The 72,089-nt window shown below is 41.9% G+C and overlaps 1 protein-coding gene, 1 long non-coding RNA gene and 2 pseudogenes across 2 annotated transcripts; 3 read left to right on the forward strand and 1 right to left on the reverse strand.

Moving 5' to 3' along the window:
- The window catches only part of LOC111828453, a 5,702-nt pseudogene extending 1,665 nt beyond the window's left edge, over window positions 1–4,037 (reverse strand).
- Window positions 4,038–12,050: 8,013 nt separating this feature from the next.
- On the forward strand, window positions 12,051–19,951 carry LOC111828455. Its single transcript, XR_002832325.1, has 2 exons — window positions 12,051–12,591; window positions 16,043–19,951. It is a non-coding gene; the product is annotated as an uncharacterized LOC111828455 (long non-coding RNA).
- A 6,586-nt stretch (window positions 19,952–26,537) lies between these two features.
- BST1 (bone marrow stromal cell antigen 1) lies at window positions 26,538–44,142 on the forward strand. Its single transcript, XM_006101519.3, has 9 exons — window positions 26,538–26,769; window positions 27,121–27,247; window positions 31,745–31,880; window positions 36,605–36,687; window positions 38,027–38,103; window positions 38,434–38,526; window positions 40,418–40,504; window positions 43,227–43,286; window positions 43,758–44,142. Exons 1-9 carry the CDS (start codon window positions 26,567–26,569, stop codon window positions 43,867–43,869), a joined length of 978 nt encoding a protein of 325 aa, XP_006101581.1. The 5' UTR covers window positions 26,538–26,566; the 3' UTR covers window positions 43,870–44,142.
- Window positions 28,340–29,917, forward strand: LOC111828454 (annotated as a pseudogene).
- Window positions 44,143–72,089: the final 27,947 nt, after the last annotated feature.

Genomic DNA, 72,089 nt, shown 5'->3' on the forward strand with positions numbered 1-72,089 from the left:
TTATGCATTGATGATAGCCTTCAATGACTGCAGCTCGAAGAATAACTACATGCATTACCTCACAACATTGTGAAGCAGGTGCTGTCAACCCGGTTTCACAGATGAATGAACCAAAGCTCCAAGAAGCTCAAGAAGGATTTGAAGTCGGATATCTTGTTTTCACTGCCCTGCAATGCTCTTGCCCTCCTGTATGTCTATCACACTTGGCTTTCCACTAAACACCTGTCCTACCAGGTAGCCTTGCTAGGAGCTCCATCCATGCAAAGGGCTGCAGAGTGGGAAACAGGATGCGGGCAAACAGGAGGCAGGGGATACACTACTTCAAGGTTCTTAGCTAAGTGCTTCTCTCAGCTACATTAATGATAGATCAGAAATAATCATCAAGAAGCAATAAACTATGGCCTGACAATGGAAATGCAGTGACTTCAACCAGAGAGTGCAGAGGCCCAGGGTACCTGAACTAGCCCCATCCCTTTCAGTGTTCTTCAAAAATGGTCCGCAGGGAAGCCGATAAATGTCACATCAGGTCCTTTTGAAGATAAGCTGCTTTCTGAGACTCACCCTTGGAAATGTCATTACCCTTCACTTGGGGCAAGGTCTCATGATTCATATGTAACTAATATTTGACAAATACTATTCTGGTTACTAACTTGTTAAGTTGATTGTAGGATTCATGAAACTCATGGTAATTTATAAAACACAATGATGCAATACACTAAATGTAATACAGCTAAATTCGGAAGCTAGATTACTGTAGAAAGTGTATAGACTTTGGAAATAAACAGACCTGTGCTAAAATCTCTCTCTGCTGCTTAGTAATCATGCTACTATGGGGAAGTTCTTGAACATCTCTGAGCCTTGGTTTCCACTGCTGTAAAATATTGATTATGATACCTTGATGGGTTTTTGTGAAGACTGAAGATAAAATATGTATAATGTCTGGCACACAGTAGCCATTCAATAAGTGATAGTATTGTTATTATTAAATATCAAGCACTATAAAATAGGGTACCATATCTTACAGATATGGTATTAAGAGATATTAGGGGACAGAGGTTTCAAAGCACTTCATTATCTGAGTTCAAATTCCAGCTGGCCTACTTTCTCACTTTCCACCAGCTGAGTAAATCAGAACTTTGTTCACCTTCTAGGTAGGAATGAAGCCTTTGTCAGTATTGTTAGGCCACAAACCTGTTCACTATTCGGCTAAAGAAACTGTGAAATGGAAATAGTACTTCCTATCTGGCAGTGTTATATGAAGGTTAAATGAGATGATACAAGCAAGGAGTTTATGACAGTGCCTGGAAGGTGATCAAAGTGCTTTTAAAAGAACCTGCCCATTTCTATTATTATTTAGCAAACTCTGTGTGACTACTGTGTATCAGAAACTCCAGATTCAGTGTTTCTAAAAGTCAATTCACTGTTTTCTCGGCCCACTGAGTTTGCCAAGGCTGTATCCTCACCTGATTTTTATCACTGTCCATCGAGTTACCCTCGACAGAACAATGATAGCAAACAAACTTGAGTACAAGACACTGTTCTAAGCACTTTTTGGTACTAAGTTATATCTATTCACAGAAAAACTGTATGAAGTGTAGATATGATCATCATCCCTACTTTACAGATGAAAAAAACTGAGAAGAAGATAGGCTATCCCGTGAATAACAGAGCCAAGATTCCAATCTAGGCAGGCCACCCCCAGAGTCTGTATCTTCTAGTGGACACGATATTGCCTCTAGAGATTTTGGAGTTATTTTAAAAGCTTTTGCTCTCCATCACTTCAATATTTAATAAGATACACAGTCTTCTTAAGTATTTCTAGTCCACCCCCTCTTCGCTGCTCATGCCGTTGTCGACCCAGTTTAGGCCCTACTTGACTCCTGCTTGGTCTCCCTGATTTTAACTTCTCCTTCAATCCTCTACCAGACTAACTAGTCAGACATGTTCCTAAAACATAGATCTGATAAATGACTCTCCTTTAGTTACAAACATTTAATGGGCCCTGGTCAGTTTGGCTCAGTGGATAGAGCATCGGCCTGTGCACTGAAGGGTCCCGGGTTTGATTCCAGGTCAAGGGCATGTATCTCAGTTGCAGGCTCAATCCCTGGCCCTGGTTGTGGCGTGTGCAGAAGGCAACCAATTTATGTGTCTCTCTCACATTGATGTTTCTCTCTCTCTGTCTCTTTCTCTCCCTTCCACTCTCTAAAAATCAATGGGAAAAAATATCCTCAGATGAGGGTTAACAAACAAAAAAACACATTTAATGGTGCTCTGATTCCCCAAGAATAGGACCCAGTCTTATGTGTCATTCAATGAGGCAGCTAGCGCAGTACCTCAGGCTCACAATGAATGTGTTGCATTTTCTTTTCATTGATATGAACATGTCCTTTTCCTCACTAACATGGACCCTTTTGGAAAGTAGGGACACTGCTTGGTTAATCTTTATAGAACCCATATTTCTCCAGGTCCCACCAGCCCCCAGATACAAATGAGGTCACAATAGCATTAATGTGTGAACCTTAATGATTGGTCCACCAGCAAGCGCAGAACCTGAGGCATCAGCACATCTTCCCAAGCATTACTATGAAGCACTTGGGAGTCCCCAGGGGTGTTTCTCACGTGCTCAGTTACAAATCCATTATAACTATGCTGCTACTCCAGGTGACAAGTGAGCCACTGGGTCTCTTCCATTCCTCCTCTGGGTCCTGTATTTTCAGATCATGAGCTTAGGTGCAAAGATAGTGAAGAATGGCTTTCTTCTTTGTGACATGTTGAGGAGTCTCAAAGGAGGGTTGTTTCAGCCTCATGTGCCCTAGGAAGTAGCTTCCAAACGTATTCACTTAAGTCCTGTGGCAGCGGATATGCTCTCAGGGGTGTGAGGCAGGGCAAAGGTGAGGTACAGCCATACCATCATGTTCAGATGGAAAGGTGAGGTACAGCCATACCATCATGTTCAGAATCCTGCCTTCCTTCCAACCATGGTTTTTGTGCTGGTCCAGCTCATTCCTCTTTCCCTCAGGATGACCTGTCTTTGTAAGCTACCTCAGTAAATCAGGTAAAACTTTTATGGCCCACGGTACAAGGTTATCAGATGCATCTAAAATGATCTGAACTCCAGAGTGCCCCTGGGTAGTACCCAGGTATACACTCCAGCTATTTGTCTCCTCCTGCTGCTCCCCTCACCAACTGTACTGCCTACTTGAAGCTTTGTGTGCACTGGAGCCTTAATAAATGGTTTTAAACATGTAATAAAAAAATAACACTTTATGCCACTTGAGCAGAGCTAAAGTTTACCCGAGAAAAGGAAGACAAACTTAGAATGAGACTACCTGGCCCTCAGTTCAAAACTATACAGAAATCCTGACATTTGAAGAAGAAGAAATAAATAAAACCACCCCACACCCATGGGCTCTCAGTTGAGATGGATTTAGATGTTGCTAGGACCCTGAAGACTAGTTCCACACACCTGTGTTCTCTAAAGGAGCCTTCCAAAGAATCTGGGTCACAGGGAACGGTTCAAGGCCATATGCCACACCCTTGGAATGAAGCAAGAGGAAGTTGAGTCACTTTCCTTACGGTCAATGCAGGCAGATTGGCTCAAGCTCTATTGACACATTTGTTGTTTTTTTAAGTGCAATTTCTTTCTTTTTTTTTCTGGAGAACTTTTCTCAGTCCTTAAGGACTTAGCTCCTGACATGGGCTCTGGTGGAGGTCATGGGGCAGCCCCTGAAGGTCTAAATCAGGGTGAGGGTGTTCAGTCCTTCCTGCTTCCCAAGAACGATTCCTGACCACCTTGCTGTGAATGGCACAGTTCACACAGCAGTGGAGTTTCACATACAGCTTGGGAAGCACATAGGCATAGAAGACACTTGGGAAATATCTCTAAGGGCTACAGTCTCTCCTATGTTTTGAATGACCAACTTCTTAATGGCCTTGTCCTTGGGTGCGCATCGGGCACAGCTGCTGTAGTGAACAGGCTGTACATGGCCACAGCCCCTTTTTTTTGCGCAACTGTTGTTCTGTCTTTTCTTAGTCATCTTGGAAGCGAGAACCCCGAGAACCCAAGATAGGATCTGGTATGGCATCTGGCCTGTCTCTCTTATATATTATTGACACATTCTTTAACACACACACACACACACACACACACACACACACACACACACACACACCATTTAGTTGTCTTTTTTATGTAATGCAAACCTTTTAGGCTGATTTGACTTTTCAAATTTGTAATGCATGTTTGTTGCTGATTTGATGAAACTCAGCCTATAGGGTAATGTGGTATTCATGGAGAGAATTCATCCAATTGTTAAGTAAATTAATGTTTTAAGCATTGGTATTGTATCAGTTCACTGGTAGTAAATAAGCTTCATTTCAGAAGAAATTGCTAGAGCCTTCGCTGATGTGGCTTAGTTGGCTGAGCCTTGTCCCATGCACTGGGAGGTTGCCAATTCGATTCCCAGTCAGAGCACATGCCTGGGTTGCGGGCTCGATCCCCAGTAGGAGGCAGCTGATCAATGTTTCTCTCTCTCCCTCTCCCTTCCTCTCTCTCTAAAAATAAATGAAAAATATGTTTTAAAAAATAAATTAATAGATGTTGAATACTTTCTAGTTTAATGTGAACCTTATAAACCATACTAGTACTATTATAAATTGCAACTATTAATCATAAAAATTTCACCCCACGCTTCTTTTTTAATATGTTCTTATTGATTTCAGAAAGAGGAAGAGAGGATAGAGAGAAACATCGATGACCAAGAAACATCAATCAGCTGCCTTCTGCACACCCCTATTGGGGATCCAGCCCACAAGCCGGCCTGTGCCCTCGCTGGGAATCTTACCTGCAACCTCTTGGTGCAGGGACAACATTCAACCAACTGAGCCACACTGGCCAGGCACATCCCACTCCTAATGATCTGAATCATGGTACAGTGCAAAGGCACTTTATGTTACTGTACATAGGTTCCATTCTTTGATTCTTTCCCTAAAAATCTCCATGACCATGGGCAAGCTCTTTCACCTTTATGGCAATCTATAAGAAAACATATGTAAAAGTTCTTAGCACAACAGTTGGCATATTTGTATAAGTATTCAATATTGATTAAAATGGAAGTTCTAACACATATTAAACAACATATGTCTTTATGAGTTACATGCTAAGTAGTAGTACACTCCTATTTGACATGTAGATCTAGAAAGACTCATCATGACATTCAAATGAGACTAAACAAAATCTCACGTTGCCTCTAAACACAAATCAAATGGCATAGTATAGTGCTTTTGTAAACAGCAGGTCACAAGCTAATCCCGGCAAATTTTTTTAATAGAAAATGCCGGAGTAGCTTACTCTGAGCAAGGACTGTGCCTGCTGCCACAACTGTGGCCACTGTTAATTCCTAATAAATAAAACAGAAATAGGCTAGGAAATTTTGATTTCTCTCTTTTCATTTGGCATATTGTGTGTAAAACAGAAGAGAAAACGACTCACATATTTTTCTTCCAGCATGTTTAGATATGGTGTGTATAAATTTAAGTCTCAGCTAATTAATTAAAAGCTGTACTGAGTGACAGCACAGTACCTTGTTTGTTCACTATTGCAGAACATTTAGAAGCAATACTTAGCACAAGTCTATAGATATATCAAAAGCCAATCTGATGAGAACAAGCTGCCTAACACTTTCAGTTTGTTGGGTATGTGTAGCAAGATCATGCAGTATATGTTATGTTATGTTGTTTAAACATAACTTCACACAAAACTGAATTAGATATACTATTTACAGTAGATTCTATATTGCTGGGGAATATTAATTGGAAGAGAACATTAAGACATTTTGAAAGAAATAAAATGAAAGATTGTTACATCTCACTTTTTTATATAAACTTTTATAAAAGCTTTATGGAATATAAATGACATACAATGAACTACACATATTTGAAATGTAGGATTGACAAAGGCAAACACAAGAAACTCATCTGAATCAAGATAGTGCCACTATCCCCAAGCCTTATGATACCCTTGACGAGCCCTCCCTCCTGCAATGTCAAACCTGCCATTAATCCCATGGCATTCTATATTTCACACATTATAGTTTTCATCCCTAGAGTTTGATGTCTGTCTTCTATGTTCTACTTAACTTTTTAAACATATGGAATAGTTATAATATGTGCCTATTCTAGTTTCCGTTGTCTCCTCATAATGAGTCCTTTTCCTACTTATTTGCATTTTTGGTAAACTTTGGATGCCAGACATTGAGAATTTTACCCTTCTGGGTACTAGCTATTTTTGTTTTCCTATAAATCTCTGTTCTGGGCTAGTTACTTGGAAACAATTTTATGCTTTCAGGTTTTGCTTTAAACACAGGTAAGATAGAACAGTGCTCAGCCTAGGTCTAATTATTCCCAACAACTGAGGCAAGATCCTCCTATGTACTCTACCTAATGTTGTAAATAATGTTTTCCAGTCTGTCTGTGGGAACAGCCATTATCCCCAGCCCTCTCTGAGCTGGATTCTATTACTTCTAATACTTTTGACCTCAGATAATTTCCTCACCTGCACTCATTGATCAGTACTCACCTGAAAACTCAAGGAAAAATTAAGGGAGATTCTTTCCAGATTTTTAGAGTCCTCTGTGCAGCTCTCTCCTCTGTAGTGCTCTTGCTGCCAACGCTAGCCACCGTGGTTTCACCAGACTGTCATCATCAAATCAGGGATCCCACCAGACTCACCAGTGTTCCTGCTCCTTGTGGTATGACCTGGAAACACTCTCAAGGCAGTAAGTTGGAACAATCAGAACTCACAAACATCATGGATCAGCTGCCTCCTGCACGCCCCATGCTGGAGATTGAGCCTGCAATCCAGGCATGGGCCTTGACCTGGAATCGAAGCATGATCTCCTGGTTAAGAGGTCTACAATCAATACTGTGTGGCTAGGGTTCACATTTTTAATCTCAGTGTCCTTAAAAACATTGTTTTATATATTTTGTCTATTTTTTAATTGTTTCCGGGCTGTCTCAAATGTTTAACCATTATGTCCTAGAAAAATTAATTGATGCATTCAAAGAAAAATATCAGGAGATTCATTTGCTTTCTAAAACGCTGAATCAAAAGTTGAGTTACACTTGGTAATTAGGAACATGAATTATAGCTTACTTTCCATAAACAATAAGGATTGACCATGAGACATTAAATTTATGATTCTTTTGGATGAAATAAAACTTCTCATTACAAAGAAGAATGCAGCACTAATTACTAGTACTTTTAATATTTAATCCAATTAAAAACAAAGGAAACAGGGTTACTATTGTATCAAATACGTGAGAATTGCCCTAGACTGGAATAAACTTCCGAACAGAAAGCACACTAATCACATTAAATATTCCTCAATTGTTATTTATATTGTGTTTAGTTGGGATTATTTCTCCAAGTTGCATTTAAGTATTAGTAAAATTGTATGTGATCACTTTCTTCTTCTTTCAAAGGTAAAGTTTCATGAAACTTTTACTTCAGTCATAAATCTTTCCCTTCTCCCATTGGCCAACTCATTTCTATTGTTAGAAAATGATCAAGATAAAGGCTTTTAGAATAATTTGTCATAGCCTGGCTGGCATGACTCAGAGGTTGAGTGTCAACCTATGAACCAGGAGGTCACCGTTGGATTCCAGGTGAGGGCACATGCAGGCTCCATCCCCAGTAGGGGGCATGCAGGAGGCAACTGATCAATGATTCTCTTTCATCATTGATGTTTCTATCTCTCTCCTACTCCTCTTTAAAATCAATAAAAAGTATATTTTTAAAAAAGGGTTTTTTTAAAGATAATTTGTCATATGCCGACAATCATTGTTTTTGCAAATTCCCATCAGTGCAGTGGGAGTCACTGAAAAAGAAAGCAGTGAGCCTACCACTAAAGACTACGTTTATACATCAGATAAAACAACTCTGAGATATTTCAGTGAAGTGTAACCAGGCTGCAGATGACTTTTTCGCATCACTGATTTTACAGCATCTGCTCAGTTATGTAATCAGTAGAGGAATGTAACTTCCCTCTAGTGTTCACTATCTATATTTTGTTACATAATTTATTTTATTCAAATTAACATTAACTCGGTTATTTATAAGACAAGCAGGGACTAAAATGGGAAAAAGCATACCAGTATAAAAATAAATGAGGTGAACAAATACCACAAATAAAAATTATTTAGGACTAAATAACTGACTACTATTGTAGCCTATAAAGATTTCTTTGCTTTCTTCCATTCCTGGATTTACCAGGCTTCAGGCTTAGTCCTACCTTAGGCCTCTCTCTCTGACTTCCAAACTCAAGTCTTAGCTATCACACTGGCAATGCAAAACACAGGACTACTCAAAGGGTGTTGAAAGTTTACAATGTACAATGTTTTACCTTTTCAGTCACAAAAGCTAGCTGGACAGGCAGAAATGCCATCCTGACTGCCTCTTCTTTTTGGATGCACAAATACCTTCAGATTATGGCATATGCAAGTGAGGCAAATTTTTAAAAGTAGTTTAAGGTGAAGAAGAGCCCTACCTTCCATTAAATTAGCTGCTTTGGCCTTTGGCAGATATTTAACTCTCTGGGCCTTATTTTCCCCATCTGTAAAAACAGGGAGGTTGGAGGTGATAAGACTACAGAGGAATATAGCTTACAGAAAACTTATTATTGCTTTATAATTCTTAATTCATATGTATCAGGACACCATTTCAAAATATGATTGAAGCCTTTCACCTCCTGATATGTATGTAGTAGTGTTTATAAACTACCACATAAGAACTATTTTTTGTTTCCCCCACAAAAAAGTCAAACTTTAACTTAGTCATTTACTCTTAAAGGGAGAGCTTGTTATATATTAAAAGAGATACCAAAAAAATCAACCAAAGGAAATGTATACACAGTATAGATCCTAATTCAAAGAACCAAGTGTGAAAAATCATTTTTTTGAAAAAAATTTAAAAATCCAAATACTAGTTATTAGATGAAATGTTATGATGATCAAGATTCTTTAAAACAATTCTGGTTGGGAGTGGGGTGTTTGATGGGGGGTGGGGGCGGTGTGCTTGAAATGTTTTTGTGGTGGGAAGGGAGGGGATAAAGGAACAGAAAATTTGGCCAAATATTATTAATGCTTAAAGCTAGGTGTTAGGTTGTTGGGCTCATTTTACTATTCTCTATGTTGAAATTCTTTCCTTGTGATTTTAGAGAGAAACATTGATTTGTTGTTCTACTTATTTATGCATTTGTTGGTTGATTCTTGTATGTGCCCTAACTGGGGCTTTAACCCTGAAACCTTGGTGTATCAGGATGACACTCTAACCAACTGAGCTACCCAGGCAGTGCAAAAATTTTCATAATAGTAAATAAAAAAAGTTTGACTTTCTAGTCTATTAATTTTTTGTATGTTACCTGATATATCACCACTCCTGTTGAACAAATGGAATTCTAAGTACAAAATCTTAACACACACACACACACACACACACACACATACAAAAGTAGTCACTATAGGCCCAATTATCTAAATGATGTAATCTGCATGTATTAACAAAATAAACCAAAACCTGTAAAATTAATATACCCAATCAGATTCAACAATTGTCAACTCACAGTACAGCTTTTTCCCAAGATATCCCAAACCCCTATTTCAAATTAGAAATGACTTCTTTTTTCAGTGTTTGGGGCAAAAACCATTTCCTATGCTTAACTACACTTTATTTTCACATCTGACAGGTTCAGGATCATGCACATATTTATTGTTAAAAATATGAGAATATATTTTTTACTATGAAAACTGGGAAGAATTTCCTAAATGAGATATAAAAGAGGACAGTCCATTAATAGATACATCTTACTTTCATTTAATTCTTATCCATCCGTAAGAAAAAAAACAACAACAAATAGCTCAACAGAAAAGTGCACAAAGATATAAAAGGCATTTTATTGATGTAGGAACAAGAAACCTGAAGATATTCAACTCTTAGTTATCAAGAAAATACAATTAACATGAGAAAAATATTCCATTCTTTTTCCACCAGACTGGAACAAGTAGAGTCTGATAATTAGGTATTAGATATGTGTGTTAATTGTATTACTTTTGTGGTATAATAAAAATATATTTAATCATTGTCTGTTTCCTGTTACATAACTCCTGAACCCTTGGAATTTCCTGATAGCAGTGTCTTCTATTATTCATGAGTTCCTTTCCACTAGGGCTGAGTCTTGGCATGGTTGGGAGATCCTATATAGCCTCCAGATACAGGGTGGTCACCAGAAAAACCAGCGAGGTGATTATAGGCAGGGACTTTCAGGCCCATCCACTGGTTCCCAGAAAGGGGACAGGGACTAGAGATTTGAGTTCAAATAGCTGGTGATTTAATCAATCATGCCAGCTCAATGACATCCCATAAAAAACCCTAAACAATCAGGCTCAAGAGGCTTCCAAGATGGTGAATACACCAAGGTGCTGAGAGGGTGGCACACCCAGATCTGCACTCCTTGTCCCCTATACTTGCTTTATGTATCTCTTCCATTTGACTGTTTCTCAGTTGTACGCTTTATAATAAAACTAGAGGCCCAGTGCACGAAATTCTGCATGGGGGGAGGGGGGTCCCCCTTAGCCCGGCCTGCATCCTCTCGCAATCTGGGACCCTTTGGGGGATGTCTGACTGCCAGAATTGGGCCTAAACTGGCAGTTGGACATCCCTCTCACAATCCGGGACTGCTGGCTCCTAACCGCTCGCCTGCCTGCCTGCCTGATCGCCCCTAACTGCCTCTGCATTGGCCCCCGCTGCCGCAGCTTCATTCAGAATGACATCTGGAAGGTTGTTCGGCTGTCCAGTCTAGTTAGCATATTATGCTTTTATTATTATAGATTATAATAGTAAGTATAGCACTTTCTTGAATAGTCCATCATTCTAAAGATTTATCACTCCTGTCACCAGCCGGTGTGGTTCAGTGGTTGAGTGTCAACCTATGAACCATGATGAACCAGGAGGTCATGGTTCAATACCCAGTCAGGGCACATGCCTGGGTTGCAGGCTCAATCCCCGGTAGGGGGGTGTGCAGGAGGCAACTGATCAATGATTCTCTCTCATCATTGCTGTTTCAATCTCTCTCCCTCTTTTCCTCTCTTCAATCAATTAAAAAAAAAATGATCATCCCTGTGGAAGAGGGTGGGTAGCTGTGGAAATCCCTGAACTTGTAGTCAGCTGGGTAGAAGTGCAGGTAGCGTGGGGATGGAATATGTGTAAATGAAGAAATAACAGGTATAAATCCAGAGAATAGTGACGGTGGGATGGAGGGAAATAAGTACATGTATTCGCATTTGCTTATATTTACAGAAGGACTGGGAGGATAAGCAGGAAACTAGTTAAAGGTGGTTATCGACAGGAGACCGCGAGGAAGTGCACTGGACGGGGACTAGGGACCCAGCGAGTTTCCCAGTGTATGGCTTTTCATGTACTTTGTATGTGGTTCCTTTATGTAGCTTCATGTAGCTCAAGTCTATGTGTTGGACTGAGCCATATAAAAAAATATTTGCTAATCAAATATTTAGTAAAAACCTCTTTGTGTAATCTTGTTAGTAAAAGAAGTGGTAACTTGAAGTAAAGAAGTGCTGACAAAGTCATGTGAAGTCTTAGAGTTGAAAAGTTCTGTATCTAACTTTGTTCTCTTTCTTACACTATACTTTATTATAATTTATTTCAAAAGAGTTGGCTTGTAACCAGGGTCACTTGTTTGTGCCAACCTATTTTGTTAATAGTTAAGTTAAAATCATTACAGGGCAGAAACAGAAATATACATATGCATTTAATATTACATTTAAAATATACTTAGTGAAATGCAGATGCATGTTAAAAAACCAATCACTGATTTTTAGTATTTAAGACTGACAAAGATAAAGATAAAACTATATTACATGTGTATGTGATTATTAAATACAACATGGCTCTCTAAATAAGGAAACAGGTAAAATAATATTAGTGATGAATTCTTTAAAATTCTCTTACAAAGACTGTCAAATTACTTCCGAGTGCGCTCGCAGTTGCACTAGCTGGACCGGGAGGACGAGGGGAGGCAGATGGGCGGTGCCCCGCGCGGGGACTGCGGTAGGTGCGGCTCAGCGCCACCGCCAGCCTCGCCGGGTTGCGGTGCGGCTGCTGCGCCAGCTCGAGGGCCTTCCGAACGGGCCGCCGCCTCTTCTCCGTCCCCGTGGTGGCGCGACCCGCGGGGACGAGGCCCGTCTGCGCGCGGCTGCGGCAGGACCCACTGACCACACAATGAGTCCCCAACTCTCCGACTCGGGGCGGCCAGCTGTGGTTCCCGCCAGAGCGTTCAAAGACCTCACGCGAGAGTAGGAAATGTCGCTGGGGACGGAGAGTGACGGGAAGGCGAGAAAGCGGAACCGGCCCCCAGGTTCCGCGCTGCGCAGAAACCGAGACAGCCCTCTTCCGGCTCCAAGTGGGATATCTGCGGATGCGGAGGTGAGGCCGGAAGTGGAGTTGCCCCTAGGGCATGTGGGGCGAGCAGAATCGCGGATCCAAGGGCTAGACGCCAGGTTCACGGAGCTGGGCTGGAGGTGAGGAGGAAGAAAGGCAACCTCTGGTGGGCATGGACCGGAGTCCGCCAATGGGACACATTCCGGGGTTCGTTGGGGGGAAACACATCTTCTAGGTTTTGCTCAAAGGATGAATTGACCTCTCCCGGGGGCGGGGGGGGGGGGGGGCAGCAATACAGGATCTGAAGGGAGACATTCTAGGGTCGGCCGGCAGGGTCAGGCCAAAGGTCTTAAAAGGCATTGTGGCCCCAGAGGGTTGGAGGGAACAGTCGGGGATCTCCCAGGGAGAAGGCTGCATTCTCATCTATTAAAGCTCATACCTGGGAGCTCCCACTCAGCAGGCCTGTGTACTGATGTGTGCGCGATGACAAGGTGGGAAATAAAGGGGGGAACAAGGATGGAAATAATTTTCAGTGATTGGTTATGAGAAAGGCTTGCAGTGCCTTCCAGAGGGAATCAAGCCTTATACATACTTTGAAAAAAAAAAATAGAATATTTTAGATTGACACAGGTAGAAATAAAACTATACTACATGTGTACTTGCCACTCAACTGGAGAAATCAATTATGATATAAGTAATTGAGGTCCTTTGTCTGCTCCACAAATCACATTCTATTCCCTCTTGCCCAAGATGACCACTTTCCCAAGCAACTTTACATTTTAATTTTTAATTACACATGCAGTGTTGTTTTGCATATTTTTAGCAGTCAGTAATTTATATATTCTTTCACAGCTTTCTTTTACTTAATGCCTTTTTAAAAAATATATATATTTTATTGATTTTTTTACAGAGAGGAAGGGAGAGGGATAGAGAGTTAGAATCATCAATGAGAGAGAAACATTGATCAGTTGCCCCCTGCACGTCCCCTACTGGGGATGTGCCAGCAACGAAGGTACATGCCCTTGACCGGAATCGAACCTGGGACCCTTGAGTCCGCAGGCCGATGCTCTATCCACTGAGCCACACAGGCCAGGACTACTTAATGCTTTTTAAGATTTGTCAGTGTTATGTAACTTTCCTTCATTCATTGCAACAGCTGGACACAGGTATTTCCTTACATGAATAAATCAGTATTTGTTTTCTTGCTTTGTATCCCCAGTACCTGACACATTGTAAGTGCTTAACTGTTGGTTGAATAGATGAATGCTATAGTATTTGAGCTAAAACCTAAATAATTAATAGGATTCCAAATGACTTAAGGCAAGAAAAGCATTCCAGGCAAAGGGAACATTAATCTGAACAAAAGCAAAAATGTGAAAGTGCATGAGGTATTTCACGAACTTCCATAGTCTTAGAACTTAAAATGTAGAATTGTATGGAGATATGTGGTGAAAGAGAAACTTAGGAAGACAGGATGGGGCTTAGATTTAAAGAATATTATCTGAGGAGATTACACTAGCTCAGAGCCATTTTTGAATTATGAGGAAACTGATCAGAGCTGTATTTTTAGAGGATAATATAGCACCATGAAGATATGTCTAAGAGGTAAAAATTAGTGGCAGGTAATTAAAGACCTCATAACAATAATGATCATTGCATTAAACATGTAAGTCGATCATGCAGACTCACTTAAAATTCTGAAACAATTTCTTAGTTCATGGTATCCCTTCCCTAGACAACTATTTCATACCTTCTATCAAACTTGCAACATTTTCTCCTGCCTCCCATTTAGCTGATTCCTTACATCCTATTCCAGAAAAGGACTTCCCCATGGTTTCATCCTCACATCTACAAAGTCTATACCCTAATACACTACCTGTGCTATTACTGTAAGTAAGTTGTATGAGGAGAGAAAGCCCTTTGAGAATACTTTTTAATACTACATTCTGAAGCATAGCCAATTATAAACTCACATGACTGGATTGAAATGGGAACAGTAAAATATAAAAGAACAGAATGATTAGAAGAGAATTGTTTTGTCTAAAAAATGTAAAGAACCCATACCTATAGTAATATAAATGAGATGTTAGTTTTTTTATGTGAGTTTTTTTATTTTCAGGTAGATTAGGTATTGAGCTTTATATGCTAAGTCTAAATATAATTGATATTTATGATTTTATAAGACCATTGTTTCTACTATGTAACATTATAAGTAGTTTATTTTGAAATAGATGTTTGATGATCCTATTTTAAATAATATATTATATCAGCCTTTGTCTTACATGTTACCAAATTGTATGTTCAGTAACATAATTTTCACTTACTGATAAAAATAGAATGCACAGCCCTAACTGGTTTGGCTCAGTGGATAGAGCGTCGGCCTGCAGACTGAAGGGTCCCAGGTTCGATTCCGGTCAAGGGCATGTACCTTGGTTGCGGGCACATCCCCAGTGGGAGGTGTGCAGGAGGCAGCTGATCAATGTTTCTCTCCCATCGATGTTTCCAATTCTCTATCCCTCTCCCTTCCTCTCTGTAAAATCAATAAAATACATTAAAAAAAATAGAATGCACATTGTATGACTTAGTACAGGTGTTAATTTATTCTCTCATTCTTTCAAATATATTTATTGAGTACCTACCATATAATAAACACTACTATAGGTAGATAAAAAGATACATTAGTGGAAAATCACTAGCCTGAAACCATATCACATGACTGTATTAGTGCATCTTGATATATAAGAAATTTTCAACTGCAGGCATTCGGTCACCTTAATTAGAGTTATTTCCTAAAGGATGCCTAAGCTAGATGCACAGCATCATAGCTCTGAAGTATGGTTATATATCCACAACAGTCAACCTCAGTGCACACATCTTAAGCATTAGTGCACTACACTCAATTTATGTGAAAGAAGTGATGTATAGGCACATCCTGCTGTAGCCTATAATGCAAATGTAGGTTATATGCAAATACTATGCCATTTTATTTAAGGGACTTGAGCATCCATAGATTTTGGTGTCTGGGGCGGGGGACGGGACCTAGAACCAATCCCACATGAATACTGCAGGACAACTTTATGTAGTGAATGAGTTCTACTCCATCATGGCTTGCTGTATTCAGCTTTATCAGCGTACCTTGCAATTCCTGATGCCAACTTGCAGGTTTTACTGACATAGTTTTTCTTTTTAAATTAGTTTTTATTGATTTCAGGTAGAGGAAGGGAGAGGAAAGAGAGATAGCAGCATCAATGATGAGAGAGAATCATTGATCAGCTGCCTCCTGCATGCTCCCTGCTGGGGATCAAGCCTGCAACCCAGGCATGTGCCCCAAACAGGAATTGAACCTTGACCTCCTGGCTCATAGGTTGATGCTCAACCACTGAGCCACACCAGCCAGGCTGACATAATTTTTCTATTTACTAATCTGTGCTGAGGAGGTTTGCCTTACAGAAATAGGCTTAAGCCTATATAACAGAGTGATGAGGAGCTTCAGCACCCACGAGCTTGGATTTTGTAAAGGTCCCCAGAGCTGACAATAATATTGCTCTGTATTGTAACGCTCTAATGTCATGTCTCTGTTCTTATTCCTAGGTCAAGGATGCATTCCAAGAAAGTACTGAAACATATATCACCAGCCCCCACCTGATAGTTGACCTAGCCATGGAAAACTTCATTGGAGCCTCACTAAATCAGACCATAACTGGCACTCTTAAAAACTCTCCCATCAAAAAGTATCAGGACTGACAATCTAAGACAATCTAAGACAGGGGTCCTCAAACTTTTTAAACTTTTTTTCACTGTCCCTCAGACCGTTGGAGGGCCAGACTATAGTTTAAAAAAAAACTATGAACAAATTCCTATGCACACTGCACATATCTTATTTTGAAGTAAAAAAACAAAACGGAAACAAATACAATATTTGTATTTGCATGTGGCCCGCGGGCCGTAGTTTGAGGACCCCTGATCTAAGATATAGATCTACCACTTCAAGAAAGTTCCTGTACCAGTCAGCAGTCTAACAGATCAGCTAGTTTCTTTGGTCATCAAGCAGACATGCTCAAGCTACCAACACAACAGTGGAAAATGTCTCTATATGAATGTTTTGCACATTATGTGTGTGACCCATTAGATTCACAGTGGTTCTCAACCTGTGGGTCGAGACCCCTTTGGGGGTCGAATGACCCTTTCACAGGAGTCGCCTAAGACTATCCTGCATAGCAGATATTTACATTACGATTCATAACAGTAGCAAAATTACAGTTATGAAGTAGAAACAAAAATAATTTTATGGTTGGGTCACAACATGAGGAACTGTATTTAAAGGGCCAGAAGGTTGAGAACCACTGGATTAGAAGGTCATGAAATCCATTCTGTGAGTCATGATGAATATTTTTTAAAGACAAAAAAGTTATAAATTATCAGAGTATTTTCCATAAATCCTTTGTGAGAATTGTGCACATTGCAAGAAATACTAAGGTCAGTTTCAATATGTGAAAAGATATTTGATGGAGGGGATATGATGAATAGAATGTATATTGGCTAAAAAATGGTTTTGTCAGTCATTTGTCCACTGGTGTCTTGTTTGGTTTTCATAATAAGGTTGATGTGCAGTCTAGCTTTATATTACCATGACTTGTAACTAGATGTGAAGTCATTGAGATTCAGTTGAAAACTGCATTGTTAAAGGTGTTATCTAGGCTACAGATGTATACATATATATCTTTGAGTTTGTGACAATTACAATGTTTTAATCAAAATTGCTTTTTAAAATGGATCATTTCTTTTTTAAAAGAAAGAGAATAATGAAGTGAAATATGCAGAAGCATGTTCAGGTTCAAATGTTGGATCTGAAAGTGTGAATAACGATGCTATTGAGAAAAATATTTATTCTAATCTGAAAACTTCAACTTTATTTGAGCCACATTTCAAAAAGAAAAAAGTAAGTGCAAGACAATATAATGAAGATGATTTAAAATATGGTTTTATCAAATGTGAAAAACCCTTTGAAAATGACAGACCTCAATGTTATTTGTAACAATATTCTTGCAAATGAAAGCTTAAAACCTTCCAAATTAAAAAGGCACTTAGAAACTCAGCATGCTGAACTTACTGATAAACCTCTTGAATATTTTCAAAGAAAGAAAAAAGATGTAAAGTATCAACACAATTTCTCAGTTGTTCTACTTCTGTCAGTGAGAAAGCCTTATTATCATCATATTTGGTTGCATATCGTGTGGCAAATGAGAAAATGGTTCACACAGCTGCTGAAAAGATTATCCTTCCAGCATGTTTGGATATGGTACGTACAATTTTTATGATAAATCAGCTGATAAATTAAAAACTATTCCTAGTGATAACACAATATTTCTTCGAATTTGTGCTATTGCAGAACATTTAGAAACAATCTTATGTCTCGGTTGCAGTCTGGTGTAGATTTTGCAATCCAGCTTGAGAGCACTGACGTTGGGAGTTGTAGAACACTTTTAGTTTATGTCAGATACGAGTGTCAAGGTGATTTCATGGAGGATTTTTTGTGTTGTTTACATTTTACTTCAGACCTAAGTGGATTAGACATTTTTAAAGAGTTAGAAAAGTGCATTGTTGGTCAATATAAATTAAACTGGAAAAACTGCAGAGGAATTATAAGTGACAAACAGCAAACATAACTGGAAAACAGAGTCATTAAAAAATTGCTAGAAGTTACTAATAATGGTGCTGTGTGGAATCATTGTTTTATACACCGTGAAGCTTTGGCATCCAGAGAAATTCCACAGAATCTCATGGAAGTATTGAAAGTGCAGTGAAAGTTGTTAATTTCATTAAAGGAAGCTCACTAAGCAGCCAATTTCTTGAAACATTTTGTTCAGTGATTGAACTAATCATACCCACTTACTGTATCACACCAAAGTTCGGCGGTTGTCTCAAGGGGAAATACTAAGCAAGGTTTACAAACTTAGGAATGAGATTCACATTTTTCTCATTGAAAAAAAAATCTTATTTGGCAAGTATTTTTGAAGATGCCATTTGGGTAATGAAATTGGCAAATTTTTACTGATATTCTTGGCATTCTTAATGAACTAAGTTTAAAACTACAGGGGAAAAACAGTGATATATCCCAACATGTTGAAGGTATCCAGGATTCCAAAAGACATTATTGTTATGGCAAGCAAGGCTTAAAAGCGACCGGCCTAGCTACTACATGTTTCCAAGATTTTTGCAACATATTGAAAAGAATATTATTAATGAAACCAACTTTAAAGAAATAAAATTAGAAATATTGTTACATCTCCCCTCTTTATCTCAAACTTTTAATCATTTATTTCCAGAAGAGAAACTTGAAACATTAAGAGAAAACTGTTGGGTAAAAGATCCATTTGCTTTTCGAAACCCAGAATCAATAGTTGAGTTAAACTTACTGCCTGAAGAAGAGAGTGAATTAATGCAGCTCAGCTCCTCATATACATTGAAGAATGATTATGAAACATTAAGTTTATCAGTATTTTGGGTTAAAATAAAGGAAGTCTTTCCTTTGCTCAGTAGAAAGAGTACTCTACTATTATTACCATTCACAACAACTAGTTTATGTGAACTAGGGTTTTCAGTCTTAACCCAGTTAAAAATGAAGAAAAGAAATGGATTGAATGGTGCAGCAGGTATGCAGGTAGCATTGTCCTCCTGTGTTCCAGACTGGAATGAACAAGCAAGCACACCCATCACATTAAATTAATCTCACCTGGTTTTGGGTTTTGTGTTTCCCATTTTGTATTTTTCCATGTTGTATTTAAATGTTAATATATAATTTTATGTGATAACTTTGTTATTTTCTATTTTTGTTATGCTTAAATATTAATAAAAAATGTGATTTTATATTCATTGAACAAACATTTAATGAACTTCTATTAGAGGCCAGGAACTATTCTAGAGACATTTGGGATACAGTAGAGCTAATGTTCTGGCAAGGAGAGAGACAATAGGTATAAATGGGCTTTATAATATTTAGAAGATACAAGTGCTATGGGAAGAAGAATAAGAAAAGGGGGTCAGGAAACTATTTGGGGACCAAATCACAAAGGGCTCTACCATTATAGGGCCTCTGGGATTTTTTTAAGTGGAATGGAGAGCGATTGAAGGATAACCTAGAGGAGAGACATGGTCTGAATTAGGTTTTAGAAGACTCACTCTGCTGTTTTGAGAGTGAATGAAATGTTCCTTCCCTCAAGAGGGCTTTCCTAACCACCTTAGTTTGGGTAAATTGTCCATATTCTCCCTTTTATTTCTTTGTAGTATATAATTTGTGATATTTTTTCTTACTTGATTACTAACTAGTTCTGTCAGTCTGCCACCCTGGAATGAATACTCCTTATGAAAAGAGATCCTATCCATCTTGTATGATGCAGAGTGAGTATTGAGTATACATTTGAGGAGCAAATGAATTGATATCTAACATCTGTAACTTGAGGTCATATTCCCAGAAATAAGCATTAAATATGTGGAAATTTCTGTCGTGAGTGTTTCCCTCCACGTCCTGCACGCTGTCTCCATGTAAAACATTCTTTGCCAACTCCGTCCACACCTTTGGGAACCCCTGGACCGCTGGGGCTGGACCCCGGCAAATTTCTTTGCCTTTTTTACATGTTAAAATCTCATTTGGCCCGGCCATCATGGCTCAGTGGATGAGCATCCACCTATGAAGAGGTCCCCGGTTCAATTCCTGGTCAGGGCACATGCCTGGGTTGTGAGCTCAATCCTCAGTGTGGGGCATGCAAGAGGCAGCTAATCAATGATTCTCTCTCATCATTGATGTTTCTATCTATCCCTCCCCCTTCCTCTCTGAAATCAATAAAAATATATTTAAAATAAAAAATTTCATTTGTCAGATAATCTCTAGAAGCATCTATAAATGGCATTGATTGATGTTACTTTCTCACATTGTTGCTGATAATTAAGTAACATGTATTGCTTAATATATTTTCCTCAAACTAATTTCACCTTCTGCCATTCTTTCCCTATTCCCTGACCCTACTGGTGATGTTTCTTTCGGCATGGTCTTTCTCTAAAGTCATATAGATCAGCAATTCCTTTCCATCAGCCTAGCATTATTACAATATTTGAATGTTCATGTTTTCTGTTCTATTAAAAGTAATAGATTCCACCCACCCCCACTGGTGCTTGAAATAAAGTGTCAGAAGACAATTCTCCGTAAGTAGCTCACATTTCTGTACAGTCTGGGTTCTCTGAAAATATTTTCATCTAAGTTAAGAATGTTTGTATGAGGAGACATTCCAGGATAGTGAAGCTAGAGGCATCTCTCCCTGGAGACATTCCAGGGAATTACAAATCGAGCCCTCTCCTCCCTCCCCAGAGACGTTTGCTTGAGTAATGAGTGATTTCTCTGTAGGAGAGGATGAGAAGATGTACCAGCAATTCCATAAAACCCTAGTCTCCTATTGCATGCAGAGGTAGCATCCGTCCCATACTATGATACTGCGGGACTTGGGGCATGGGGAATTGATACACAATGCTGATCTGGCTGTTTTGTTTGTTTGTGTGTTTGTGTTTTTTTCCTATTCATAATAAATTATGTCTCTGACCTAGAGGCCTTGGTCTTTCTGTCAGTATGTCACTTCTGTAAATCCCCTTTATTATGCAAGGCAGCATATTGGGAGTGGGATGGGGGACCATTATTCAGCCTATCATAGTCTACCCCCTGGTTCTCAAAGACTCCTATCCATCTATCCCACACGATAAATGCATTCATTCACTCATCCAAAGGTCCCCAAAAGTCTCAGCCCATTATAGCATTAACTCAGGTCCACAATCTCAGAATGTGTCTCATCCACTCAAAAGTCTCAAGTCTCGTATCTAAATTAGGTATGGGTGCAGTTCTGGGTATAACCCACAGTGGAGAAAATCCTCTATTTGTGGAACTGGGAAACTAGGCAGCAAGTTATGTTCTTCAAAAATGCAGTGGTGGGCAGGTATAGGGATAACAGTTTCAGCCATTCCCATTTAAAAAGGGAGAAAATGAAGGCAAAAAGGAGTCACCAGCCAGTCACCTCTAAAGTCCACCTGGGGAAACCCCATTAAGTTTCAAAGCTTGGGAATAACTCAAGTGGCTCATGCCTCTGCCCTCTGGACCCATGACTCCATCCTAAAGTCATCCTTTTTCATGAAGAGTAGCACTTATCTGCCACAGTAGTTGTGTGTGTGTTTTTTTGTTGTTGTTAGTCCTCACCTGGGAATATTTTTCCATTGCTTTTTAGAGAGAGTGGAAGGGAGAGGGAGAGACAGAGAGAGACACGGATATGAGAGAAATACATCTATTGGTTGCCTCCTACACGTGCCTCAACTGGGGCCAGAGATCGAGTCTGCAACTGAGTCCATGCCCTTGACCGGAATAAAACCTGAGCCACTTCTGGCTGTGGGCCAACACACTATCCACTGAGCCAAACCAGCCAGGGCTGCCACAGTAGTTTTTATTAGCCTGTTTTCTGCCTGTGGTATTGTGGGAGTCTGATAGCCTTCTTTCAAAAGTTTGTCCTCTGTCCTTTCTAGTCCAACTTGAAAATGTTTGTGTTTGTATGACATTCTAAAAACACTTTGTGGAGCACAGAGATTCATGCCATCAGAAAAGAGGCTATTCCGCAGATCTTAACTGAAGAGTCTCATCTATTTTTGGCTTCTGCTGAGATAGCTGAGAGAATCCATGAGTCACACATCCCTTCAAAGAGCCCTCTGGGTTCTTGAATGCTCTAACCTTTTGTATTTTCTATCATATTGCCTTGCCTGTGTCTCTGATCTATCCATTTCCCTCGTATATGGACCCCTATGATTACACTGGATCCATGATAATTTCCATCTCAAGATCCTTAACAATCACATTTTCAAAGTCCCTCTTACTATATAAGGTAAGTATTCACAGGTTTCAGGAAGCCACCCACTGCTGAAAGTATCATGATAGTGCACCAAGGAACACGGAAGTCCGATGGACCTTGGGCATTGGTAGGGCTGATGCTATGCACCGATTGTTCGTGTTGAGATAGTGGTGGTTCAAGGCAATTTCCCTAACCTGATAATTCTTTTACTGTTTACCAAACTTTACCTTTGATATGCGTGTATGCATTGCTAAAGGGAAAATGTGTATTCAAGTAAATAAAAAGCGGACCTGCCAGAGGTCAGTGTGCTCTTCATGAAAGAGACACCACCTGGCCCCCCACCCCTTGATAATTCATATTTATTTTCTAGTATTTTCATTTTTGCATTGGCTCCTCCTTCAGATCCTGAACCCAACCATGCAGGTTGCAGCAACAGGTTCCAGGGGACTAGGACATGGACATCTTTGTGGGGCCATTACTCAGCCTACCACAACAGAAAATAAACATAGGCACAACTGGAAGGACGCTAAGTATCCAAGACATTCATCGAGAGGGCATGATGAAACATGCTGTTCTAAGACCTCTTCACCCTCTAACAGCCAAGAATTCCAACAAACAAAAGAGATAAAGTTTTCAATAAGGAAGTTCAAGGATTACTAAGAGCTCATAATGTTCAATAGAACAAAGTCCAAATTAGTATTGTCTTCAAGGCCTTTAGAATATGACCCTCACTTTCCTGTCAAGTCTCAATCTGCACCCTATTTACCAGTCAAAATAAGTTTTTCACCTTTTTCAGGAGATGCCCCACACTTTCCATTCTGCCTTTGTTCAGAATTGATTCCATCTGCAGCTCTTTCCCCCCAACTCTATACGTCAGCATTCCATTTTTTTTAGACCTTCATATAAGGGGAATAATAAAGAATTTATTTTATGTCAAGCTTCTTTCAGTCAATATATATATTCCTCATTGTATCAGCAGTTTGTTCTTTGTATTGCTGAGTAACTGTGCTATATAACTGTATCACAATTTATTATCTTATGGACATTTGCATTGTTTAATTTAGAGGCGATTACGAATTAAGTTGCTATGAACATTTCATGTATAAATCTTTGGGTAGACAGTTTCATTTTTTCTTTGGTAAAGATCTAGTGGAATATCTTTGGTAAGGTATCTTTTCAACTATTTTGCCAACTTTAAAAATTGGGGTTGTTTTTCATCTTGTTTTTGAGTTGTTGAGTTTTTTCTATTTTTTGGATACAAGCTTTAAATCAGTAATCTGTACTTACATTATTATGACTTGTGAATATTACTCATGGCTGAGTTTACAGAAAGTTTCCTTTCTCAAACTCCTTGCTTACCTTAGAGATAATAATTCTCCCTTTTCTTTTCTTGGAAACATCCTTTCTAGAGCTGTCAGCACAATGAATGGAAATACTCACCCCCAACTTCATCTCTGAAATTTAATGCTCTTGAAGATAAAAAGAAATCCTAAAAAATTCCTGAGGTAGGGGAGACATCAAATAAGCAGGATTAGGAAAATGGCTTCAGATTTTTCAACAATAACACAGACAGCAGAAAACAATGGAGCACTGCCTTCAAAATTACCTGGGAAAATGATTTCCAACTTAAAATGCTCCCCAACCAAACTTTTAATTAAGTATGAGGGTAGAATAATAGCAGTTTGCATTATTATGCAAAAGTCTAAAAAAAAAGTAACCCCTATGGCATCTCAAGGAGCTATTGCAAAGTATACTCCATAAAACAAGAAGGAAGAAGAAATAGGATCTAGGAAACAGGGCATCAACCCAGGAGTGATGGGAAGGGGGGGTACCAGGATGACAACTATGCAGCAAGTCAGATTGAGATAGTAAAGTGGACAGCTCTAGCAAGATAGATGATAGATAGATAGATAGATGATAGATAGATAGATAGATAGATACTACCTGAAATATTGACTGATGCTTTTGAATGCACTGAAAGGTTTACATGTCTTACAGAGAATTTGGCTATAATCATTACAGAGAACACCAAAGCAAGCAAACAAACAAGCCAGAGGTAGGGGAAGGGAGATAATTACTATCCTTAGGATAAGCATGACGTTTACAAGAAATAAAACAAAATCATAGAATAACATAAGCTCAGCCATGAATAATATACATAAGATAATAATTGTGTAAATGCTGATTATTGATTTAAAGCTTGTGATATGGGGACAACTATAATAGTATCAACAAAAATAATGAAAAAAAACCCAGAAAGCAAGAGATTCAAATAAAATGTTACAGAACCCTCCAGACCTACCCTGCAAACACCTCCCATGTTAATCAAATAACTATGTTGTGATATAACTGTGTTGAGAGGATGAAGGGTACAGAAGGATGCTTTTTGAGAATGTGTGGGGTTAAAGGTAAAATTTCCTTTTCCATACTAGAATAGCATCCAAGGTGGAAACATCAAGCAACAGTGTATGGGCATGCTATTTAGAAATGTGGGAGTATGCCCAGCTGGTATTGCTCAGTGGCTGACCATTGGCCCAGGAATCAGGAGGTCACAGTTCAATTCCTGGTCAGGGCACATGCCAGGTTTTGGCTTGATCCTCAGTATGGGGCATGCAGGAGGTAGCCGATCAATGATTCTCTCTCTCATCATTGATGTTTTTATCTCTCTTCCTCTTCCTTCCTCTCTGAAATAAAAAATATATATTTTAAAAAAGAAAAAGAAAAATGTGGAAGTAAATACCAGGAAAAAACTGTTGAAAGAATTAAAAATGCATATTCCTGGAATGTGGACTTGAGGAGGGGCTGGACAGAATGTGGGGATGCATGGAACAGACTGACAGCTGTCAGAGGGGAGGCGGGTTCTGGATGAAAGACGATGAAGGGATTACCCAAGGAGCATATATGCATAACCCATAGACACAGACAACAGTGTGGTGATGGCCAGAGGGAAGAGGGGAGGGGAGGGGCTGGGTAGAGGAGGGCAAAGGAGGTGGTAATGGGGACATCTATAATTGTGTCAACAATAAAAATAAAGAAAACCGAAAACAAGAGATTCAAATAAAACGTAGAACCCTAGACCTACCCTGCAGCCACCTCCCATGTAATCAAATGCCTGACAGACAGTCAGAGTTCATAGCTATCATCGCTGAGAGGTTGGCCCTCCACGTGGAATTCTGTTAATCCTGGCATCCTAGCTCTCTACACTGATGGTCTCCAGGACTGCACATCAGTCAGGGAGGGAGATGGTGACCTCAACAAGTTCCTTAACTTCCCTGGGTTTCTTCATCTGTCAAATGGGGATGATAAACCTGGCTCAGAGGATGTTGTGAAAAATAATGAAAACGAGGCAGAGTTCTGGGCACACAGAATAGCTCAGTAACATTAGTTTGGGTAATTATTATTTCCTGAAAACAAACAACCCACTCATCACTAACAGGTGGAAAAGAGGGTGTCTGCCAAAGTGGGCATCATTTGGGGCCAGAAAAGTCTGTCTTGGGCTGACTGCACCTTCTTCTCCTGTTCTCCAACCTCCCTGCTTCGGGGCTCCCTCCTCCTTGGCTCAGGCCAAGATTCGCCAAGAGCTGTGTGCCTTCCTGGGTGATGTCCCAACTCAGCTCTGGAATTGATGCAGGAAGTGGGGCAGAAAAGGAGCTAGGTGTTATGCTGAGGCTAGCAGGTGGTGTATTGAGTTCAGATGTTGCAGATTATGACCTGCTGAAGGAGGAGGCGCTACCTACTCACGGGATCAACATGACCCAGGGGTAGATCTCAGCATTTGGCTGCCACTTGATTGAAGTTGCTGTTTCACACACCCACACAAACACAAAGGAAGGGTTTGCTTACAGACGCTAGGGTGGGTGTGGGATGAGTCTTCCGGGTGCAATACCTAGGGAAGGAGTCCTCTTTCCGCCAACAGCCAGCTGGAAGTGGAGAAGAACAGGGTAGCAAACACCTATTCTATACTTGGGGCGGAGATCACTAACTTTCCCAGGGCTGAACTCTTGGTGGTTATTTTTAAACAGTGTCCCAGAAAAGCAAAGCGGGAACTTAGGGCGGTAATCCTCAACTCAAGTCCGTATCTAGATGTCCAGACTCTTGGTGTGAAAAGGGCGACAAATTGTGAAATGCCTAGGCAGCAGTGGTTTAACGCATTCCAGTCCTGCCCAGGTCAGGTGGGTGGGGTGGGGCAGCTTAAGGTAAAAAGGGGAAGCCAGTCCAGCAGGCTCTCCAAAGTCCCCGGATGGCTGCCCAGGGCTGCCCACTGTCCTGGATGTCGCTCAGGCTCCCTGCGCTGCTGCTGCTGCTGCTTCTGCTGCTGCTGGCGCCCGGCTCTCCGGGAGCCTCAGGCGCGCGGTGGAGCGGGGAGGGTACCACCCCGCACCTGCAAAGCATCTTCCTGGGCCGCTGCACCGAGTACCTCGCGCTGCTGAACCCCCAGCTGCGGTGAGCTCGGCAGGCAGGCAGGCAGCAGCGGGCGGACCTGGGGGCGCAGAAAGGGAGCGGACTGGGTGGGCGGAAGGGGCATAAATGTGTGGGGGGGTGGGGGGAGGAGGAAGAGGAGGAGGAAGTGGGCCCTCTGGAGGCCAGGAGGTTGTGGGGAGGGAGGAATGGGTTCTAAAGGCCAGGGGTGTGCGGGGAAGTAAGGGGTCCTGACGGGAGGGTGGTTGTGTGGGGAGGGTCGGGGTTCTGAAGATCAGGGGTGCCAAGGTTAGGGGAGTCTGGGGGGTGACAGAAATGGAAATCTGTCACATTGCGATGCGGCTTTTTCTTTTATAAACGTGTGTTCCTGCGCAGGGACAAGAACTGCACAGACATCTGGGAGGCCTTTCAAGCGGTGCTGGCCAAGGACCCCTGCTCCGTGCTGCCCTCCGACTACAACCTTTTCATAAACCTCTCCAGGCACTCCATTCCCAGAGACAAGGTAACTAAGGCGCTCACGCGTGGCTCTGTCTTTACAGAGGTCAGAGGTGTGAGATTCGCGGTCTCCAGTGTGGCTGAAACATCAGCCACAACCTCCCAGAGCGCTTGCCCTGTGGGGCTCTGGGTGGGAAGGTGGCTTTATCTTCACCAGTGATCCCGACCTCCTGCCTGCCTGGGCAGAAGGAGATTTCCTAAGTCAACAAGTCAGTGCAGGAGTCACAAGGACATCTGGACGTTGCCACACTCCCGCCCTGGGGCTCCACCCAGGCGGTTTCTGTTTTTGTTTTTTGTTAATCCTCACCCGAGGATATTTTTCCATTGATTTTTTAGGGAGAGTGGAAGAGAGAGGGAAAGTCAGAGAGAAACATTGATGTGAGAGAAATACATTGATTGGTTGCCTCCTGCACAAGCCCCAACCAGGGCCTGGGCTGGGGAGGAGCTTGCAACCAAAGTACATGCCCTTGACCAGAATCAAACCCAGGACCCTCTGGTCCACAGGCCAACGCTCTATCCACTTGACCCAAACCGGCTAGGGCCAGGGCAGATTCTGGGTGACCTCTGTCCTCACTGACCTTGAGTAATTCAGAAAATGCTCAACATCAAGTAGCCTCCCAGAAAACCCATTTCTCCTTTTAATGGGCCTTAAGGTTATATCTGTTCAGTACCAGTTTAAGAAAACCACATATCTATACATTCTAATATCATAAATGAATGAAGTTATGTATTTATGTATTTATTTATTTATTTATTTATTTTGGTTAATCCCACCCGACCATTGATTTTTAGAGAGAATGGGAGAGGGAGAGACAGAGAGAAACATTGATGTGAGAGAGACACATTAATTGGTTGCCTCCTGCACGCACCCCGACCAGGGCCGGGAACCTGTAACTGAGGTACGTGTACGTGTCCTTGACTGGAATTGAACCCAGGACCCTTCAGTCTGCAGGCTGATGCTCTATCCACTGAACCATACCGGCTAGGGCGGGAGGTTACTTTTGAAATCAGTGGCGGGGAGCTGCTGTGGAGCCCCTGCAGTCAGCGAGTGTGGTAGCCGTGGTGTATGGTGGGTGCTCCAAGCTGTGGGAGGGCCAGGCTGTGGGCCTGGCCATGGTGTGGCAGCTCTCTCTAGAGCAGGGCATCACCCTTCACAGGGCCTGAAATCATTTTTCTCACTTGGCATCAACATCACTTTATTTCAGAGTGACATTTATCCAGATGAAACCTTTACTCGAGCTCAGAAATAGGGACTCATCCTTGCTTGTCACCACTGATACTGAGTCCATGAAATACCTAAATCATATGATGGAATAATTAAAAGACCTGTTAGGCAAGTGCTCAGTTCAGAAACGTGTGGTAGTCATCTCAAATATTTAAGTAGTGAAGTCCTTGAAAGATGGCAGTTTGATACTGAGGGTACAAGACTGCCAAAGATGACAGTACACCCAGAAACAAGCTCTCCAAGGTGAAGTCCGCCTGGCACTCACACAGAACACAGCTGCGGTGGCAGAGGAGGCTTCCTGATCTCCACATGCAAAGATTTGGCTGTACCTGCAAAGTGGGAAAGTTGGGACCACAGTTTATAACCAATTCTGAGCAAGTCCCTCTGCCTTCCTTCTGTTCTAAAACCCATAAAGTAAGCAGCTTGGTGCCCAACAAAATCCTGTCCATGACTGGAGATGGGACAAGAACAATAATGGAATTGAAGAACAATGATGTAATTCTCAAATGTGTGTTTCCTGAAACCAAGCCAACTAACGTTCCTGTTTTATTTCATTGATTAATTTTGAGATGGGGAAAACAACATTATATTTTACTGAACTGTGCATAATTGTGCCTTTTTTTTTGGTACCTGTTTGACTTTCCATCAGGTTGACATAATATTTTTGGCCACTGTTCTAAAGGGAACCAGCAGGTTACATCAGCGCTGTATTGTCAATTCCTTTGAAGATGGTAACTGTAGATGGAAAAACTTGCTATAAAGCTAAATGCCTTCCTAAGTTAGATCTTTTGGTCATGTAGCTTGACTCAGAATATAGGTAAATATGAAACACAGCAAAAGAAGTCTGAATATTCAGAATCGTTACTTAGGTCCTCAAGTAACTGATAATCCACAATCACAAAACATTCCTACTAGGTCCTTTGTGCCATTTGTTTCATTTGAATAGTTTCCATATTGAAAAAATCTCCAATTATTTGATTTTAGTGTATATAATTTACACTTACAAAGCTATCGCTATTTCTATTCTTTAAATTCCCGTAGTACAAAACTCTTAAAAATGCCTTTGTTGTGTTTTATAAAATCAGGCTTTAAATGACAATGATAAAGTTAAATGTGTATATTTAAAAAAATAATAATTAAGAAAAGTGGCCTAAAATGTTTTCTTTGAACAGTGCCTTGAGTTTAAAGACTGTTAGAGAGCATTTCTATTTCTCTGACATAATAATTCTTAACTTGATTTTTAATTGTAAAGTCAGGTAACATTGATGGTTACAAATGGAAAAAAAAAATCTTAACACAAATTTTTCCCTCTGTAAAAGAGGTAAATGGAGCCAGGAGGTTCAGAGATATAATAGACCAAAACCATGATTTTTAAGTATATGTTGAAGCTTGCTGCTTCCCTGACAGTAAGGAGAGGAGCCATAAATTTTATTCTCCTCTCTTGTCGATTTTGGTTCTAGTTGATGAACTCAGTAAGTATTTACTGAGCTACTTCCATGTGGTGGGCATTGTGCTAAGGGTTGAGGATGCATCAGAGAACAAAACAGCCCTGCCCTCCGGGAGCTTCCTGTCTAGGCAGAGACCAGTTGGACTACTGAGGATCTGATGAGATAATGAGTGAGCGGGGTGTTGCCTTTTGTCTTATTTTTATGTGAGAACAGTATAACTTTGTTTTCTTTTTTAAATTTTATTTTTCAATTACAGTTGACATAATATGTTATATTAGTTTCAGGTGTACAGCATAGTGGTTAGACAATCATGTATTTTACAAAGTGATCTCTCAATATTTCAAGTACCCACCTGGCACCATACATAGTTATTACAATATTATTGACTATATTTCTTATGCTATACTTTACATCCCTGTGACTATTTGTAACCACCAATTTGTACTTCTTAATCCATTTATCTTTTTCGCCTAGTTCCCCAGCACCCCTCCCATCTGTCTGTTCTCTGTATCTATGAGTCTGCTTCTGTTTTGTTTGCTCATTTGTATTATTCTTTAGATTCTACATATAAGTAAAATCATATGGTATTATCTTTCTCTGTCTGACTTATTTCACTTAGCTTAACATCCTCTAGGTCCATCCATGTTGTCGCAAATTTTTTATAAACTGTTACATGTACCACCTCTTCTTTATCCACTCATCTACTGATGGGCACTTGGGTTGCTTCCAAATCTTCACTGTTGTGAATAACATTGCAGTGAACATAAGAGCGCATATATCTTTTTGAATTAGTGTTTTGGTTTTCTTCAGATATTTTTCCAAAAGTGGAATTTCTGGGTAAAAATACTATAACTTTATAGTCAGAATATTGCAGAATCATCTTCCAAAATTCAGGTTTTATACCCGCTGCTCTAGTAACACAAACATTGAAACACTGGCGCGTGGAGACAGAGAAAGGTTTATTCGATTTTTCCAAGGCATCCAAGAGAGCAAGATCTCGCAAACCCATCTCTCCCCAAAAGCACAGCATGAAGTTTTTATGCAGCTCGGGAGTAGGGGATGGGTAGTTCCGGGGAACTGAGAGAGAAGTCTGTGTTTCTTTAGTCACAGATAACATTTTGTGCAGCCAGACTCCTGGGCGGCAGTAACTCATCATCACTGCTTTGGAGACATTCTTTCCTTCTGCAAGGCAAACGCGTAAATTTCCCTCAGGACCCTGAAGTCATCATCTCCTGCTTGACAATGAGACCCCACCGCAGCAACTTAGGACACATTCTTAAGAAGAGAAGAGCAGTTAATGTGAACAAAGGCCTAACCAGGAATTAAATTAATTAATTCTAGCTCCCCCCAAAATGAGGGGCACTAAAATCACCTGGGGTTCAGCTACAGGAACTATAAAGTATAATATAAAAGGAATATATTGCATAGCACCCTAAACACAGCTGTGGAAGAAGAGGCGGGGCTCACGCTCTCCATTTTCCAGATGTGGAAGCTGAGGCACAGGGAGACAATATGCCTTGGTCAAGATCACACATCTAATTTATCACAAACCCAGGTCCCTTGATCTTCTTTTAAATCCAGGGGTCTTCATACACACATGGGCACACACACACTGTATTGTACTACTGGGAAAATATTTCACTAACATTTGCAGGATACCCTCGGACTAACAGGAAGAAATTAGGACCAAGAAAGGAAAGTGCATTTGCTGTGAGGCAGGTCAGAGTTGAATAAGAAATGGGTTGCCTGTCTGAGCTTGATGACATTGTGCCTGAAAAAAGTTTGTTTTGATTTCATTTTATATTTGAATGTTGTGTTTGTTTTTCCGTAGTCCCTGTTCTGGGAAAATAACCAGTTCCTTGTAGACAGCTACTCAGAGAATACCGGTCGCTTCTTGCCTTTGGGCGATGTTCTGTATGGCAGGACTGGGGATCTTCTGAGCTGGTGTCGGCAGGAAAATGCCTCTGGTAAGACTCCTGCACAACACACAGACAAATAAGAGTTCTTGCCTGGCCAGCGTCGCTCAGTGGTTGGGCGTCAACCTATGAACCAGGAGGTCACTGTTCGATTCCTGGTCGGGGCCCATAACCGGGTTGTGGGCTCAATCCCTAGTGTGGGGCGTGCAGTAGGCAGCAGATCAATGATTCTCTCTCAGCATTGATGTTTCTGTCTCTCTCTCTCCCTCTCCCTTCCTCTCTGAAATAATAAAAAGGAATAGTTGTTTCTTTCTTAAAAAAAGAAAAAAGAAAAATAAGAGTTCTTGCTTATTAGGCACTTGCCATTTGTGCTAAATGCTTTCATATGCATTTACCTCATTTCCTTCCCCACCACCACCACTAATCCTCTGAAGTAGGTGGTAATAATAACAATTAATCACCATAGCAGATAGCATCTATCTTTCGATGGGTATGTCCTAAGCACTTTATGTACATTAACTGCCGTAGACCAATTCCAGCATGTCATACAAGAGTTTCATCAAAAGGTTGATGAAACTTGGGGACTCAACAGGGTTGAGTCTCAGATGTAGTCATCTGTTGGGAATGGCTAAAGGCATTTCCCCAAAACAGCCGTAGGCTATTCCCCAAACTGACAATGCCTCTGTACCCTTTGAAACCTTACCCTTTGAAGTGTATTATCTCCACCTTGCCTTAGGACAAATTGTGTTAATAAAAGCAAGTGTCCTAGACAAGGAGGCTCTCTTCAGTTCCTTTAGCTGGAGGTCCTCTGACCCCCAATGCCTTTCAAAATTATAACTCGTCTCTGGACTCTTTATTAGTCCCTGGATTTCTATGTCATCTACGCGCAGCCCCTTTTCCAGATTCCTGAACCCTTCTTGATGCTGGGACATGAACCCCGGCGATTAACGGCGATTAACTAGTTTAATCCCCATGGGACAGGACCAATCCTAATTCATATTTTGACAAATAAGGAAATTGAGGCACAGCAAGGTTAAGGAACTTGCTCAGGGGTGCACAGCTAGGAAGCAGCAGAGTCGGACAGCCTGACTCCAGAGCACGTGCTCCCCACACTGCACAACTGAGCCTCACTCTCCTCATTTTCCAGAGGGGGAAGCTGAGGCTTAGGGAGGTTAAATCACTTGAAGAGGGAGAGGCCAGGATTCAACCCTTTCTGAAAGATCTGAGGTCTGGGCTCTGAAATGCCTCTCCAGGCCTCCAGCAGGTATTTCCAGATTAAAATCACAGTGAAAGTTAAGGTCAGGAGGACTGACCTGCGGGTAGGGACAGCTCTCCTCCTCCATCCAGCTCCCCTGTTAGGAGCTGGCAACATAAAGCCTCCCGACTCTCAGGGAGCTTATAGCCTTGAGAGGGACCTTTACCCATTATCGAGTGCTAGGACACAGGCAGGGCTGGGCTCCAGAGAGGAGCAGAGTGAGATACCAGCCAGACCAGGGTGTCCAGGAAGCTTCTAGGAGGCTCTTGGCTCTGGGTGAGTCTCAAAGGACAAGCAGGAGCAAGGCCAGCAAGGAAAGGAGGTGGGGGAAGGTGGTTCCTCCCCGAAGGCTAGAGATTCTTCCTCCCTGGGTATTAGAGATGTTTTAAATGTTAACCTAAGCACAGTTCTGCTTATTTTCCTCCATTAATTCTTTCATTCATCCATCCAACTAGAAGCCATAGAGTGCCTACTATGTGCCAGGCCCTGGGAATATAGCAGAGAATCAAACAGAAAAATAATACCCCCCCTTTTTTTTATTTTTTACAGAGAGGAAGGAAGAGTGATAGAGAGTTAGAAACATCAATGAGAGAAACATCGATCAGCTGCCTCCTGCATACCCCCTTGACCAGAATCAAACCTGGGACCCTTTACTCCGCAGGCCGATGCTCTATCCACTGAAGGAGAGGGAGAGAGAGATAGAAACATCAATCATGAGAATCATTGATCGGCTGCCTCCTGCATGCCCTACACTAGGGATCAAGCCCACAACCCAGGCATAGTCCCTGATCAGGAATCAAACTGTGACCTCCTAGTTCAGTGATGGCGAACCTTTTGAGTTTGGTGTGTCAGCATTTTGAAAAACCCTAACTTAACTCTGGTGCTGTGTCACATATAGAAATTTTTGATATTTTCAACCATAGTAAAACAAAGACTTATATTTTTGATATTTATTTTATATATTTAAATGCCATTTAACAAAGAAAAATCAACCCAAAAATGAGTTCGCGTGTCACCTCTGACACGCGTGTCACAGGTTCGCCGTCACTGTCCCAGTTCATAGGTCTACACTCAACCAATGAGCCATGCCAGCTGGGATAAAACCCATTCTTACATTATAGAGGGGCAATAAGACAATAGACAGGCAAGTAAAATATATAGTCTTGCATAAGATTATAAGGACTACAGAGAAAAACAAAACAAGGGAAGAGGATGGAGGTGCTGGGCAGGGGGATGAGGGGAGAGGAAAGTGTTTCAGTGTCACATAGGCCCAGGGAAAGCCTCACCCCTCACGAGAAGCCGATATTTGAGCAAAGCCTTTAATAAAGGAGATGAGGAAGAGCATTCATGACAGAGTGAACAGCAGGTGCAAAGGCCCTGAGTTGGGGGTGTGTCTGGCATATTTAAGCATAGCAAGGAGGGCAGTAAGTAAAGAGTGAAGTAGGGCAGTCTTGTGGGACCCAGCCCTTAACCCGTGGTGTCTATGCTAACTCTGCATAGTTAGTGTCCGAACTAAATTGAATTGTGGGACCCCCAGCCTGGAGAGTTTGGAGAAGTGATTGTTGTCAGAAGTGTTGAGAGTAAAGCAGCTCAGAGAAAGTGTCCCAGAAAATTCACAGGTTATTCCCCACCTCTCTGATTCGATCTATGCCATCTTCTAAGGGGTCTTTGTTTAAAAAGGAAGTGAAGCCCAGAGTTTAGGATCAGAAAAATAATGCTACGTTCATGTCATGGTATCTCGTGGAACTATGTCTGTTGATCTGGTGAGGTGTTTGTGATATATTTTTAAGTGAAAAAAATCAAGTTAATTCAAATAAAAAATATACACACAAACACATATGAAATTATACACATGAAAAAAGTCAAGAAGATATCAAACCCGAACTGTTCTTGCTAGGAATTTGAAGTCATACATTTTTTATTTTTTAGTATTTATTTTTATTGATTTCAGGGAGGAAGGGAGAGGGAGAGAGAGAAACATCAATAATGAGAGAGAATCATTGATCAGCTGCCTCTTGCATGTCACCTACTAGGGATTGACCCTGCAACTGGGCATGTGCCCCAACCAGGAATCGAACTGTAACCTGCTAGTTCATAGGTCAATGGTCAACCCATTGAGCCACGCCGGTTGGGCTGGTCACATTTTTTTCTTATCCATATTTACTTCAGTTTTTTTTTTTTTTTTTTAGTTTAGATAATAAACTATTTTTTAAAATATGTTTTTTTTTTAGAGGAAGAGGAAGGGAGAGGGGTAGAGAGTTAGAAACATCAATGAGAGAGAAACATCATTGATCAGCTGCCTCCTGCTTGCACCCCTACTGGGGATTGAGCCTGCAACCTGGGCATGTGCCCTGACCGGGAATCGAATCGCCAACCTCTTGGTTCCTGGGTCAGTGCTCAACCACTAAGTCATATTGGCCAGGCTAGAATAAACTATTTTTAATGAAGAGAATTCTTCAAGAATAGAATAAACCATTTTTAATGAAGAGAATTCTTCAACTAGATAAATGATCATTAATAATACTCACCAGTTGTCCATAGTTTAAGAGCAAGAAAGTATAAAACAGGAAAATACAGAAATTACTTTTGGGACAAATACCACCTAAAGCCGTGGCTGTCAGAAATGGTGGGAGGAGCAGTGGGAAGCCAGAGAGTTTGATTCCGATCCTCCGTGCCATGTACCATCCCTGGGACCTCTCTGAGGCTCAGAGATCTCTGAGAAATTTGGTCTCTGACCTGCCCCCATGATAACCAGAACTATGTTCAAGACTAGAGTGTGTAATTTACAGAAGTAATTACCACTTTCTTATACTGATCCTCTCTTGAGTTATGCAATGGGCCTTGCACCTTAACAACATTACAGGTGATCACGTTTGCGCCTCCCTGAACACATCGCCTGCCTTCAGGGACACATTGTGTCCTGCTTGGTTCTCCCTGGAACAACTTGTCAGTCAGCATGTTCCTTTTTTCTTTGTTCTTTGTTTGTTTGTTTTTTAATGGAGTATATAGTGAACAAATACCATATATATCTACTGAATTATGTCCTTAAAGTTAATACAATTTAATATATTTGAACATGTTATAAAATGTCTATTTTCTGGCTAAGACTATCACTTTCTGTTTTTCTTGTATTTACTTCCAAACCAGGGCTAATTGGAGAAGGTACTTCTTCCAGTGAAGCAAAGTTGTATGTGGTTTTTTTTTTAAATCCCTTTACTAGCATTCCAGTAGAGAATAACCCAGCTAACATGCTGGTGGCTGGCCAGGCTCACTCATTAGCCAACTGCTCAGTTCTTCACCTTCCTCGCATCTGCGCCGAGCAAGATGATATGTTTCCGTATCACAGATTGGGAGGACACTCACCAGGCTCCTGTGGATTGGGTGGGCAGAACTGTGACTGCTCAGCTTGAGCACATTGTGCAGAACACAGGCTGAATATATTTTTCAGAGCCAGAAAATACCTTTAATTAATTCTTCCCAGTATCCTCTTTGAAATGAAATGTGTTTGTTTTCCTCCTAGGACTCGATTACCAATCATGCCCTACATCAGAGGATTGTGAAGACAATGCTGTGGATTCTTTCTGGAAAAGGGCATCCATGCAGGTAATCCTGGGGTGCATGGCTAGGGGCTGGGCATAGCAGGGACCCCCGAGCATGGGACAGAGGGGGTCAGAGACGTTCCGAGACTGGGCCATCGGGTCACCACGTACCTTCTTAGAGCCTCACTTTCCACCTTTTCAGGACTCTGAACAATCTCTCTGCTCCATAAAGTTGTGTGGACTTGAGCTTAATGTGGCACAGAGATGTTCAATTAGTGTTAGTCAGAGATGAAGATATTAAATAGTCGTTATTGCTGTCAGGTGATGGTGGTTGTTAAGATTTCGAATCAATGATTTCAGTGAGAGAGAGGGAGAGAGAGATAGAAACATCAATAATGAGAGAGAATTATTGATCGGCTGCCTCCTGCATGTCTCCTATTGGGGACTGAGCTCTCAACCTGGGCATGTACCCTGACCAGGAATCAAACCATGACCTCCTGGTTCATAGGTTGATGCTCAACCACTGAGCCACTCCGGCTGGGCTCAAATAATTGTGATTTTGATTGCTATATAAAATAGGGTGGCCCCTGCTTTCTGGGAGGCCCTGGGACACCTGATATCTAGATGTGGGAGTCAGAAATGTCTCTAAAACTGATGCCCATGGGAGAGGAGGTGAGAGAGGACTGAGGACAAACTGGAGATCCAGAAATGGTCTTCTTGAGGGAAGTTTATTTCTCAGAGAATGTTGTCACCAGGGGTGATGGTAGTTATCAGAAGCTATTAAATGCCAGTGAGTACAGTTCACATTTTCTCCCACCAGGTTGGAACAAATATTAGAAATTAATGAGGGTTAAGTCTTTAGCTCTGTGCCTGGCAAAGAGCTGTCTACTATTAAATGTTCCCTGTATTGACTAGGTGGCCCATGGACTTCAGGGTCCCCTGACCCATCGCTGCCAACCAACCCCCTTTCAGGGCTATCTATGTCTCTTTGGGTCCCATTTCCTGCTCTGCATTCCCAGGTGTCCACCGGGTCCATTGTTAATCAGGGTAAGAGGGACTTTGGTCAAATCCTCCACCACGAATGCCGTTGGGAGCTAAGCAGAGGGCCTGCTCTGGACAAATGCATTATATATTCATCCAGTGCTCTCCAGGCCGCTCCGATGGGAGCCCTGTGTTTGCACCCACTCCCCATAAGCTCTGCTTTGAGTACAGGCTCAAACAGTTGGCTATGGATGCGTTGTCACCTGGACGTGGATCATAAGGGCAACTCAGGGCACATACAAGAATCAACCAGGAAATGCATGTATAAGTGGAACAGCATATCGATGTCTCTCTCTTTCTCTAAAAACATATATATAATTTGTCCATTTCATAGCTGAAAAAAGACTCATTTCTTCTTGCAGTATGCACAGGACAGTTCTGGGGTGATCCACGTCATGCTGAATGGTTCAGAGCCAACAGGAGCCTATCCCGTAAAAGGGTAAGAACGTCAGCACCAACCAATACAGTAGAGATGCCAAAATGTTTATCTAGTTGTTTTGGAAGGAGGCTTATGAGAATGGTCCTAATCCCCAACCTAAGCAAAACCATTGAAAGACCTGGAGATCAGATATACTAGTATGTTTATCCAGTTACACCATTAACAGATGATGAATGCATGAATGAAATAAGTAACCTAAAAAGTTAAAGCTAAAAATTAGCCCCCAAAGACTTGAAAAAAAAAAAAGTATTGTGTAACTCAGCTAACATTGAAATGGCAAAAGTATCATATTGCTTTAGGACTTTGAGAAATGTCTTTCCTGTTTTTCAGGTTTTTTGCAGATTTTGAAATTCCCTACCTCCAGAAGGATAAAATCACACGAATTGAGATCTGGATTATGCATGAAATTGGGGGACCCAACCTGTAAGCTATGGTGCTCTTGCGGAGGGTAATCCTGCAAACCTGCTTTTCCCAGAGGGGATATGCTTGTCTGTTTTGCACTTTCATTTTTGGGAAAACAATATTCTCTTTTTTAAATTTTTTTATTGATTGATTTTAGAGAGAGGAAGGAAAGAGAGAGAGAGAGAGAGAGAGAGAGAGAGAGAGAGAGAGAGAGATCTGTTGCACTTAGGCATTCATCGGTTAATTCTTATATGTGCCCTGACCAGGGATCAAACCTGCAGCCTTGGTGTATCAGGATGACGCTCTAACCAACTGAGCTATTGTGCTCCCAGTAAAGTGAGGCAGGGCCCTGCCTTTGGTATGAATATGAATACCATGCCTGTTGGCCACACCTGTTTGCTTTTATACAACCCACCCCCTGCTTAATCACAAAGGGGGGGCAGCAAGAACCCCTGTTGATGAAAAAGTGCCGGAAGCCGGTCCATCCTTGCTGCTTGACACAGTCGCCGCAGGAAAGAAACATCTGCACAGCATATGTTTCAAAGGACCTGGCATATATAGCATATTGTTCTTAATATGTTTGCTCTCCTTAGTGCCATGTGTTTTAACCAAGGTCACCTCTCTGAGAAAGGTTGTTTCCCCAGGTGGGGATTTTTCCCTGAGGTTAGGGAGGGGATACAACCCCTTAATTAAGTGCCAGGCAGGTAGTTAAGCTACATAATCTTTACTCTCTGGAATGGAGATAAGAAACGCCCTAACCTTTGTAATAGAAATTGACAGGATTAAAATCACTGGTATAAATACAGATGTAACAAGACAATAAACATCAGATCCTCATCAGATCCTCATCAGTTCCTAACCAGAACTCCAACCAGAACTTTGGCTGGAGATCCTGGCTAGAGGTCCTGACTAGGCTGCTGATCAACTGAAGGCTGTCTTCGTGTCATTCCTTCTTCGCCGACTCCGCCCACACCTTTGGGGACCCCTGGACCCGCTGGGGTTGGACCCCAGCAAAAAAGTGGGGAAATGGACACCTCATACTCTGCTGGGGTGATCAGCTTGGGGTTCAGTGTGGTGGTGCCTATCAAGAGCCTTAAAATGCATTCAAATCTTGGTACCAGAAAACCTACTTTCAGGACTTGATGCTAAGGAAGCAAATAATGAAGGATGTGTATAAAAATGAAGCTTTATCAAGGTTTGTTGTAGTGTGCATGAGATTGAAATATATGAATGAACTTGATCTTTAAGAGGTGTCTGGTTTTAGGGATTATGTTCCAATTATGGAAGGGAGAGTACATAGGAATTAAAAACAAGGGCAGGCATGTATGTATGTCCACAGTCAAGGGCAAATGCAGAAAACGAAATGCACGGACAGCAGAACTCCACTGTTATATTTCAAATCTCATGGGAATAAGTATATTTAAAAGGTCTAGAATGACATACATCAAAATATTAGCAGCAGTTACCTCTGGTGATGTAAGATTTGTTTGTTTTTTTCCCCTTTTGTTTATTTGCACTTTCTAATGTTTTTTTGAATTGCATGTTTTGTTGCCATATAAAGCTTAACTTAATACACTGTAGGTAGGACAATTGACAGTTGGCACTGGTCAGGGGCACTTCACAGAGGACTGTTGATGGGTGGGGCCAAGAAACCCTGTGACGCACCTGGCACCTGCGCATGAGCCTGCAAGGCCCTCCCAGGGCACTTGACATGCAACCTTTGGACTGGGTGTTGGGTGCTCAGAGCAGCCCCTTTGGGGTGCTGAGGGTTACTGCAAGCAGCACTTTTGGATCCAAATATTTCTCCAGCAGAGGAGACTATCCCAGAAGCACATGGCCAAAATACATTTTAATTAATCTAGAAAAGACTCCTTCCATCCTCTTATTTTGTATTTCTGTGTTTGTGTTTTAGGGAATCCTGTGGAGAAGGCAGTGTGAAAATCCTGGAAGACAGACTGAAGGGGATGGGTTTTCAGTACAGCTGTACTAATGATTACCTGTACGTGTCACATTATCATCAGTGCAGATAATTGGTGGTTTTGGAGGGTAAGGGGTTGTTGAAGGGTTTTAGGGGCATCAGCTCTGAAGACCAAGGGGCCGTGCCTTCTGGGTTGTCACTGGGTGGGGGGAAGGTAGGTGCTTTCTGGCCAGGGTTTCTGCCTGGCTCCACCCACTTCGGTCCAGAGCCCTTTTTAATTATGGAAGGACAGAGGGAGCAGCCCTTTCTCATTTGCGCATATCCAGTGTGCCCTTCACCTGGGAAGGGCACAGTGAGTAACCCATGAACAGGAAGCATGGTGCCTGCACCTTTGAGTGCCACACGCCTGTGGGGTCCTTCCCCATGAGAGGTGCTAAGGTGGAGTTTGTCTGAGATACTTGCAGGCAGGTACATCTTGACTGTAGGCCAATAGGAAAATAGTACTAGCTACCGTTGAGTGAGCGCATTGTGGGCCAGGAACTTTATGAACTTAAAATCAGATATCGTTTGCGGGCATTCCTGATTCTTGGAAATGTAGATGAGTTTGTCTCAAAGCCTGGGAGAGTGGGAAGCCCTGCCTTCAACTGGGAATTCCTCACCTATGTCTGCTCCCTGCTTGGTTCCTGGAGACTGGAGTCCAGCACTTCAAGGCTTAGCGGCTCTCCCCAAAGTCTGAGGGTGAGGCAGGGTGCCAGTTACCTCTGCCTCTCCTCCGGCGCCCACAGCCCAGCTGGCTCTGCCACCCTCCGCCTTCTCAAGGACGCCAGGGGCTGGGTAATCTTCCCGTTCGACCGAAGCCCCTGGAAGTGTGGGTCTCCCCCAACTCCTGCCTCCCCAGGAAAATGAGTCCCTCAAAGCTGTTCTCTTAAACCCACAGCTCAAAGTTGTCCATTTTATTCATCTATTGTTGTTAATGCTTTCAGTAAGCTCAGCAGTCAGCTGTTGTTACCACCCAAAGGCATGTGAAAGCTAATACTTTTTTTTTAAAGAAATATAACCTATGTACAGAAAAATGCACAAACCATAGGCATCCAGTTGAATGAATTTTCACAAGTTCAACATACACGTGTAACCAACACTCAGATCAAGAAACAGAATGAAACTGGGACCCCAGTGCCTTCCCTGGCTTCCCTTTCAGTATCTCTCTAAATGAGCAAGGTCATGGGTGGGTTTTGTCTGTTTTAAAGCTTTATATAAATAGCCCCATTTTATGGATGTGCAGAGTAAGGATCAGAGAGGTTAAGTAAGTTTCCCAAGGTCACCGTTCAGTGGCAGACAGACCTGAGTTTTGAACCCAGCATTGTGTGGCCTTGAAGCGTGCTCTTCCTTTCTTCCTACTGTAGGACTCTTCTTTCTTCATGCACCAAATTTTAGTAAATTTTGTAAAAGTTATTTCTTACTTTAAAACAGCTCAAGGGTGGAGAAAATTGTGGCTAAAAATTTCACATTCATGGCCGCTTTGCTTTGGTTCAGGAACGTCCCGAGGAGGCTGTCTTATTTTTAAGTCATTGATCCCGGTGGGAGGCCCAGCCAGAGTCCAAGTTCTCCTTCCTGGCTCACAGCTACCCTCAGGGTCTCAGCCTGTTTTTATTTCCCCTTTTAGGTCCCCACCTAAGCTGGCCTCGGGCTGTAGCCTTGAAGCCCGGCCCAGCTCCCATTTCTTTACTGCGCATGAGCTCGGTCAGTGTTCAGGTGGTCTTTGTGTTGCTCCTGGGAGCATAGAGGAGGTAACAGAAAGTTTAAATGACAGAGATTAACGAATCAAACTCTAAGCTCCTTGTACATGAGAACTCCTGCCCCTCAAAATGTGGGTGATGTAGTCTCTTGCAAATTTTGATGAGGTCTTATCTTTGCATACCCCGTCTTGCCTCCTGGTTGGTTTCTGCTTAGCACTGCACTGAACCAGACTTAGTACAACTCCATGAGTTTTGGAGGGCACAACACAATAACTACTTTATAAAAAATAGCTGTGTTGTATAGACTTTACTGAAAAGTGGGCATGTCCTCCGGAGGGGTCATGTAGCATGTCATGGAGTGAACAATGTATTTCCTGTTCACCCGAAGTCCCCTCCAGTCACCCTGCCATGAGAGAGCCTCTCTTGGGGCTGCCTCCTATCTAATGTCCAGTGTGCCACCTCTGCCTTGCTCCTCTGTTGTCTGCTGTTTCCCTCCCCTCCCAACTGCCCGGGGACCCCACATCTTCCCCTTTCATGGTCCATAGTTTAGCTTGCTTTGCTGAAGCCTGGACAACAGCCATCATCTATGTGCTTCAAGTCCAACCTTCTGCCCTCATTGAGGGTTTTTCCCCAGTAAAATAGTACATCCATGCAGAAGTGAATCCATGCTTGGGTCCCAGAGTGAGCCCGACTTGCTACTGTGAGCACGTGGGCAAGTCCTGTGGACAGCTTTCTCCACTGTAAACTGGAGATGATAATAGTACCAGTTCTATGTCGTTATTGTGAGGATCAATGATATAATTGATGTAATTAATATATGTAATTCTCGGTACATAATGCTGGCTAATATTTTTTAAAAGAAACTGTGTTCTTCACAGGTCAGAGACTTTATGTCCCTGGGATTTTGCAGGAACACCACAAACGTTTGATGATTGAAAGCCATTTAAACAATCCCTTGCCAGGGAGAGGTCAATGGGGGAAAAAGGAGACTCATGTAATACTTCAAGCAATAAAAGGAATTAAACAAACAAACAAAAACGAATCCCTTAAATCTTTTCATTCTATAGGCCGGTGAAGCTCTTAATGTGTGTGGACCACAGCACGCATCCTGACTGTGCCTTAACTTCGTAAGTAAATGTCCTCACTCGACCTCATTGCTTCCCCAGGGATACCCAGTCCGTACTCTATAGAACACGGATGAATTGCAATATGAGTTGCTAAATGCCGACTGCAGAGTCAGGTTTGCACTTCCTTGGCCTGGTGCAGGCATGACCCAGCTGAGCCTAACTCCCACCATGCGCTGCAGAGCTGAGCCTGCCCCGGTGCAACAGAAATTCTAGGAGGACCTTTTAAAATGATTTCTTATTCCTAATATGTTATAAAATTACATACATTTTTTGGGGAAAGGTAACGCATATGCATGGGATGAAATTCATAGTATAAAAAAGTTGAGAAAGAGAATAATTTTCCTTCCTCTATTCCTAACTATCCAATTCCCTTACCCACCAAAGTATAGGGTGGGTGCCCCTTCCCCCCACCCCCATTGCCACCATTGGGTAGTAGTGTGAATCCTGACAGGTTTTTTTCTTTTTTTGTAGCTCAGTGCCTGATTATTCTTTGATTGCTGAAACATCCACTTCCACAATGGCTATTTCCAGTGGACAAGCCACCAGCCACAGGACTGAAGAGCCAGCGCCCAGCCCCCTTTGAGTTCACTGAGTTTTAGAGATCTTGGTTGATTCAATAACTGCTCATTCAGGCCACTGTTTTTTCTACTTGCTCTCGCTTTAAATCCCCTCTCTTAAGTTTTAAATTCACCAGTAAAGACTGAGTCCCCAAAGCCCTAGGCCTTCACCCATGACCTGAGTAAAAGCAGAACCCCAGACCTGTGTGTGTTCTCGCTCTACCCACAACTTCACTGTGTGTCCCAGGTACGCGGGGTAATTTCCAGGTCCTATAAGTAATAAACTTTCCCCCCTCAAAGTTCTGTGATGGTTATTGCTAAAGGGCATTTTGCAACCATGAGAAGAACCACAAGGGTTGGCATAGCCACAGTGCTGGATATTGGGAAGCTGAGGCTGGCACAAAACATGGGGATTATCTATGTCTGAATCTGTACCTGTACCTAATTCTCGGTAGACTTACAGGTAAAACATAGTGCTTTATTGTCATTTTCATTTGTGTTGGCAGGAAGCTTTCCCTTTCATTTCTTTCCATCTGCTAAAATCATACTTACCTTTGAGGACCCAACTCCAAATGCCCCTCTCTACAGGGCTTTTGTGAGTCTACAGGTAGATGGAAGAGCGCCCTTCTCTGTGCTCCAAGGACTTTGTACTTAGCTTGAAGACAGTACTTCCGCTTTCTAGCCTCGTTACATTACATTCCACACCATCCGTCTTCTTCTCTTGACTTGGATATCGCATCAACGTCCTCTCTGTGTGTCTCATAACAGTTGCACATAGTAGGTGCTCCATGAATGTCTGCTGGATCCATTTGTCCATCCACAAGGGGAAGAGAACTAATCAGGGCTGGACATCAGCGGTGTGCCAGGCATTGTGCTATGTGCCTTGCATAGACTGTTTCCTTCATCCTTTTAACTGGTCCATCAGACAGAAAGATAGAAAATGCTCATCAGCTCTATACAGCTCTTCTCCCCTTCATTTAGTAGCAGAACTTTTGCATTTTTGGTCAGATTCATGGCTGCCAAGAAAAACAAGTGTCCTTCCTAGCCTCCCTTTCACTGTGGCTGCGTGATGTGTGTGGTTCCTGGGTGAAGCACTAGAAAGGAAGGGAAAGGGAGCCCTTTCCTCCTGGTGGGCATATGGACGCAGAAGATGTGGTGCTGAGCCATCTCCAAAGGGGCGTGTGCCCTGGATGGGGCTGGAGCCACCTGGACAGTTACTGAGAGAGAAATGAACATCTGTCTTATCTAAGCCATGGAGATTTGGGGTCATTTCCACAGTAACCAAACCTAAATATGAACCAGTGAGGGTAGGTTCTGATATGCTTCTGTCAGAAATGGAGAACCTCTGGTTCAGGGAAACTATTGAAGAACTCACTCAACACCACCCAGCAGTGAGTGGGTCTGAAGCCGTGGTCACCAACTTTTCAGACCTCGTGGACCACGGATTGGTGACCGCTGGTCTGAAGCAAGTCTGAGGTTTCCAGAGTCCACTCTGGCATATGTCCTTGGACCTAATACTCAGGGATGGCTGGTGAGCTGAAGTCCTATGAATTGACATGCATTATTTTGGAGTCTACTCATAGGAGGTGGACCTGACTTTCTTCACCTGATAAAGAAACCCACCGTCTCATTCCCGCTGCTCCAAGACCATCAAGGTTCCCTACCAGCAAGTCCAAACTGCTAGCCTGGCCTTCCAGGTGCTCCATTGCAGGATAGCTTTGATCCACTTCCCTAAAGACAGCTTTCTGCCCAGCTGGGCACACTGACCCTTTAGGTAGAGTAAAAGCACTGCAGTAGGAATTCGATGACCTCACCCACAAAACTAAAACTAGTGGAAAACGTCTCTGAGTTATTGGGAAGATTGAATAAATCAATGTGTATAGAAGCTCCCGATGTCCTTTCTAGACAGGACACTAGGAAGACTCCCAGAGCCTGGGATGGGTGCAGCATTCTAGTTCTTAAAGTTCAAGTAGGGAGCTCATTGGTTGAAATTCTGAATTGCAGGTATCACACATCAGCCCAGGTAGTTGAGGGGAGGTGGGATATATATAGTAAAGAGTTTTAGGTCACTCACAGAAACTTTCTGAGAGAGCCAGAGAGGCAGGACTGGAGGTCAACCAAAGTGTCACCCAGAACTGCCCCAGGGAAGACCTCACTGCAGCCTGTGTGAGTTCTCAGAGTACTTGTGTTGCTCACACCTGGGTGCTTCTTCTAGAATTTCTTCCTTGGAAAGCTGTTGCCTTGGGTACTGCTAGGCTAGAATGGACCCCGAGTGGCACCTGTTGTTTTAATCCACTGTGTTCACATATATACAGATGTACCCAGATGTGGGGATATCTAGTTGGTAGAGTTTTGGTCACATGTTTTGGCTTTTACCTGCAAGGGAGTTTGGGAAATTGAGTATCTGTGTTAAATTCAGTCTCATGGCTTTCAATTTCATCAATATGCTTGTGACTCCAAAATGAATACATGTAGTTCAGGCCTTCCACTGAACTCCACACTTGTATATTCAACAGTCTACTCAATAGTCCCCCTTGGATGCCGCATAGATACTTCAAACTCAACACACCCCAAACTGAACTCCTGAATATACCCACGGTGATAGGCTGAGCCATGACATCCAAGATATCAGTGCCCAATTCCTGAAACCAGTGAATTTTACCTTCTATTTATAGATGAGGCTTTGCCGATGGGATTAAGTGTCTTGAGATCAGGGCTTATCCTGTATTACCCAGGTGAGCCCTAAATGTAATTATAAGTTTCCTTTTAAGATGGAGGCAGAGGGACATTGACATGGAAGAGGAGAAAGCAGGTGATAGTGGAAGAGAAATTAAGTGATGCACTTTGAAGATAAAAATCAAGGACTCAGATTCTTCCCTCAGGAGGTCCCCGGGAAGGAGCCAGCCCCACTGACACCGGGTGAAACTGGTTCCTGACTTCTGGCCTCCAGAACTGTAGGAGAGGAAATTTGTGTTGTTTTGAGCCACTAAATTTATTAGGGCAACAATAGGAAACTAACACCCCTAAACTTGGTCTACCCATAGTCTTCCTGTCTCAATTGATAATAATCCCCACCCTTCTAAAAACCTCCAATTGCCCCTTCCAAAAACCTTGAGCCACCCTTCACTCCTTTTCTTCTCTCACCCCTCTCCAGAAAATCCTGCAGGTCCAACTTACAAAATTGCTGAAGTATGCAGTCATCTACTGTGACCAGCCTGTTTTGAGTGGCTGTCATCTGTCACCTGGATTATGGCCATGAACCCTGGCCTCTTTGAAACCTAGATACTAGAATTAACATTTTAGTTTTCAATAGGGAAATTTTCAAACATACATGAAGCATAGAGAATAGTCCTTTAAAAAGTCAGTCATCTCATGCATGTGCTCACAATCCTGCCATGGCTCTCATGTCGCTCATGAGAACCAAACAGCCCCCCTCCACCCCACCTCCCGCCTCCCTTCTCTGATTTCTCTCCTTACTCCCCCTGCTCTCACTGAGCCCCAGCCACAGTGGACTCCTGGAACATGCCAGGCACATCCCCACCTCGGGGGCTTAGCCCTCGCTGTGTCCTCTCCCTAGAAGTCCTTCCCAAGCTCTCCATGTGGCTGCCTCACTTCTGTATTCGTTCATGCCTCTCCTCTATGAGATTACCTTGACTTCAGTATCTAAAATTACAACCTGCAGACTGTGAACTTTGTACGGATACAGATCATGCGAAACTCCTCTTCGCAACACACATTGCACTGTACACTGCTGCTCCTGAAATAGGAAACTGGTGCCACTCTGGCAGAGGTGCCTCAGTTTACCTCCCCTGCTGCAGGATGTGTAAGGTGAATGAGGGTGGCTCTTCTCACTGCCCTCAGGGCTTTCCGAGTGCTTTGGACGTGTCAAGCCTCCAGTCCAGCACTCAGGAGTCTTCACCTGTTTCATTCCTACCACAAATTCTTGCCAGGTGGGCAATTTGACCCCCAATGATGCTAGGCTCAGAGAACATGGACCCAGGCATATAAAACAAATGAAGACAAAACCATGTTTCTATCTGTGCATAATAATGGGTGTAAATGATAGAAATAGGTCTGAGAAGGTAAACTCCAAATTGCTAACTTCTAGGGAAGGGAGAACTGGAAAAGGTAAAAGGAGACTCTCATTACTACTGTGTTTAGTTTGGTATTACTCATTTTCTTAAAAAATAAATTTATCCTTTTATATATTAGTTAATTGCCTAAAAGCAAAAATAATGTAATCAATATTGAATGAATCAAGTTTGGGACATTAACTGAATCAGAAGTGCAATTGTAAAAAATGTCCAGCAGGAGGAGCCCTGGTACAAGTTTGTAGGCTGCTGGGGAATGCCTTTAGCACAGCGGTTCTCAACCTGTGGGTCGCAACCCTTTGGGGGGTCGAACGACCCTTTCACAGGGGTCGCCTAAGACTATCGGAAAACACATATTGAATATATAATTACATATTGTTTTTGTGATTAATCACTATGCTTTAATTATGTTCAATTTGTAACAATGAAAATACATCCTGCATATCAGATATTTACATTACGATTCATAACAGTAGCAAAATTACAGTTATGAAGTAGCAACGAAAATAATTTTATGGTTGGGGGTCACCACAGCATGAGGAACTGTATTAAAGGGTCGCGGCATTAGGAAGGTGGAGAACCACTGCTTTAGCAGAAAGGGTGACCATCATTGTGGCACGGGCCTGACCAATCAGAGCAGACACCCGGTGGCCTCATCAGGAGAGCCACTAGCCTTAGCAACTGGCCAGACATGTGGTGGGTACCAGCAGCAACCGCAGCAGGAGTGGGACTAACCCTGCTCATTGTTGTATCTTCAGCCCCTGGCTCAGTGCTTGGCACATGAAAGGTGCTCAATAAATATCTGATGAGTAAATAAATGATTGTTCTCTGGGATTGACCTTTCTTTAGAGCCACATTTTTGGACAAAATGTGTTAAACCTTCTGAGACTTCCTAGCATGCCCTCCTCCAGGCCATGGATGCCAGTTCGTGTTGCTTTGTCATGCGTCCAGCTTCGTGCAGACACTCAGGCACCTGATGGAACAGTGGATTCTTCCCTCGAAGCCAGAACACTCTGCGGGGAGGGGGTGTGGCAGGACCCTGTGTACACCCGCTGTGGGTGTGGCTAGGAAGCAGGTTAAGCTCAGAGCGGGTTAAATAAACAGACTCTGGAAAGGAAGACTGTAAAGCAAGCCCGCATGCAGCCCAGCCAATATAACGGTATGTAAGGAACATTTTAATAAAACTTTCGTAGCTTGATTTTTACAATATCCTGTTATACATAATTATTAATAATGAACTACAACGTTCGCTAATGACTGATTACTACATAATCGTGTTGCATTCATTTCCCTACACGCCTTACATGCGGGCACACCATTTCTCTCCACTAATACTAGCAGTGAATATTTTAGCAGCCAATTGCCATGTCGTTAGTTTTGTACTGACTTGTTTGGTGTGCGCAACAGGAAATATTTCACTTTCAGAGAACAAGAAAAATAGGTTTATTTGCTTTATGCTTATTAATTTGTGCAGTTATTCCAGTATCTGGTAAGTTAATATTCAATAAAAATATTAATTTTTATTAAAATGTTCTATTATTTTATGCTAGCAATTACTCTTTTATTTCAGTCCTTTGTTATTAAGTATTTCTCTCTTCTACCGCGACCAGCGTGGCTAGAGAGCGGACAGGAGTCCTGAGTAGGGGCAGCTGGGGATTGAGAGGATGAAAGAAAGAGACAGACACAGAGACAGAGGGGAAAAGCTGGGACCGGGTGGGACAGCTGGCCCTCCCATGGAGAGACAGTGACCCAGAGCTGGTGCAGCGCGTTTATTATATACACTATAATTCCAGGAAGTTTTACTAGAGTTTAAAACAAAGGAAATTATGTGAAATCATGGTTAAAGATCAAGCTATAATCATGGTTAAAGATCAAGCTGTAATTTTTCATTCTTTGTGGCTTCTTTGTAATGTCACTCTTGGCTAAGCACGGATAATTGCGTCTGTTCCTTGCACCTGGCTGAACTTAGATAATGAAACCCACCCCCCGGCCCCTGAGCTAAGGGTCAGGCTGATGACGTACCTGCCTCTGGCATGGTATGTCTCTAGGACGTGGCTCTGCCAATGCCACTGGACTCAGCCGACAATAATTAAAGAAATGCTCATGTGCCTTTCCAGGTGCTCTCTACACTTTCTATTCAGCATGTCTCTATCAAAATAAATCTACATATCTATGAAAATTGAAGCTTTTGTTTTTGTGGCCCACATAAACTTAAACTTTGTTTATTTGGCCTGTGTTAGCCTTTGAGTTTGACATGTTTGCTGTAAAGGAACAAAATCTAAGACGATCTGGCATGTTGCAGGGTGTTCACTGGTGTGACTACTGATGTTGATTGTAAGAGTGGGATCAATTTCTTAGAGAAACTCTGCCCAGCTGGGCGCCATCAAATCATGTAGCTTGCCGTAACCCACAGGCGCCAACTTTCTCACTCTTTGGGGTCTTGAACATGCTGGTCTCTCTGGGTTGATTTCTCTTCCTGTTCTGCAATCCATTTGGCAGACTCTATGGCCCACCTTAAGCATCACCTCCTCCCTGAATCCTATGGCTCCCACCCCCCACTAGAACCTTGGCTGTTCTTTGCTCCTTTGCTTCCCCAGCTGTCTGTGAATTCCCCTAACATGGTCCATCTCCAATCTCTGGTCACGGTTTGGGACTATGGCTTCTTTGAAGACTTACCCATCTTTGCACCCTTGGCCTGGTCATGCCTGGAGAAAGTGGACATCCTACATGTGGTTTTAATGATAGAAAGGATATGTGAATGAACTTCAGAGAAGAAAGCACAGGGTGGGTAATATTTTAATGTTCTTTAATGTAAGTTTTGTTAGAGGAGGTCGGGGATGGTACGAGAGAAGATTAAAAGCATCCCGTGTCATACTTTTCTGTATTTATGCTATTTTTCAATCAAACATTAGAAATGGGTGACATATTACTTGTGTGGGTGAGGAGAGAGGGTAACAAGTGGCATGAGACCTTGGGATACCCCGAAAGGAAGAGGAAAGGTCCCAACTGATTTCCAATGCGCAGTTTGTCTCAGGGCAGCCAGCCTCTTGGGCAGATCCCACAGAAGCCCCGGCCAAGGGTGTCTCTTCGGCCAGGCTTGGAGAACACAGTGTCCACTGCCTTTGGGTTGCCGGGTTACCATCCACTTCAGCACTCACAGCACTGGCCTGTGAATTAACTAGATGCTGCCATTTTAAGTTACATGGAAAAGAAAATACTTTATTTTTTAATGACTAAAATAGTTTACTTTTATCTGAACATAAAAGTAATAACACCGGCTCCCTTGAAAGAATTTAAAAAATACAGAAAAAAAATATTTCCTGTCATACTATGTGCAAAACAGCAGATTTTTCTCCATATCTATTCACACACACACACACACCACCACCACCACCACCACCACCACCACCAACAACAACAACAACAACAATTTTTTTTTTAAATTAATGTTTAGAGAGAAACATCAGTTGGCTACTTCCTGCACACTGCTACCGGGACCAAACCCATAACTGGGGCATGTGCCCTGACAGGGAATCAAACCAGCAACCTTTGGTGCACAGGATGACACCCAACCAACTGAGCCATGCCAGCCAGGGCCACATTTATAATTTTAAACACATGAGGCTATGCTTGACATCAAGAATGCAAGTGAGAACAGAATCATTGAATAGAAGGTTCTAGGCTTTTTTACATGTTAAAAATGCTGATTTCAAACATAAGGTTGCCTCCTAATTGGTCTCCTGTTTCTGATCCATTTCCCCTCCAGCCTAACGTCTAAGACATTCAATCATCCTAAGCTAGGATCCTGATTACAACAAACTTCTCCACCCCCCAGATCAAAATATTCAGTGCAAAATACAATCTAGCATCCAGGATCTCTCCACTGGCCCCCAACTACCTTCCTAGTCTCAGGTCCCCAGGGACCCTCATGCTCTCCAGGTGCTTCTCTCAGTTCCCCATTCTCCGCAGAAGCCTCCGCATTCGGTACCTTTGCTCACTTCCTCCTGGAAAACCCACGTTGTCCTAGTTTCGGGTGCATCTGTTTTTAGGTCTCTCTTGAGGACAGTGACTTTATCCCTCCGTCCTTATGTTTGTCACAGTGCTTCCCCCTGACCAACCGTGACCCAGTAAACATTTGGTACATGAAGGAACCAACACTGAATTGGCATCTAAGGAAGTGAGTTCATGGGCATGAAGAACCCAGAACAGTGCCAGGCCCGTTGCCAGGGAGCCCTGTGTAGGTGTTACTTCCTCGCCTTGTTATTGCTACTGGAGTTGTTTGACAACCATCAAAGCATTATCTACCAGTACAGTACTTTTAACACAGATCAAGATACTACCGTGCAGTAGGCACTATGCTTAGTACTTTCTTTCATTCTTTTAAAATATTTTTATTGATTTTTAGAGAGAGAGAAAGAGAAGGGAGAGAGAGAAACCTCAGTGTGAGAAACACTGATCAGCTGCCTCCCACACGCCTCCTATGGGAGATCAAGCCCACAACCCAGGTATGTGCCCTGACTGGGAATGGAACCAACTGGCAACGTTTTGGTGGATGGGATGACGCCCAACCAACTGAGCCACACTGGCCAGGGCTGTGCTTAGTACTTTCACACAGGCCCTTTTTAATCTTCACCCAACTTCTGTTTCAGAGGAAAATGTCAGAGTAGAGAGCTCTCCTTACTTGGCCAAGATCATGCGACTTTGGTGTCCCTGAGAGTTTCCTGGTCAGGGCAGTGAGGGTGGCAGTGGGCCTTAGCAGAAGCAGTGGCACACCAGCTCTGTTTCTTCATCAGTTGACATGTTCAGTGCTAACATCGTGCCTGGCACACAGGGGGTTCCTCCTAACTGGTCTCCTGCTTCTGATCCATTTCTCCTCCAGCCTAACATCTATGACACTGGCCCAGCAATCATCCAAAGCTAGGATCCCGATTGCAACAACCCTCCCTACCACCGAGGACAGAATCATCAGTGCAAAATAGCTGCATAGCTGCTGAACAAGCCAATCAATGTCAGGCATGTGACCACAAAAGAAATGCTCAGGGAAGGTCCCAGAGCACAAGAGAGAGAGCTGGGTGGGCGTGTGGGCACATGAGTTCTCGTCTTCCCTGTTCTGTTCCGGGTTTCGGCAGCAGCCACCTGAGGAGTTGGTCATTTTCCCTCTAGCACCACAGACCTGGGGCCAGGGGATTTTCAGCCCTGAAGAGGAAGTGGACACCATGATGGTAAAGATACTGACAGCTCAGCAAGTTGAAAGACATGAGTGCCCCTGATTCCCACGGAGAGAAGGCGGAAATCCCCGTGGCTCTGGCATGATCTCAGGCCCGCCCGGCTCCGTTCAACCTTGTCAATGTCCCCCAAAGCTTCAGTGGAATAGGGTAAAACAGAAAACCCATTGGAGAAGGAATTTCAGACCTTTGAGAAAAAGCCTAACAATGTCTGTGAGACCTTTCTTGCAGAGATATCTGATGTGCCTGGTGCGTATGTGAAGGAGGCAGGACACACACAAAGGTCAGAGTATGAGGACATGTGAGGGTCTGGATTCTGAGGCATCTGACAACGCTGGTAAATAAAAAAAGGACAAAAAAAGAATGAAAATATTCCTGATTATTGGTTGATTGAAAGTATATATTGGGCCCGGCCTGTGTGGTTCAGTGGTTGAGCATCAACCTATGAACCAAGAAGTCATCACCAGTTCAATTCCTGGTCGGGGCACATGCCTGGGTTGCAGGCACGATCCCCATTGTGGGGTGTACAGGAGGCAGCTGATCAATGATTCTCTCTCATCATTGATGTTTCTATCTCTTCTTCCTTCCTCTCTGAAATCAATAAAAATAAAATACATTTTGGAAGGCCCAGGACTTTGCTAAAAAAAAAAAAACACACATGGAGACTTTCTTCTGTTGGTGGGAGGACACAAGGTAAGGACCACATCCTGGCTGCCTGGTAGACCACATCTGAAACACACCTCGAAAACAGTTGTTAGGGACTGAATCATGTCCCTTCTCCCCAAAGTTTACATCTTGTTAGGGCAGCCCTAGCAAACCAAGAATATTTTAAAGGTAAGGTACAGAGGCAGACATGTGGAAGTGGAAAACAGCTTTCTATTTTATTTTATTTTATTTTATATTTTTATTTTCTTTACTTTTTTAAATATATATATATATATATATTTTATTGATTTTTTACAGAGAAGAAGGGAGAGGGATAGTTAGAAACATCGATGAGAGAGAAGCATCAATTAGCTGCCTCCTGCACACCCCCTACTGGGGATGTGACTGCAACCAAGGTACATGCCCTGACTGGAATTGAACCTGGGACCCTTCAGTTCCCAGGCTGACACTCTATCCAATGAGCCAAACCAGCTAGGGCTATTTCCTTTATTGATTAAGGTATTACATATGTGTGCTTATCTCCCCTTACCCCAGGGGTGGGCAAACTTTTTGACTCGAGGGCCACAGTGGGTTCTTAAACTGGACCAGAGGGCCGGAACAAAAGCATGGATGGAGTGTTTATGTGAACTAATATAAATTCAAAGTAAACATCATTACATAAAAGGGTACGGTCTTTTTCTTTTTTAGTTTTATTCATTTCAAACGGGCCGGATCCGGCCCGCGGGCCGTAGTTTGTCCACGGCTGCCTTACCCCCTCCCCCTGCTCATGCCCTCACCCGCCTGGTGTCTGTGTCCATTGGTTATGCTTATATGCATGAACTCTCCCCCTTACCCCTACCCTCCCTTACCTTCCCTCAGAGGTTTGACGGTCTGATCGATGCTTCTCTGTCTCTGGATCTGTTTTTGTTCATCAGTTTATGTTGTTCATTATATTCCACAAATGAGTGAGATCATGTCATATTTATCTTTCTCCGACTAGCTTATTTCGCTTAGCATAATGCTCTCCAGATCCATCCATGCTGTTGCAAATGGTAGGAGTTCCTTCCTTTTTACAGCAGCATAGTATTTCATCGTGTAGATGTACCACAGTTTTCTAATCTACTCATCTGCTGATGGGCATTTAGGCTGTTTCCAATCTTAGCTATTGTAAATTGTGCTGCTATGAACATAAGGGTGCATATATCCTTTCTAATTGGTGTTTCTAATTTCTTGGGATATATTCCTAGAAGTGGGATAACTGGGTCAAATGGGAGTTCCATTTTTAGTTTTTTGAGGAAACTCCATACTGTTCTCCACAGTGACTGCACTAGTCTGCATTCCCACCAGCAGTGCAGGAGTGTTCCTTTTTCTCCACATCCTCGCCAGCACTTGTCATCTGTTAATTTGTTGATGATAGCCATTCTGACAGGTGTGAGGTGGTACCTCATTATCGTTTTGATTTGCATCTTTCAGATGATTAGTGACTTTGAGCATGTTTTCATATGTCTCTTGGCCTTCCTTATGTCCTCTTTCGAAAAGCAGGAAAGCAGCTTTCTTGATTTCTTCTTCCATGAGACAATAAAACTGGTATTTGCCCAGGGTGCTGAGTAGATGTGAGTGACTGACCAGCATCACAGTGAGGAGTACCCAAGACCCACTCCACAGTCCAAGCAGTGCTGATTCCGTTCCTGGTTCCTATTCCTCCAATTACTGAGTCTTTCAGAAATTCCTCAGTGCAGGAGAGTGGAATTCATGAAAATGATTCCTCATGGAAGACTTTGCAGTTGCTGGAACTTAACAGGCTTTTGAGACACAGAGTTCAGCCTTGTACTTCATTGGAGACCTTTGTCACCAAGGAAGAGGGCAAACTGGAACACAGTACCGGCCAGCAGGGCACAAGTATCGCTGAGAAGTGGAAGCTGCTATTTTAAGACTTGGAGAGGTTCCGAATGTCCACATTAGCAACCAGTGAAGCAGGCTGTAGAATCTGAACTATGCTAATACCAATACAGTTGTTCAGTACTTACAGCCTTACCTAGTTTGTTTTTGTGTTGTCTTGGTAGAGACTATTTAAGATATTTCCAAAAAATAAGAAATGTCTATGTATTAAATCACTTTACTTAGCATTTTAGGAATTAGTTGTGTTTCTCTCCCCTTCCCTTAAAAGCTGTGGCTTGCACTAAGTTCTCCAAAGCATATTTATTCGTTGTTATGCTGTTTGGGTCCTTTGAAAGTCCTATTGTTATATAGCTATTAAGGATTGCCGTGTTGTGGAAATTACCCAAACTGTTCCCTGAAATTTCAATTTGAAGAAAAGGCATGTTGACAAGCCAGTGTAAGTGTGTGTGTTTCCATGCCGTGCAGAAGCAGCAGGGGTTAGTTTGGCTTGAACCAGCTGCACCTGCAGGATTTTGATATAGAACTGTGACATAACTCTAAGACGGTTCTTGTAAGATTTTACCATTTGGGAATAGCAAGCTCATAGTTAAAAGTTCTCAGAAGAACACATTAAATGTGTTTGGATTCTGTGTGACACAGAGATGTGCACAGAATTATAATCAGAATGAAGGTTTTGTTTCCACTGGCTGTTGTTAGGAGAATGTAAGGGAGGGAGGGAGAGCGTCACTTCTGACCCTCATTGACTGGTACTTAGACCAGTAATGGTCCTCTGTTTGTGTGGGATGGAGACACAGGGTGCTTTGGGATTACAGAGCAGGGAGTCTAATGCAGTCTAGCCTCAGGGTACCAAAAAGTGGAGACCAAACAGAAAAGGGCTATTTAGCCAGAGAGGCAGGAACAGGAGGGGGTGGGTTGAAAGTATTTCCAGGCAAGGAGACCAGTATGTACAAAGTTTATGTTCTTAGCTACCAAGGTTGTCTTAAATGCTTGCACTTTGCTTATTTAACACATTTATATAGTCCAGTGATGGCGAACCTTTTGAGCTCGGTGTGTCAGCATTTTGAAAAACCCTAACTTAACTCTGGTGCTGTGTCACATATATAAATTTTTTTATATTTGCAACCATAGTAAAACAAAGATTTATATTTTTGATATTTATTTTATATATTTAAATGCCATTTAACAAAGAAAAATCAACCAAAAAAATGAGTTCACATGTCACCTCTGACACGCGTGTCATAGGTTCACCATCACTGATATTGCCATTGATTATCTTGCTCAGGAGTTCTAGGAGAGGTCATGACTGTTCAATGTATTACACCTAAGGACACAAGACTGAACTTGGCCCTGCGGCTGTGCCCTTCTCCAAGGTAGTTGCCGAACAAGCTGCTCTAAATAAGTATGGCACAGATTGGAAATCACCATCATTATTTAACTTTTAGGTTGTCAGGCTTCCCACTCAAGGCCTACCCTGTCCAAGTCGAGGTGGATGGGTCCCTGAGGCCATCACATCCAGATGCATAAGTACAGCAACCGTATCAGGAGCCCTGCCTTCCAGACAGGGGATGATGGGACACTGGGAGATGGAAAGAGAAACATCTAGGCAGAGAGATTGGGAATTCAAAGTTCAGTGTCTATAATTAGAGCTTTATGGAAACTTAGCCAGGCTCATTCATTTATCTGAGGCTGCTTTTGAGCTACTGGGGCACAGGTGACCAGCTGTGGCAGAGACTGTATGTTGGGCAAAGCTGGAAGTGTTTATGACCTGGCCCTGTACAGAAAGTGTCTTCTGAGCTCTGACTCAAAGTCCACAGTCAGTGGCTACCCTGGGAGAATATTGGACAATCTGCTGGGTGCCTCATGGTGCAGTACAAGGAAATCATATCACATTTTCTCCCAACATCCTCTGCTCTGCGGTCTGAGCCCTGAAAAGCCTGTGAGAAGCAGTTTCTCAGGGAGAAGGAGGAGGCAGTATTTCCCTCAGGTTTTTATGGAGCTCTTTTCCCTTGGGAAGCTGAGAGTCAAGGAACTGCATTTCTTTTGTACAACAAACTGTTGTGCACAATGGTCAGATTACATTGCTGATTGACTTAACAAGTTAGAAGTTGTTCTGACTGTGCCCCAACATAGAGAATAAATCCAGGCAGTGGATTTAGGAGGTGATCCCAGGAAACACTGGTGAGGAAGTGGGAGGAGAGCCAATCTGGGGGTATTAAGTGAAGACAACCGCTGCTTAATCCTGCAGACAGTAGAGAACATCCTTCAGAGTTGTTGCACCTGAGATGGGAGGAGGTTGATGTATTTATCTACCCATTAGTCATGGGTTGAGGACTGCTCCCCTGGGGACATCTGGTCTACACTGTAGTGGCTACTGACAGCAGCAGTAGAGATGGGATGATGATGGCAGCAATGTGACATCACTTATCCTTTTATCCCCAAGCCTGTGCCAGTGACATCTGCATAAATATGAACTCTGGCCTGAGATCTGTGCCAGAAATTGCCCCACTCAGGCAGTCAATTTTGCCAGTACATTATTACAAAACCAAAACATACACATAGGCATTGCAACCAAGTATGTCAGGGGGGTTACTGAAAATTTTCAGAGTTTAGAATCTCTCTGTGTGTGTTTAAAATATGTTTTTTATTGATATTTAGAGAAAGAGGAAGGGAGAGGGAGAAAGGAAAACATTGATGAGAAACATCATCAATTGGCTGTCTCCTGCATGCTCCCTACTGGGAATCAGGGTGCAACCCGGGCATGTGCTCTGACTGCAAATTGAACTCGTGACTTCTTAGTTCATGGATTGAAGCTCAACCATGGTACCATACCAGGCAGCCAGAGACTCTGGTTTTTGAAAACTGCTGCCACATTGCAAAGAAAATATCCCCAGGCTTAGAACTAAAACTAAATTTAAAGATTGGTACAATGGACAGAAAATAAATATTTTCATATGAAGTTTTGGATGATCCAATTATTAACAAGGAAGACAACTTTAACATTAACTTTCCTTGAAATAGTTGGCACCTTGAAAGAATATTTAAAGAAACATTTAGAATTATATAGAAATCATGAAGCCACTTCTGGTTTGTTGCATGACATACACAAGTTACAGATAATGTCAGAGGCAACATCAAAATGCCATGTACAACTTTACATTTAAAACCAAATTCAGACTTGACCTGCATGAATAGTTAAGTCTTTTTAGAAAAATTGTTCTGGTAGTCATCAGTTCTATATATTATAATTTATATTAGGAAATCATTTATCATATTTATTTCATTGCTGTCAATGTCTACAAAATGTATTTCATAGCTCTAGTAACAGTTACACCAGTAGAAAATCCTTCTCAAAACATATATTATCAAACATTATTTGCAATCTTGAGCTTGCCAAGAGTGATTGGCAAACTTCTACTATGTTGACTGAAAATGAAGTTGCCACAAGTATGTATTTTGATGACCTAGCAAATGAATTTCCAGGAAAGTGAACAGTGAAATCTTATGATCAGTCTAGATAGCACATTGATAAAGTATTATTTATTGTATCATATAAATTATATATTTTAGCCTTAACTGGTTTGGCTCAGTGGATAGAGCATCAGCTTGTGAACTGAAGGGTCCCGGGTTTGATTCCAGTCAAGAGCATGTACGTTGGTTGCAGCCTCTTGTCTCTGGTCAGGAGCATGTGGGAGGCAACAAATCGATGTGTCTCTCTCACATTGGTGTTTCTCTCTGTCTCTCCCTCTCTCTTCACTTTCTCTAAAAATCAATGGAAAAAATATCCTCGGGTGAGGATTTAAAAAAAAAAGTATTATATACTAGAGGCCCAATGCACGAAATTCATGCACTTGGGAGGAGGGCCTCAGCCCAGCCTGCACCTTCTCACAATCCAGGAGCCCTCGGGGGATGTCTGACTGATGGCTTAGGTCTGCTCCCCACAGTCAGACATCCTTAGCACTGCCACCGTTGCTCTCACCAGCCATGAGCCCGGCTTCTGGCTGAGCAGCGCTCTCCCTGTGGGAGCACACTGACCACCAGGGGGGCAGCTCCTACATTGAGTGTCTGTCCCGTGGTGGTCACTGTGCATCATAGTGACCCATCGTTCCACCATTCGGTCGATTTGCATATTGGCCTTTTATTATATAGGATTGTATTACAGAAAATATATAGAAATATATGAAAATATTATATTCTTGCAATTTGTAAGTTTTGTGTTGTTACTTATTGTCACAATTCTTAGTAATAGAATATTTTTAAAGGAAAAAGCTTTATAACTTAGTAACTTTAGGTGCACTTTCACCCCTGCTATTTGTACATTTTGCATTTGCACAAATTAGGTAGTTGGCCTTTCTGCTAGAACCATGGTTTCTTCTGGGTCCTATGGCTAAAATGTCAATAAGTTCAGAGCCTTAAAGGCACTTGAGAAAGAACTCTTAACCTCCTTGTCAACCACTGAGCCAAGTGATACAAGTTATAAGAAAAATATAGCAGGGAAGGGATATAGAATACTGGGCTGGGGGCTATGGTTTAAATAGGGACACCCAGAAAGGCTTCACTATAAGGGAAGGGAAGAGGCCAGATCAGGTTGGGTCTTGCGGGCCATTTCACAGACTTTTCTCTGAATGAGATGAAAATCCATTAGAGGCCCATTGGAAAGAGCTTTCTGGCCACAGCATATAGATGCCCCCAAACTCTGGTTGAGGATATAAACCAAATATAAATCACTAAGAAGGTAATGTGCTAACCTGCTAGAGTTTCCTTCCATCAATGTGTTACCTTCCACCTCTATGTCTTTAATATGATGTCATATCCAAAATAAATCACACCGTACTCTTCTAAAATGTCAGGTTACATATGTCCAGCTTTCCTCAAAGCTGTGTCTGTCTCTAGGGTTCAGATAAGTCTGGGGCTTGCAGAACTCCATTTGTAGGAGAAATTGGTAGATAGCAAAAGGGTTCCAGAAAGTGGAGACAAATCTGATGGTCATTGTCATTTATGTAGTGGAGACTGGCCGTGGACACACACACACATGTTCATGTGTAAAGACCTAACATCTTGGTTGGCACGTGACAGTGCCAGTTGGTGTCCTTTGTCCCAGTGTAATTATTAGCAGCATATTTCTCTGCTAGGGGAAGCTTTAGGGAGGAGCACGGTGAGAAACAGAGCCATAAATATCATTGTGGGGGCACCCAGCAATCAAAGAGTGACCCAGCCACAGCACAGCCAGAGTCCCAGCAAAGGTGATCACTGAAGGCAAGGATGAGACGGCAACCTTAAAAATGAAATAGCCAGTTATTTTGCCAGCAAAATGAATTTATTCTGGAATAGCAGAAGAATTGCAAATCAGGTCATGCAAATGGTGAACCATAAGAATTCTGGAGAACAAAGAAATGGAACATTCTTTTACAGAGGAGAGGAGGAAGTTGGGTTTTTTATTTTTCAATTACAGTTGACACTCAATATTATTTTGGGAGAGGCTGTCTTAAGTGAAAGTCCATTAGAAGTAAGTAGAGTTCAGAGTTGTGGTGACTTCTCACTGGCTGAGATGTAGCAGTTTCTCATTGGCTGGTTTGTTGATGGGCAAGTAGAAAAACCTTCCTCCTGCTAGGATATGTAAAGTAATCTTCTGGTCAGCCTTTGTAAAGTAAGTTGTGAGGAGAGGTGGTATGTAAGAGCTCCCCCTTCAGGGCATCCTGACTCCATTTAAATGAGATTCACCTTTATTTTCAGAGAAGAGAACAAAATCAAACAGCCTTGTAGGCAGGCCTAGTTGACACACTCAGATTAGGATCATTAGAGGAGGGTTTAACAAAGTGATAATGTGCTGGAATGTACCAAGACCTGAAAAGTCAAACAGATGAGTGGTTACAAATGCATTGGCTCTTTGACCCACTGGCTCCATTGTTAGGAATTTATCCTATAAATCCCCGCCCATATAAAAAATGATGGATATATCAGATTACTCATTGCAACATTATTTATAAGAGAAAAAATGATTTCAAACCAACCAAATGATGTTCCCAACAGGGGATAGGTTAAATAAATTGTGAAACATCTTTCCTGTGGAATATTATGAAGTTGTAAAAAAGAAAAAGTAAAGAATCTCTCTAGGATATATTAGTAAGAAGGAAAAGGCAAGATACATAGTATTGTGTATTATGTTCCCCTTTGTGTAAGAAAAGGTAGGAAGTAATAATATTTATTCATGAATGCTTGTATTACCACAGAGAAAAGAGTGAAGGGTAGGGGACAGGAAGGTTGACAGGGGTGGAGTGACTTTTCATATTGTTTTCATTTTTGATCCATGTGTATGTATTGCCTTTTCAGAAATAACATAAAAAACACCAAATATAGTCTAAACCAAAAATAAGTACTCATATTATATGTGTTGGGGACAACACATGTTGTCCCCATTCCTAACAATGGAGCCAGTGGGTCAAAGAGCCAATGCATTTGTTAGGACTCTGGAAGGAAAGAGTCTAATGGGAAGGCCACTTTGAGAAAAACAGCGACCATCTGTCGATGAATCAATGAGCATGAGGCAACCCTGCAAGGAGGGGGACAGCTGGGGAAAGCTATTATCTGAATGTTTGTGCACCTCCCTGAGTTCATAAGTTGAAATTCTAACCCCCAAAGATAGTGGTATTTGGAGTTGGGGCCTTTGGGGGTGATTAGGTCATGAGGATGGAGCCCTCATGGATGGGATTAATGCCCTTATAAAAGAGGTCTCACAGAGCTCCCTCATCCCTGTACCATGTGAACACACAGCAAGAAGGTGCCCGCTGTAAACTGGGAAGAGGGCCCTCACCAAAACATGACCATGCTGGTGCCCGATCAGGGACTTCCAGCCTCCAGAACTGTGAGAATTAAATTTCTGTTATTTGTAAGCTCCCCAGTCTGTGGTGTTTTGTAATAGTAGCCCCAATGGTTAAGACAGGAAATAAATAACCAAACTGAACTCTCCTCCCTCCCTCTGGGAGAGCCTGCTGGGGCAGGATCTGGGCAGAGAACCAGATGTCAAAGAGTGGAAAATCTGGAGGCTCATCTGGGAGATGTGCAGCCTGCAGCCTCTTCAGTTATGTCACCTATGGGGAGTGAGCAAGAAAGAAAAATCCCGATAGAAGCCACAGAGCTTTGTGGCCAGACATGAAATACTTCCTGTGAGGACCCACAGCAAAATGGGAAGGCTTCAAAAGCCACTACATCGAGGTTGCTGGGGTTACTATGACCCCAATTGTGAACTCGGGCCTAAAAGGACCCAGGGATTCAAGTATGTTCATCTTGTAAATTTCTGAGTTTCCAATTATCTTCTCTCAGGCATGCACATGTCTACGGGTGCTCCTACAAAGGGTCATATGATAAATATTTGTACTTCCTGCCTACTTGCTCTGTTCTCAGGACCCCTGGAGTGGAGGCAGAAAGGCCAATACCCAGAGGAAGGATGCTGTCATCGTTCTGGGTGGTTTTAAACCATGTGAAGAGACAACAAAGGATGCAGCTGAACATGCACTTAATTTTGTTATTTCTGAACTGGAGGGTGGTTTGATAAGTGTGCCTGATGCAATGCAAAACATGTGTTGTCCCCAACACATATAATATGAGTACTTATTTTTGGTTTAGACTATATTTGGTGTTTTTTATGTTATTTCTGAAAAGGCAATACATACACATGGGTCAAAAATAAAAACAATATGAAAAGTCACTCCACCCCTGTTAAACTTCCTGTCCCCTACCCTTCACTCTTTTCTTTGTGGTAACACAAGCATTCATGAATAAATATTATTACTCCCTACCTTTTCTTACACAAATGGGAACATGATACCCAATACTGTGTACCTTCCCTTTTCCTTCTTACTAATATATCCTAGAGAGATTCTTTACTTTTTCTTTTTTACAACTTCATAATATTCCACAGGAAAGATGTTTCACAATTTATTTAACCCATCCCCTGTTGGGAACATCATTTGGTTGGTTTGAAATCATTTTTTTCTCTTATAAATAATGTTGTAATGAGTAATCTGCTATATTCATCATTTTTATATGGGCGGGGATTTATAGGATAAATTCCTAACAATGGAGCCAGTGGGTCAAAGAGCCAATGCATTTGTAAGATTGATACATTAATTCTTTGCTGGATCTCTATAGTCTAGTTATGAATTGAACAGTACATATTAATTCCAAGTAAAAAGCTCCAAAGAGGAAAATAAATGCTGAGTCCAGATAGAACCTTCAGTCAACTTAGAGTGCCAGTTCACACTAATGATGAATCTCTGAGTGTTTGTGTATGCCTTGAGCTACACTCTGGGAAGCAATTTGAAAAGGTCTAGCCATCTGATTACCTACAGATATATACCCCACCCCACTTCCAAATAAGCAAGTTTCTTAATTATTTTGGGGATTCCAGCTTTGAATTCTTCCACCAGGGCAAGTACTGTGCCAAATGATAGATGATTCCAGGGTTCCAAAGGCAGTGTCTAAAAAGTCCTCTCATTCATTGCAAAAGAAGCATAAGCTTCAAAATTATACAATAAAATATACCTTTAAAATATTTTTATTGATTTCAGAGAGGAAGGGAAAGGGAGAGATAGATAGAAACATCAATGATGAGAATCATTGATCGGCTGCCTCCTGCACGCCCCCTACTGGGGATCCAGCCCACAACCCAAGCATGTGCCCTTGACTGGAATTGAACCTAGGACCCTTCAGTCCACAGGCCAACGCTCTATCCACTGAACCAAACCAGCTAGGGCTAAAATATATCTTTGTTTTTAAAAATAACCATGGACTTGGGAAAAAACAAACGCACCAAACCAAACACACTAATAACAACAACAGTCAAACAAATATGAAAAAACCACTTTCCAGTGTTTTTGCTAATACACAGCAGGGTGGGTTGCTCATAAACAACACTGATGACAACACTAGAGGTCGTGGTCTTGTAAAGCAGACTGTGCAGTGAAACTTAGCTATTAAAGACCCTCAGAAGAATGGCCTCACTCTCAGAAACAACTTGCTGAGGGCTTTTCTTTATAATATCCAATTTTTTGGTTTTAGCCATTTTGGTCTGTGGCTAACAGTTTGCATCACAAAGCAGGGCTGGAGTTGGGATACATTCGACAAAAGGAATCTATTTTATATATTTAGTACAAGCCATACCCAGGAAGTGACACTCAACCATTTTCTTGAGCTGAGTGGAGACATGGTGAGAATGTGTTGAATAGGTTAAGAAAAATGGAGAAACATTTTGAGCTATATCGTGGCATGCATAACAATCAATTATCCTTAGTTAATAAGAATTCCTTCTCCAGAATAGACTCTAGGCCTGGACAGGGCAGACACCTTGTCTTGAAGGTCTTTTATGTTAATCTAGCCCATATCCAGTCACATAGCACAGGTTCAATGTACAGTTTTGAAATGTGTATATGAATGAATGAGTGAACTTTTGTGACATTATTTTGATGCTTATAGGCCATTTTCTTTTATGTGGATCATTTTTTAAGAACTTAAATCTAAACTGTGTATTAATATATGTAATTGTATATTGTATGGATATAGCTATGTGTATATATAACATGTGATCAAAAGGATAAATATAAATACAAGTTTATAAATTGTGTATATTTTCAAGTTATTTTGCAAAAGGCACATATTATACTTTTGATCAGAAAAAATTAATGCAATAAATATTTTTCTAAAAAGAAAAAGGAATAACTTATTTCTATATTCTTGATAATGTTGTCAGTAATTAATGTAACTTGGAGGGCTGAGCTACTTTTGTTCTGATTGAGTTTTATGATTATAGCTTTGAATATGTTTTAATTTCCAGTTTCTTTTGTTATTTTTCTTTTAACATCAATAATAATATTTTCATTCAAATTCCAGAAATTCATTGTAAGAATATCATAAGAAATGTGCCCAGCAGATTTTTTAAGTATGTTATAGCAAAAGATGGAAAATAAATTGTGGTATGATGATATACTAAAAGATTGTACATTATTAGAAATACTATATATGAAGAATATTTCAAGGCAGGTAAAATATCTATCATGTAATGTGAAGTTAGAATACTAAGATATAAATTCTGGGAAAATTATATGTATAACTATATATTATATATGTATATCTATATGATTATTAATATTTATGACATTTATTTCTGAGTGATGGAATTATGAGTAATTTCATTCTCTTCTTTGCACTCTTCTTAATTTTCAAAATTACATGTGAGCACAAAATTGTTATTGTAACTTGAAAAATTATTTGTAGAGCTGTTACTTTGAAAAAGGGATATATTTTTTCAATATAAGTTTGAACTTTGCTTTGACTACTAATTAATTAGCAAAATAAGTAGAATTTTGGCATTTATCAGGTTGAAAGAAATTTAATTTCAGAAACAAAATAATCAAAATGTCCTTCAGTAAGTGAGTGGATAAATAAAAGGTGTCACATTCAGACACTGGAATATTTTCAGTGCTAAAATGAGCTATCAAGCCATGAAAAGATATGGAGGAAACAAATGTGTATGACTAAGTGAAAGAAGCCAATCTGAAAAGGCTACATACTATATGATTCTATATATGACATTCTGGAAAAGCAGAACCAGGTAGGTAGTAAATAGATCAGTGGTTGCCAGGTGTTCGGGGGAAAGGAGTGATGAATAGGTAAAGCACAGAGGATATTTAGAGCAGTGACACTATTCTGTATAATACTACAATGGTGGACACATGTCATTATACATTTGTCATAGCCTATAGAATGCACAACACCAAGGGTGAGTCTCAATGGAAACTCTGGACTTTGGTTGACTATGATGTGTCAATATAGGTTCATTGATTGCATTAAATGTACTGCTGTGTTTGGGATGGCAATAGTGAGGGAGGCAGTGCATGTGGGGCAGGGGGCTGGGGCAAGGAAACTCTCTACTTTGTGCTCAGTTTTGCTGTGAGCCTCAAACTACTCTGAAAACGTAAGTTTATTTAAAACAAAAAATCAAAATAAAATCAGTGAATGATATTCAGTATCCTTACTTTCAATGAATTCTTTGGGGCTTTCTTTTGAGTCTTGTGTTTGTTTTGTTGTTAGCCTGCTCTGAAGAATGCTAAGTTGGGAACACATTGAATAGCTGCCTCATAGATACTCAAGTATGTGTTCCTCCCCCCAGCTGAAATATTTGACCTTCAGCCTCTTCATGTTGGAATATAAGAATGGAAAGCACAAGGGTTTAAGGGAATCAAATAAACACCTCATAAGAAAAGCTGTTGAGAACATCTTGGCATGAATTTTTGGGTGTTCTGGGTGGTTTGAAATGTATATATAGAATGACTAATATATAAACTTTGCCCAAGTTGCTAGGAGTGGGCTAAATTTGACACCAAGAGAGAGCTTTTCTGTTGTTTTTGAAAGTCAATATCTATTTACCCTTCTTTGGGTGACAATATCCTGATTTTTCTTCAGAAAACTTCCCCTGTATCATTCTAAGCCCACGTGGGTCTCCACTGCCCACTTCAGGCAGCAGGAGACTGAGGCCTAATCTAATCAGACCCAACCCCAGGCCATAGTGATTGGCTCAGAGCTAATGGGAAAGATTTTCTTAAGTGACTATAATTCAGTGGGGTGTGTGTGTGTGTGTGTGTGTGTGTGTGTGTGTGTACACGCACGTTTGCTCAGTAAGGGGGCAGCAAGGTTTAGAAATGTATTCTGGAGCCCAATGCTTGGGTTTGAATCTCAGTTCCCCAGTTCCACCATGTGCTAGTTAATTAGACCTTGGACAAATCATTCATCCTCCCTGGATCTCAATCTCCCCCTGTAAAAATGGGGCAAGAATACTCCCCACCTCCTGGGATTGTTGTGGGGATTGAAGGAGTTCATATTTGAGAAGACTGGTATGGTGTTTGTCTCCTTGGCGTTTTCATTATGGTGTGTAATGAGCATCTCAAATTTACTGTACTTCAAATGAAGTCTCCTTTCATAGTCTTTGTCAGCTCAATCAATGACATCTCCATCTTTCCAGTTGCTCAAGCCAAAATCCTTAGGTTTGTCTTGGATGTTTCTCTTTGCCTCTTCACCTTATACACAAATTCTGTCAGTTCTACCTTCAAAATATGTCCAGAATTCAACCAACATCTGCTGATGCCAACCTGGTTCAAGTACCATCCTCTCTTGCCTAGAATACGGCCCCATAGCCTCCTAAATGGTTTCCTTGCCCCATCCTCAACCCACTTCAGTTGATTCTCAACAAGCAGCCAGCGTAAGCCTGTTGAAACAAAGCCAGAAAAGTTCACTCTTCTGCAGTAGGACTTCAATGATGGCTAAACTCAGCTGAACACATCTGTGAGTTAGTCTCTTCAATTTCCTTCCTCCTTGCTCCTTTTGCATCAGGCACCTCTGATTTGGCCTCTGCTCCTCTTTCAACACACCAAATGTTCAACACATGCTCTTTTCTTCCCTCTCCTGAAACCTGTCTTCCCAGATGTCATGTGGCTACCTCACCTTCCTCAGATTCTTACTGAAATGCCACCTTCTCAGTGAGGCCTTCCTTGATCTCATTCCAACATTGTAACCCTCTCCCCGGCCTTTATCCCATTTTCTGCTTATTTCGTTTCTTAGCTGTCACCATTGCCTCACACATATTATGGTGTACTTGTCTTGTCTAGTGTATATCTACCCCCATTAGAAGATAAGCTCCATAAGTACTGAATTTTTTTAACGACTGTGTATCCAGTACCTAAAACAGTGCATGGAACAGAGTCAGTGCTCAGTAAACATTTAATGCATGAATGGATGGATAAACAAATGAAAGGAAAAGATTTGCATTAAAGTATGATAGTTATCAACAAACAGTTTCCAGTGTCCATTTACAGTCTAGTGTGGGGCACAGGGGAATGAAGAAACTGCCTTCCCCAAGTCAAAAAGTAGAAGGTACACATGGGATCCCATATAGGTGCTTGTAACTGAGACATGAATGCAGGAAGCCACCCATTGTCTTCACTATCAGAGAAGTGTAAACAAGGATCCCGGAACGCTGGTGAACCTTGAACCCATGGCAAGGGCCAGAGTTATGCACTGATTGTTTAGTCCAGACAATGGGGGCTCAAGCTACTTCCTGATCAAATAGTCTCAGAGTAAATCCTTCTAATATTTATTGACCTTTAAGATAGCCTGTCTGTTACCACAATTACCTGCCTAAGAGCTAGATGTGTATCCAAAATTGAATAAAAGGTTGGTGAGGTCTGGGCACCAGTGGAAATCCTTTCTCTTGCATTGGGCTTGCTGCCTGGCCCCCAGTATTTCCAAATTATTATCTCTTGTCTCTTCTCTTTCATTTGCGTGCAGCCCCTCTTCCAGATCCTGAACCTTGAACCACGTGGGACATGGGATCATTCACACATAAAAGCTTATAAAAGAGGTCCCAAATTTAGGGTGTCTCAGATCTCACCTGAAAGTTGAGGAAAAGCAAGTAACTAGATCAGTGATGGCGAACCTATGACACGCATGTCAGAGGTGACACGCAAACTCATTTTTTTTGGTTGATTTTTCTTTGTTAAATGGCATTTAAATATATAAAATAAATATAAAAAATATAAGTCTTTGTTTTACTATGGTTGCAAATATCAAAAAAAAATTTCTATATGTGACACAGCACCAGAGTTAAGTTAGGGGTTTTCAAAATGCTGACACGCCAAGCTCAGAAGGTTCGCCATCACTGAACTAGATGAAGGGGGTGAAGAGTAGGAAGACCTAAGTAGTCACAAATGTGTTCAGTTGAGATTAGCCATCACTGAGGATGTGGTTGAGGAGTTGATTTCTCACGTCTCTCCTCAGACTGAACGAGCAAGCAAACAGCGCACTCCAAGGAAGAGCAGGCAGTCCAAATGAATTAAAACACTTCAAGGCAAGTCCAATCAATCCTTGTTTCATTGAAAATCCTGCCAAGTCCCATCAATCCTTGTTTCATTGAAAATACAGACTAAAGAGTGAATGAACACAAGGTACAGCCTTGCACAGTTTCAGGATGTGGGAGGAGAAATCATGCCACTTTCATTTCCATAAGACTGCTAGGAGAAAACCAGATCACAGGCTGTATGTTTGACATCAGTGAGTGCACTGTTCTGTGGTTTTTATATTGGACATCTATTCACCCTTCTTCTGGCGATGGTGCTCTGATGTGAGCAGGTACAAAGCATGTTGAGGAGACAAACACATTCCTAGGAAAAAAGGTCCACCCCAAGCTTCCCAATGATGCCTGGAGCCTCGAGGCTGCAATGGGCTCATGCCAAAGAATACATCTCCACTTTGGACTATAAATCCTCTGCAAGAACAGGTTAAGTTGCTCACTTCCGGACCAGCACATAGTGGGTGCCCATTAACTATCTGTTGCCTAATGGATAGAAGTAGAGTTAGTTGGACAGGTTTGAAATAAGATTGTCTGGGCTTAAAACCCTCATGATGAACTAACTTTAGCCAACCTAAACCTCTGGTTCCTCATCTGTAATATGGGAGTAAGAAAGTGTTTACATGATGGCAATGTTGTAGGATATTGTACACAAAGTATTTGACACTCAATGGTGCTAGCAACTATTGCGGAAGGAGGAAAAAGAAGAATCATGTAATTAATTGTACCCTCTCTCCTCTTCTCCCTTCAACACTGTGATTCACTACTCAGCAGATGATCAGCAGATGCTTGCTGATGGCTGCTGAAACTGATGAAGATCCTGGACCTATTAGTTTCTCCATCCCTGGTAGATGACCAGTCTATAGTCGCTGGGGTTGAACTGTGGGAGAGGGAGTTGTTCACTCTGCGGGTATTGCTTGAGCACTAACTGCATACCAAGGGCTCAGTGGTGAACAAAAATGGGTAGCAGCCCTATTCTCATGAAGCTCACTTTCTAGTGGGAGATGTGAGGACAGGAGGAACCCCTACCTCCAGGGCTTTATCAGTGAAGTTGGTGGCTCTTTGTTTCATACATCCACTCACAGGTACTCACAGAAAACCGGAGACCCCAGGAGATCACAGGATAAGATGCTCAGGCTCAAAAGAGCTGGGTTGGGATCTGGGCCTGGGCTCAGGGTCTGAGAGAGGAGACATGTCCAGGCAGGGATCATGTATGCACAGTGAAATGGAAACAGCATAATTTGCATATTTACATATACATATATATGTGAAATACGTACATGTTACCAAATAGTATATGTTGTAACTGCTTTTAAAGCTGTCAAAGATTAGCAAAAAACTGTAGAGATAGATATCAAAATGTTAATGGCAGTTGGGTTTGGGTTTTGGAACAGAGGGGACATTTTTCTTCTTTTCTCTACTTCCAGCTTTTAAAATGTGATTATCTTACTTGAATGATTTGAAATGACTAATGAAGTTGACCAAAGAAAGGTCATTCCAGAACCAGAGCTTCTACTCACCAGCTGTGTGTCTGAGAGGAAGTCATGTCTCTGGTGCCCCAGATGTCCCAACATTCACCCTGAAATTCTCCCTACTGTTCAGTGTAAATGCCTTTCCCACTTTTTGCAATTCTTGCTTTCCTGTCAACCTGACCTAATGTCTCCATCCTTCCCAGACTTCCTGAAACCCACTATGATGTATTACATCGCTCCTGCCCAAATACAGCTGTCCCAATACTGGTGCGTAGTTGTTGGATTCTTGCCAGTGATCAGACACTCAGCTAAATTCTCTCTATATTACCTAACTCAATCCTCAAAGTAATTCAGTGACACCCACAAAAATGGTTAAGCCCACTCTACAGAAGAGACACTTGACCTTCAGAGAAGGTTTGTTCCTTGCCCGAGTGACAGAGCCCACTCAGGTCCACCTGACCAGAAAGCCCATGTACTTAACTTCTCTACATAGTCTCCCTCAAGGCCAGTTTACTTGTGTGTCCTCAACAAGCTACCACAGTGCCTGGCATGGAATGTGGTGGGGCTTTAATTTGTGTTGAGTGAATGCATACCAGAATTTACCATTTTTTAGAATCTCAGTGTATTGTAACTATGTGCAAATAAGTTCACATTGACAAGATTACCATGTGCCCAGTGCCTAACCTTTCCTAGTGTGTATAGTATCCCAATCAATCCCCTATTGAGGAAGCATTGTACTGTATCCATTAGATAGATGAGAAAATATTTAAAAATGTAACTTTCCCCAAATCATGCCACAACCAGAGGGAGTGTAGGGAGGTGGATATTTCTTTGCACATCTGAAATCTTCTTTGCCAAGGGCATACCAGGATGCTTGGCATGATAGCTGAGCACCTTACATGCAGGAGGATAGAACACAGTGAGAGGGTTCACCGACCAAGTGACTTGGGCAAGCAAAGGATTACAGGGTCTTCAAGATTTTATTTCCTCAAGTGTCCATTACACTGAACAAAAGGAGAGACT

This window comes from Myotis lucifugus, unplaced genomic scaffold (genome assembly GCF_000147115.1).
Source record: "Myotis lucifugus unplaced genomic scaffold, Myoluc2.0 scaffold_367, whole genome shotgun sequence".
NCBI classification, from domain to species: Eukaryota; Metazoa; Chordata; class Mammalia; order Chiroptera; family Vespertilionidae; genus Myotis; species Myotis lucifugus.

What these genes read in the sequence shown, in the direction of transcription:
- BST1 (XM_006101519.3), top strand. Translation starts at nt 26,567, where the DNA reads ATGGCTGCCCAGGGCTGCCCACTGTCCTGGATGTCGCTCAGGCTCCCT. An exon ending in GGAGCCTATCCCGTAAAAGG is followed by an intron (nt 38,104 to 38,433) that starts GTAAGAACGTCA and finishes CCTGTTTTTCAG; the next exon opens with GTTTTTTGCAGATTTTGAAA. An exon ending in GAAATTGGGGGACCCAACCT is followed by an intron (nt 38,527 to 40,417) that starts GTAAGCTATGGT and finishes TTTGTGTTTTAG; the next exon opens with GGAATCCTGTGGAGAAGGCA.